The sequence below is a fragment of the Spinacia oleracea genome, chromosome 3 (assembly GCF_020520425.1).
Source record: "Spinacia oleracea cultivar Varoflay chromosome 3, BTI_SOV_V1, whole genome shotgun sequence".
NCBI classification, from domain to species: Eukaryota; Viridiplantae; Streptophyta; class Magnoliopsida; order Caryophyllales; family Amaranthaceae; genus Spinacia; species Spinacia oleracea.
In genome coordinates, this window is record NC_079489.1 from 4,340,182 (window position 1) to 4,403,073 (window position 62,892).

A 62,892-nucleotide genomic window follows, 5' to 3' on the forward strand; every position below is an offset into this window, starting at 1 on the left:
AAAGATGGCATCTTTAATTTCGGCCTGAGAAGGGATTTGGGAGCAGTGAATAGAATTTTGAGAGAAAAATGACTCTTGCAACTGGCAATTATCAGAAGATAACATTTTTTAGGAAATGGATATTATTGTTCTTTCTTCTAAGGATCGAAGACAAGTGGAAAAACTAGGTAGTTCTATCTCCCAAAAGCAACCAATCTGACCTAGCTCTTGTTGCCCAGAGTACGTTATTCTTCCCTGTCTAAAATAGCCTCTAACTCTGATGACAGGGAATTCTCAAGATCGAATAGAAAGGAATTCAACGGATCATTTTCAAGTGATAATTGGACACCTTTAATTCAGGAAAGAATCCTAGCCTTAGATTTAAAAACATCCCCAAAGACTTCCTTAGCCCAACCCTGAAGATCCCCTGCTAAATGAGACAACTTTCTAGGCAACTCACCATTGAGATTAGCCCACTTATCTTGAAACCAACCTCTAAAGGAGGGTTCCAAACACCTGTTGACATATGTTTGACCATCAGTTACCATGTAAGCTGAATTTCCCTTTCCAGAACTGACTGAGAAAAACATCCATGTCACTCACAATGCTTCTAGGCCATCCATGTAGCTTAAAAACATTAGATATGCTTGTGCAACTTGTATTGCCGTGAATGGATTTGATAAGGGTATAAAATGACTCTACTTACTCAACCTCCCTACCACCGCAAAGATCACATCACTGCTTCCTGATTTAGGAAGTTTAGTAATGAAATCCATACTGATATCATTCCACACAGCTTTTGGAATGGGTAGGGGTTTGGAGCAACCCAAGCTTGGCTGCAGAATTATACTTAGAAGCTTGACAAATGTGACATTTCCCCACAAATTGCCTGACTTCTTTGGTCAATCCTTTCCAGTGAAACTAGCTTTTAACTCTTTTAATGGTCAATTACCTACCAGAATCACAACTTTCAGGAGAAGAATGTAACCATGTAATAACCTTGCTCCTTAAATTGTGGTAAGGTCCAACCACTATCATCCTTTTCCTTCTTTCTGATTAACCCACCCACCAAGCTATAAACATCCACAGGGATTTGGGGTGGTGTACAAGTGGTTACTTGATTTAATTTGTTAATTATTGTTTTTTTATTTATAGTTTTCTCACCCAAATGAAATTTTTATAGGCAAATAATGTCATTCGAGTTGCCTTTGAGAGTCAGGCCTCTCCGTCGCAGTTTATCGATTGCCGTTTAGAGCAATTCGATAAACAGCAGACAGATGTGATCATCACCTGTGCTCTTTGCTGCACCCGTCAGAATGTCGAAGATCGTCCGACAATGAGCCAGGTAAAGTGAGTTAGAAATCTATGTTTTTATTTACTTATATTATTTGTTGTTTCTGATATATATGCATGGTTTCTTATTATAAAATTCCATTGGTGTATTTTCTATATTTTCTTATAATTGATTTCAGGTTGTGCAAGTCCTGAAGGGAGAGTTGGCTGTTGATGTGATTGTTGGGCCTGATGGACTATGGCCTCCAGCTCAGATTCCTAGTAACTTAATGACATTGGCAGATTCTGACAGTTCAACAGAAGAGGTAAGTTTGCTTAATAGTCCTTGTGATTTTCTGGTTTCTGTAATCCAGGGGGAAAAACCTCCCTGACTTATGGGGATGTAACTTGTTAACTGTTTAATTTATGGTGTTGCCTGGCTTTGCATCAAAAAAACAAAACAAAAAAAGAAGAGGTAAATAGATGTGCCTTGTGTTAACTGATTGGGTTTATATTTTATAAATTGATTGCTTTACTGATCTATTTCTTCTATGAGTTCAGAGTGAGCTTTTATTGATTTGTGTTGGTTGTTTCATTGTTTGTAATTGTGAAGATAGGCTAGTTAACTGGATTGTGAAGATACGTCTGCAATGTTCCATGCCGTTTCAAGACCAGTTTCAGAGAGGGTATACAGTTAGGGATAATACAGTTGATACTTGTGATGAGTAGCTCGTTTATTTTTCTTTTAGGGTGTTTATCTAATGGTTGTTTTGATTTGCTCAGGTACTCAAGTCGAATAAAGGAAGCTAGAAGAAGCTAGAAGAAGCTGCATCAGGTTAAAGGAAGTGAAAGCTTTAGAGGGGTTGATTTTGGTACTTCGAGCAATTACCTCCATTTTTGGAAAGAATCTGTAGATATTGAGAGCATGTTTGGTATAACATTTTTCAAGGGTTGGAAATGAAATCAATTAACTAATTCCGTTACCTATTGTTTGGTATGACTGTATGAGAGATGGATAACACATTCCATTTCTGAAGGCTAACCATTACCACCAATTTGTTACCATTGCTAACCTTGAGGTAACAAAGTGTTACCCTCCTCAATCACTAATTTGATACAAGAGATGGCTTTCCTTGAGTATACCAAACAACAAATAATGGTAACACTTAACATTACCGTTTCTCTTTCTTAAATGTTTCCAATCCATTTCGTTTCCTAAATTCATACCAAACATGTTCTGATTGTGATCAGTACGATACTACTGCTGAATTTTGTTTCTCTCTACAATGTGGTAGCTTTAATTTTTTAGAGGTTCAATGATGAGATCATTTTTTAGAGCTTCTAGATTTTGAATATGCTGATGTATTTAGATTTTATCTCAACCTTTGTGCTCTAGAAATAGATGTGCTTACCTTATAGCAGATACGAAAATGATAAAGGTCGCAACATGCGACCTTTAAGCCGTGTCACAATGATGACATGGCATGCTTATGTGTCATGATTTAAATTGGAAATTAAAATATTTAACTTATATTATCTATTATACTTGTTATAAAAAAAAGTAGGAAAATCTTAATATTCTAATTTGTTTCTTTATTCATATCGACTACCTTATTTACATATTTCATAGTAGAAATATTGCATTGATAGTAAAAATATTATAATGACGTGTATCCTACGTGGCGCCTATATGTACCAATTAAACTGCGACACGTAAGATTGCGACAACTAAATGTTGTCGCAACTTGCGACCTTTATCATCGCCCAGACTAGCAGATAAATTTACCTTTTAAGTTCAGCTTCCTGCATTTTTGTTGTTGGTGCATTCTTAAATTGTAATCTTGACTTGAAGTTATAAAACTTACAAGGTAGTTTTCGGCTTTTGTTTGTTCTGCTTTACCTCTGAAGCATATTTGAACTCTGACCATTATTTCTTCAAAGTTGACTGGTTTTATTTTACTCATTTATGAAAGTTTGGACTGTTATCAAAGAAACAGAATTTGTTACTCCGAGATTGTTTCAGTTATCATTTTATAGTTTATACATTGGAGTTTTTCATTGGGTTGAGCTAACATTTTGAACTCTCTGTCTTTGTTATAGTTTTCAGAAAGATTATTGATTAGTTTTGTACTGGAGCTTGTTGGAGAGTATTACACGTAAGTAGAGCTGTTAAAATCGACCCGACCCGAAAATCAACCCGAACCCGATCCAAAAATATTGGGTCCTGAACAAGATTTTGTGACCGTAACCCGATTTTATCCGAATCCGAGCAACCCGAAAAGTAATGGGTCAAAACCCGACCGAACCCGTTTGGACCCGACCGATTGAAAATCATTGTATTTATAGTAATAAATAAGATTATGAGAAAATTTAAGCATAATAGACACGTTGATTTTACTATTGTTGTGTCATTGTGTGTACTATTGTTGTGTGCACATTGGAGTTGTTTATTCTCATTTGGATTCAACTAGACATTACAATGGTAAAAAAAATGCTGAGTCCAAATCAAAGACAGCAGTAAGTTAAAAATTTGTCAGATTTGAGACCTTAGACAGAGAGTTTGGGAGATTTAGTTGATAATTGAGCAGGCAAGGGAGAAAACATTCATTATGGTGTGTGATAAATTCCTCTTCCGTCAAATCTGTACAGTGAGTTGCAGCATCCCTAAAGATATGTTGTACGGAGTAGGTAGCAATGTAGTATACTTTCTCCGTTCCTAAATAGTTGCACCGTTTTGACTTTTACGTTTGCCAACGCATAACTTTGACCATCAATACTTATAATTATGTATTAGTAAAAATTATAAAAAATTGATATATTTAAAATATATATTAAGACAAACCTAATAATACTTTGTATAATAATTTTGAATTTTAATTAGTAGAAAATTGAGGTCAAAGTAAGACAAGTGAATAGTGTCAAAAGTCAAAATGGTGCAACTATTTAGTAACGGATGAAGTATATAATATTGCCCTAATAATTAATTTTAGGAAAATTTGTCAGAAAGCACCTTTTAAAACACAAAAATTGTGAGAAATGACTTTTTTTTTAAAGTTGTGAAAGAAGGCCCAATTGAGTTTTTTTTGTTGTGAATAACCATAAGCGATTTTTCAGTAGTCAACGACTGTTTTCCGGCGTTGACCATCACGTGACACGCACGTGTCTTAAATTTTAACAATTTTTTTTAAAAGTTTTTCTCCAATATTTCCCCCCCACCCCCAACTAACTTATTCAGATGTAAAAAAAAAACAACACGAGATTAGATTTGATTGCATTAGTTATTGCATATGGATGATAATCTAAAACCAACACGAGTTAGCGGAGTTGATGGGGTAACTTATCTTGGGACTTAGAGGTTATAAAATCGAGCCCATCCGTTACGAAATGCTTGAAAGTGGCTCAAGTGGGTAGTTAGACTGGCCAAAATGTATGATAATCTAACTTACCACCGCGTTACAATTTAATTCGTTTCTCAAAGTTTTTCCTACCTTTGTTTTATTCCTTTGGTTTCTAAGTATTCGAAAAACGGATGAAGTATTCAAATATTTGCATTATGGTGGAATTGACATTACATTGAAAGACTTTGTAAGCATGTACGTGAAAAAGACATGTTGAAATGATCACTGAAGTCTTCAAAGGTATCATTACTGGATTCATACACGATATTCGATTCGATTCGTATTCAAGTAAAAAACGGGGTGTTTGGGTGCTCAATTGGCTTCCAATTAGGTTTGTTTGCCCAATAGCTCATTAAGGCTATTGTTCTATTAGCAATTGCTTACTTATAACGGAACCAACTCCTTATCCAGCCCACGGCCCATCATGACCAAACCCAACGGACGTTTTCATCAAACTCTATTATATGTCTATATGTGATATTTTTTTTTATAGACGTTCATTTATTGCCTTCATAAACACAATCCTAGTAAGATCTCTTTTACTTCCGACTGTCAACTGACTTAGACATCGGACAGGCTATCCTCGGATCCAACCCCGAGACTAGTTTAACTTATCCGGTGTACAACTGTACAAGTATATACTCGAGCCTGACAACAATACAAGCAAGATCTTCCTCATCCGATGGCTTTAAATATCTTGGATTTTTACATACTACTATCTCTGTCTCTCTACTGTCGACTGGTGTACAAATGTACAATTCTTGAAGGTGGTTGTCCCAAATTAATTTGGTTAGTGACTTAGTGGGACTGTGGGTGGGAGTAATTTATCATGGGTCACTTTTATTGTTGATGGTGGAGACTGGAGGGTCTCATTTAATCATTACTGTAGGGTTTTTTTTTCCTTTGATATTTTTAGTTGGGTGTTGCTAAATGCAGAAATTAATTTCTTAACACAAAACTAAGCATATATAATTAAGTAAATATTTTTATCAAAAAATAAGTAATACGGAATACTTCGTATAGTACGTATACATCCGTACTATGGTAGAAAATCTTTTTTTTTTTTTGAAAAGTAAGGAAAAGAAACTTAGGAACCCCTCCGCACGAGGGTAAAAAAAACCTATGTGAATACACTTTATTAAACGTTTACACAAATATCCATAACCCTAAAATATATGAGTATTACAAGATCGCGCAGAGTAACATTTTCTTTTTTTTCTTCTTTTTAGGATATGATGAGGATCCTACAGAACCGAAACCCCTCTTGACCTCTTTGAGAGGAGGGAAAGGATGAAGGGAACCCCTCCCCAAAATGCTTCTAGTGGGGTTCAAACTCCCAATCTTTAGATCGGAAGATGAGGCCAAGCTTTGTTTGGTGACCGGAGTAAATGTGCGTTACATTCACCTGATTTTCACTTATATTTTCTGAACTTATCAAAACTTATTTTAATTATAAATTGTACTCCGTATTTAGTCAACCCTTACTTTTGCTGAATTTATCTTATCTGAACTGAAATTGTCTGAACTTAATTTTTCTGAAATAAGTGAAATTAAGGTGAACAAAACAGAGCCTAATATAAGATCTATCCATTAAGTTGCCATTGATTGTCCTGAATCCCGATGGACAACAACTAAAGGCCTATAGCCATAGCAAATCAAACTTATGTTGAACTCAACATGACCCGATTTATTCGGTTCAGGAAGATACATTTCCCTTGAAATTCAGACTCCCCGGTCCAAAAAAAATTAAGTCTAATTTAGTATTGATTCGAGCCCATTTAACCCGACCCAAGAATTGATAAAATAAAATATATTCATTCCAAAACAACCCAATAATAAATTTCTCCCAAAAATCATCATCTAACTCTTTCTAGGAACTTCTGAAGAATTGATCTGCAGTTGGAAAATCGTCAGCTAAGGTGTCGTTGCCGCCTTTCGATTAATGTGACTGATCTGCAGAACGGAAATGAGACCAATATTCCTTCACGAGTTGTCCAAATAGTGAATCTTCCTTCTTCATTAGCTTCATTGGTTCATCATATTCCACTAAATTTCCTGCAACATTACATATGTACATTATAACATTCTATTCAAACAAAGTTTTTTTAGCGCGCGCTAGACTGAAATATTAGAGCTGATCATCATGAGCCCAACCCAAAAAATAGCGAGTATTGGGCAGAGTTTTTAGGCCCATTTTTTGGGCCCGGTCCAATCAGAATATTATTTTTTCGCTTTATTTCGGGTTTGCTTGGATTTGTATCATGTGGTGGCTTGTAAATTGTCTCAATGCGGCTAACATTTTTTTTGGGATTAATTCTTTGGTAGTAGTAGTTAGGTTATATACTAATTGTTTGAAGAAATTTCAGGATTATTTTATAAATTAAATACTTTGTATCATAATTTTTTTATGTGTATTTTGAATTGTTGCCCATTTTTACTATACAAATTCTTATTTACAATGGGTGTACAATAATACACCTCTAATAGCATGGATAACATGCATTTTCTTTCAAAGTTTGAAATGCAAATGTTTCATCAAAAGGTCTTGCGCGCACAAGGTGTACAATAAATTTATTGTACACCAAGATAACTTTTATGCAGTTTTTCGTAACTTTAACCTATTTTTCTGTAACTTTTATATTATAAAATTAAAAAGTTGATAGATAAACATTTTAAAGGGTTAAATGATTAATTTATACATTATTAGTGATTTTGAAGAAATAATTTTTTATTCAAATGAAAAAATTTATCATTAAAAAATAGATAACTTTTACATATATAAATGTAACTTTAAAGCATTTTAAGTCAACTTTTACTTCGGTGTACAATATTTATTGTACACCCATTGTAAATAAGAATTTGTGATGTCTCATTAGCTGACAGAATACTTCCTTAGCTGAAATGTAAAGCAGCCCGTGGGCCTAGGCCCTATTTTGAACTTTCCGGTCCGACTCGTTTTGGCCCACAACCCGTGGGCTCGGCCCGGCCCACGGCAATCTTTAGAACACACTCCTTGGCAAGCTTGCTTCTGAATTCTGCAGCTCCTGCTTTTTGTTCATCATAAGTGACCAAAATAGATGTTTTAAATGTTGAAGAAAACTCACCATCACTAATGGAAAGGACCTTTGTGCAATCCATTACAGTTGGTATCCTGTGGGCTACTGTAATCACAGTGCAATCTGCAAATTCAGTTAGTATTGTTCTTTGTAGAATCGTGTCAGTTGCATTATAAAAAGATACTTCGACACGACATGAAACTCAAATATATACATGATCTTGTATGAAATTTATTACATCTAGAGTGTCAGATTCTCCGATCCCTTGTCGGACACGAGACCCCACTAAAAGTCTGAGCAACATAGGTTTTCTTAAAAAGTAAAACAAAAACAAACAAAAACAACGATCATATCCTGATCATTTTTTAATTAAGAGGTAAATGAAAGTAGAAAATAAATCTAAAAAACACAAAAAAAAAAAAAAAAAAAAAAAAAAAGGCAGTAGATGAAGTTTTATGTTATTGCCTTTTCGATCAATGTGACTGATCTACAGATTGGAAATGAGACCAATATTCCTTCACAAGTTGGCCGAATAATGAATCTTCGTCCTTCATTAGCTTCATGGGTTCATCATATTCCACCAATTTCCCTACATTTATCAAAACATATTCTTTCAATAATCATCCACAATATCATTCATTCATTCAAACTTAATTTGATTCTGAAAAATGCAACTCAAAGAAAACTCACCATCACTAATGCCAAGAATCTTTGTGCAATCCATCACAGTTGGTATCCTGTGGGCTACTGTGATCACGGTGCAACCTGCAAATTCAGTTCGTATTGTTCTTTGTAAAATCGTGTCAGTTGCACTATCGATTGATGCAGTTGCTTCGTCCAGCACCAATACCTTGCTTCTTCTTAGTAAAGCACGGCCTAGACAAAATAGTTGTCGTTGTCCCATGCTCCAATTTATTCCATCCTCCATAACTAATATCAAATGTATCAGTAAAGTAACTAATACTCCATCTGTTTCGAAATAATGGGGACAGTATACCTTTTCACGCTCGCCAATGTAAATGTTTGGACATTAATATCTCTAATTTTGTATTCGCAAAAATTATAAAAAGTTGATATTTCGAAAGTACATATCGAGACGAATCAAACAAGACCTCACGCGACTATATGTTTCCTTACCCATAAATCACATATGATAGTCAAATAGAAATTTGTAAATAGTGTCAAAAGTCAAAGTTCTCTATTATTTCGAAACGGATGGAGCACTTCCCCCGTTTTTTTAGTGAATGAATAATGTGAAAAGTCAATATGATGCATCTATTAAGAAACAGAAAAGTATAACTGAATATCAAGATCAATGAAGATTTCCACTAAAATGAAAAATCATTTACCAAACGAATTCAAGCCCTCCTCTTTCTTTTGAACAGCTTCTTTGAGTTGACATTTTCCAAGCACCTACAGAATAAATATTAATACATGAAGAGAGGAAGAACATCAACAATTTTCATACATATAGCTCGAAAATTTTCCGAATGAAAATAAAAATAAAAAGGGAAAGTATACATATATACCTCCCATATTTCGCCATCACTATGTTGACACAACGGATCCAAGTTGAACCGTACACTGCCATCGAACAGAGTTGGATCTTGAGGGATAATTCCCAAACGTGACCTCAAATCGTGAAGTCCTATCAAACATATATTAATGCCATCAACTATAATAGTCCCTCCAACTGGTTCCACTAGGCGAAACAATGCCCCTATTAGGGTAGTTTTCCCGCTTCCTGTCCTACCAACAATACCAATTTTGTCTCCCCCTTCAAACACGCAACTAATTCCTTTAAGAACCAGTGGTGCATCTGGTCTATATCTTATCTGTTTTGGAAGTGAATAATAATAATCTTATTAGTATATTCACACAAGTCGCGGTAAATGTTTGATAAATTCAAATGAAGAAAGGTTGATCACCTGTAGGTTACATATTTCCACTTTACCAACTAATGGCCAGTTTTGTTGTGGAGGGCGACTATCATGGATGACTTCTGGTGCTTCACTGGGTATATACATGTATTGATTAAGCCTCTCCACAGAAACTATGTAGTTTGCTAATGTGCATTGTTGTTGGATGGAGTAAACCATCATCGTATTTATCCCAAGACCATATGATAGAGCCATTCCAACGAAGCCTGCATTATTAGTTATAGAAACTTTTTTACTTTTAGAAGGATTATTCTTGCATGGACCTGGTAAAGCCAACAATTTACTCCAGCAGCCATTTTACCAACATAGTGACCTTTATTTTCATATAGTGACTATAATAAATTAAACACCAAATTTCTTAGATATAGTAACCATTTTTTGAATCAAAGCAACCCTATGTTCAACAAGTGTGGGAGAATTTATGTCCTACGGAAATCTCGCCCTATGTACTCTCTGAAATTTTGTCCCTGAATTAATGCATTAGCTCCACTTTCCCCTCCAAAAAAAAAAGAAGTAACCCTATGTTTTTAAAAGAAAATCGTGACTTAAAATCACATTATTCAAACAAAACATGTACTAAAAACATCAATTTGATCCCTTTTTCATAATAATTCTAATAAACATGTCAAAATAAATTAGAATCAAGTTGTTAACTTTGTTTTTAGGCATGGTCTACAATAAATTTAGTGTGGACCACGTCTATTTAAGAATTAGTGTTTATGGGAATATTTACATCAGGGAACAAGATAGAGAATCTCTCACCTGAGCTTAAAGTACCGGGAGGAAGCAAAACCATGCACAGTGCTGCTGCTGCAAGAACAATGGCGCTAAGGGTTTCAATTCTCTGAATCAGCCATTCAGTGGCTGCAAAATTGTGGAAAAATGGGGTTGCATTTCTATCAATAAGATTGAGATTCTTAGCAAAAAAACGTTCTTCCTCTTGAAAAGCTCGGATTGTTACTGCTCCTGCTACAGATTCGGCTAAATGATTTGCAACCATGGACTTGGTTGTACCATTGAGTCTCATCAACTCTTTTGCAGTTGAAAAGTAGTATCTCTGTCCACGCGTTTAGAAAAGAGTAATTAATTAGGCTACGATTCCATATACCTGTGGGAACTAGCAATGAAGTGATTCCACAGACTTTATTAGTTCTAGAAAGGCTTAAAGCGAAAGTTACATACGTTCTTTAAGTATGGCACCATTTTGATTTTTACATTATTCACACTACGACTTTGGCAATTTTTTGTGATTCATACGTAAGAAAACTGTAGTTATGTGGGATCATGTTATATCCGTATCGATATATATTTTCTGAACATTATTTTTTAATAATTTTTAATTATACATAATTTGAGAATAGTGTAAAAATCAAAATGGTGCGAAGTAATGTGTTGGAGGAGTAAAAGTCAAATGGTGCAATATTTAAGGAACGGAGGAAGCTTTAAAATCTTACCTGCAATCGTATAGCAAAGTAAATCACTGGTATAGTAACGAATAAGACCTGCCAAGTAATGACGCACAACACTCCTAAATACGCATACACAAAAGTAGAACCTCCAAAGGCTGCTTGGAAACTGTAGGCAATATCAAGATCAACAATGCTCAAATCAGAAGAGATCTGCAGAGTTTGAAAAAAAAAACATGGAAAGTTACTGAAACATCATCATTTTAAACTTGTGTTAAATAAAAAGTTCTGAAGAGTATGGAAACTTTGTATTTACCCGACTTAGTATCCTTCCGATAGGTGTAGAGTCATAAAAGGACATTGGAGCACGAAATACAGAGTTCAACAGCTTAGAAAAAAATGATTTTGATGACTCCATTGCTAATGAAACCATAGATAAAGTTCTTATGAGTATCATGAATGTCAAGAAGAACCCAATGATGACATAAACCACAATCAATTTTGATTTGCTGACATAAGGATCATCAATTCCTGAAGCCATCCAAGTGCTTTGTAAAATCTGACCAACGACAAAGATAAGTTGAGCAAGAACAAATATGGAAAAGTAGAAATAGCCTTTATTTTGGTTCAGATAGATTAAGTATGACTTAAGACCAGTGTCTCCAGTTTCTCTTTCTTCTAGTTTAATTAGCTGATCCCCTTTTAATTCTTGATGTTGTTCCTCAATGTTGGGTTCTCTCTTGATCTCTTTAGGTGAATAGTTATGTTTATCAATGGTGCTCACTTCAGCTAGTATCTCTGTACCAACAGTCTCTTTGTGCGCGTTTACAAGGTCCAAAAATTCCGGACTTGAAGCTACTAACTCGTGATAAGTTCCTGCCTGAAGGACTTCACCATCTGACATCAGCTGTAAACAAGAAGATTTTGCTTGATTTCGGGTAAATACAGAGTTTAGATAAGTTCAGATAATATAAATTCAGGAAAAATAATAAGTTCAGATAAGCTCAGATAAGTTTAGTTAAGTTCAGATAAGTTCATATAAGTTCAGTTAATGAACTGCACAGGTAAACACAGTGTCATAGAAAGGAGCCAAGAAAAATTGAAATCAAAAAAAAAAAAAAAAGAGCATGCATATAAAGAAGAAAGATCTGGAAGCATCAGGCAAGTGGCCGAAGACTCACCAAACAACAATGAAAAGCAGGAAGAAAATCAACTTGATGCGTCACAAGTAAGACTGTCTTTCCAGAAAGAGCTTCCATAACATAGCCCTACGACAATGTAACAATTTTCAGATGTTAATTTATGTAGAATATTAGGGAAATAAAAAAAAATGCCATGGTTATGGAATAAAAAATTACATTGAAGAGGCTAGTTGCAGTGTGTGCATCAACAGCACTGAATGGATCATCCAAAAGATAAATTTCAGCATCTTGATATAATGCACGAGCAAGTTGAATTCGTTGCTTCTGCCCACCACTCAAATTAACTCCTCTTTCTCCTATTTCAGTCATGTCACCGTAAGGAAGAAGGTCCAAATCCTTCACCAATGAACACCTACGAAGAGTTTCTTGATATCTCAGGTCATCCATATCACACCCGAAAAGAATATTTTCGCGTATTGTCCCTGTTTGGATCCAAGCCGTTTGGGAAACATACGCGATTCTCCCATAAACTTCCACCTGTAACAGAAAATAAATTTGAGACAGAAGAGCAATTCAAGTATTCAACTGATTTAAATACTGCAAGATTCATAAAACTAGAAAGGTTACTGAAGAATATTACAATTCCGTCTACATATGGTACTTCTCCAAGAATTGCAGCTAATAATGTTGATTTTCCTGATCCTACTTCTCCGCATATAGCTACCTTTTCACCAGGACGAACATATAGATTTATGTTTCTTAGTGTTTGCTTTGATGGATTAATCTCCCACGAAAGATTTGCTGACTTCATGAGAATTGTATGGTCTTTGCTTGTCATATTGCTCATTTTCCTGACATTTTCAGTTTGAAGCTCTGACGCTGCAAGAAATTTCACAATTCGTGCAAATGCAACTCTTGCTTGAATAATTACACTAATGACATCAGGGATAACTGTGACAGGCTCTTGCACCAGACGCAGTGTTGCAAGAAAAGTGAAAACATTACTAGCATGTAGAGGAACTTTCAGGAAATAGCATGCCCCAAATGTAGCAGCAGAGACCAATACAGGAGATGTCCAAAACAGAAAAATGGCGTATGCCTTTCTCAACTGCACTGCTGATAACCATTTAGATTCAACTTCCCTCAATTTCTCAATTACATTCTTGAAGTGAGTTTCCCAAGCATACAACTTTAACACCTTCATGTTCACAAGAGCCTCTGAGCAAGCCTTCAGCCTTGAATCTTGAGCTGCCATCAACTTGCTTTGTAACTTGTGCTGTAATTTGGCAAGAGGAGCGTTGCAAACCACAGTTAGAACAATCACTATTAACGATGCAACAGTTGCAATTCCAACTGAATAGATCAAAATAATCAATGCCAAGCAAAGTTGAAGGATAGTTGTCCAAGTCTGATGAAACCAAAAAGGGAACTCCCCAATCCTATACGCATCCACAGTTACATAGTTCATTATCTCACCACCAGAGTGCATCATCTTTGCAACATTTGATAATTGTAGTTGTTTCCTGTAAATTTCTGCAGTGAGCATGGACCTTGTTTTAAGGCCAATCAACCTGCTCCTGAAGTACCATTGCCTTTGTGACAATGATTCCAAGATCTTTGACAGAAAGAGTGAAATTGCCAAAAGATAACTTTCGTATCTGAAAGCTTCTTTTCCCTCAGAAATCTCAATGAAGGAATTCAGCAAAAGTGGTCCAGCTGAAACTGTTAGTGTCTTCAGAAGTGCAAAGAACCCTGACATTACAATCTCCCTCCAATGGCATGCAATAATGGTCCACATAATTGAGGATTCTGATGGTTCTGTTTTATTTTTACTGAACTTGTCAAGGAACAACAAGTAACAAGACCCTGCTCTATCTATGTCCCTTAGTATGGGTACGTTGTCCTCCTCAAGCGTTTTCTGCTTGCCCAATTTCATCAAAGGGTTCAACCAACAGAACGACATCTCACTGAACAACCCCGCTTTGGCAAACGGGGTAACTTGAGAAGCTGCATCATTTTCACTGATGCTGCAATCAGCTTCGGCGTTCAAATGAGTGTAAAGAGTACTTGCAATGCTAGCCTCCCCACATTCTTCATATTTATACCCCTTGTAAGCACATAACAATAGAAAATTTGCTCCTAGAAAAGACAAAATATTTAAGGCCACTGTAACTGCTACCCTGTCATGGTTCACCATGGCTGCCAAAAGAGGCAGAAAACAGAATATCCCAGCAAAAATAAAAGTCAAAATTGACAAGATTAGCAATGGGGATTTAGGGGGGAAATTTCTATCAAGGCTTATTGTTAATCCCACCAACAACCATGTAACTCCATGGGAGAAAAATCGAATCCAGGAATGAATTGGTGAAATTGAATGATCATTTCTCAACTTATCCTCCAAACTCCAAATGCCAAAGCCTACGTAAAGTAGTCCCAAACATCCATTGAAAACAGCTGATGATATTTGCAGAGTTGAAAACTGTCTGTAACGAGCTCGAATCTCGAGTTTCTTGGAAGTAATTTTGCAAATTAAGTTCCACAGCAGCACTGCTAGAAGTAGTAGATCAAAACAAATAATGGCAACATGGTTGACACATGACGAAGGATCAATGAGAGACATAAACTGGTTAGGCTCATCGGAATTGTTCCTTGCACCACAGAAAAAGGTCAACAGATCCTCCATCTTCACCTTTCTCTCTGTATCAACAAGTAGACATAAATCATCATGTAATATTGATATTGATGATTCTCATAATATTACACTTTGTATATAAAGAAGATAAAAAATAGAGATTTTTTTATTTTTACCGCCTTATGTATGTCACTTCTTGAAACTTATCACCTAAAAGAAATTATTTTGCCAAAAAAGTTACTTTAATGCCAAAAAAAACCATTATTGTGAAAATTACCACCTTAATTTTCAAAAACTTTGAAAATCTTCATCGGTTAAAGGTATCCGTTAATCTTTCCGTCCAATGGGGCCCACATACTCGGTTTTTTTCATTTCTCCTTTCTATCTTCCTATAAAACACAATCTATAACTTCATTTCATTCTCTTCTTTAATTTACCGCATCAAACCCAAAAAATACTTCCTTTGTTCCACAATGAGTCCCAGTTTCTACTTTTCACGTTTGTCAATGCACATTTTGTATCAGTTTTATATCTAATTATACATTATTCTTAAAATACTCATTAAGACGAATCAAATAAGACCTCACATTAATATGTTTTTTCTTATGTATTGGAAAGAATTTAGAAGATTCTCTTCAATTGTGAATAGTGTCAAAATTCTGATCTGGATTATCATTATAAAACAGAGGTAATTTATGGTTTGTTGATTTATTGTTCTTTAATATTGAAGTTTAGTTGAATGGGTTTGCTTGAATGTAACGTTGTTGGTAACATTGGGGCAAACTAGCCATAACTAGGGTTCTCAAGCCCTGTTCTTTTGGACTTAATTTTAGTTCAGTTCAGCTCCATTCAATTTCATTCCGTTCCGTTCAAAAGAATGAGATTGTGTTCATATTCGTCTTTAATGATCTTATTTTATTATTTTGTTTATTATTATAATGTTAATATTACTATTAGTTATATTGTAATGTTCATCTTTAATTTTATTTTACTTTTTTTATTATTATTATTTTTATTATTATTATTATTATTATTATTATTATTATTATTATTATTATTACTATTGTTATTGTTATTGTTATTTTTATTACTATTACTATTATTAATGTTACATATTATATATTATTTATTACTCCGTAATTTTTTTATTACGGAGTGTAATATTTATTATTTATTATTTATTATTACTATTTACTATTTACTATTTAATATTTACTATTTACTATTTACTATTCATTAAGTTCCATTCAGTCCAGTTCCATTCAGTTCAATTCAGTTCAGTTCAATTCAGTTCAATTCAGTTCAGTTCAGTTTAGTTTAGTTCAGTAAAAGCTCGGAAGCACTAGGGTTTAATCACTAAATAAACTGATAGCGGTCATTTGTATGAAATTAAGGTGCATTCTTACATTTCTATGAAATTAGGGTTCTTGGACTTGGTGATTTTTTTTTCAATAATTAAACCTCAATTAATTATAATTATTCAATTATTGGGTTAATTATGAACTAATTGGCATGATTCAGGTAGGTGGAACGGTGGATGTACGAAAATTTAGGGTCAGTATGAGGGATGAGAACCGAAGAAAGGGCATTGAGAAATGGATATGGAGGGTGAAAGGAGACAGTACAATCTTGCATGGATAATTAACACAAGAAATTTTCTGGTTTGATTATTTCAGGACAAAGAGCTCAAGATTATTGATTCTAAATTCATTGGGACCACAAAATCGAACTATATGCATCATCATCTTGTGGTAAAAAGCTCTGACGTTAGTACAATACACCCTCAGGTTCACAAAAAAGAATAAAAAAAAAACATGTATAGCAAAAAGACAGAAGCAATCCTACAATAGTTGTTTAATTCTATGAAGCAAGAAGTCACGAACTCACAGGACAAACCACCAGCGGACTAACCTGCACCAATATGTATGCGCTAGTACCAGCAGACATGCAAGGGAAATGCTTCATCTAGGATTCGTTGCACTCTAGCATCGCGGAAACTGTCAACCTGTGACAAAGAGCTCACCTTGCAAAAATATATATTTCATTAACAATCAGTAATTTATTTTGTTTTAAGAATCTATATAATGAAGAGTGTGTGTACAAACTTCAAAAGGCTGTAAGATTACCTTGGACTGGAAAGAATGAAAGGAGACAGGACAATCTTGCATGCAAATATCCTGTTGTAAGAACTCCTTTCCAAAACCAATGCTAAAAAGATTTGAACATTGCAGAAACAAACCAGGAAAATTAATGAGATCAAAACCAATATGATTATCATGATACTCAGACAGAGCCATCAGCCACTGTATTAATCAGCAAACTAACATGGGTCCATATATATTTAGGTGCCAGAAAGGTCATAAAATTTGTCCATGAATATTTAGTATGTGCACCAAAATATGGTAGATAGTGGTTGGCAACTTGGCATTAGCAATGACTCACTGAGGTCCTTACTCTTAAAGTTTTCAACAAAGGGTCCAGGTCTAATAACTGCAACTATATGATAATGAGAGCATGATTAAGTTGAATACTTGTATAATAGAGCACGTGTTCAATTAGTTACATCTAGGAGCTCCAGTACAATTTAGCATAACTTTATGGAAAACATAACAAAGTCTGGAATATACATACACTATATTGTGATATGGGGGTCGTTAATTACTGTAATTACTAATGAGAGTAGAGAAAGGGAAAATGCATTTTCAACTTTATAATCACAACAATCCAAATATTGACTCTTACAACATTTATACATGTGCAGGTACGATTTGACAATGATGGGGGGGGGGAGTGCTGACAGAATCATGAACATATAGTAAAAGCAGAAAATCTGAAATGGCTAAACCTATAGCAGGGGAAAGGGGAATGGATACCGGTGAATCAAAATTCCATTAGCCGAGTTTGTTATTTTCATCCTCATCACTCAAAATAGGAGATGGCTTTGAACTACAGCAGCCCTATCATCTACCAGGGTGCAATATGTACAAGATCAACAAAAAATGATTCTACTTCTTTAATACCGAGGACAAAATAATCGTGACATATATATTCAGAATGGCGCTGTTGCTGCTGCTGCTGCTTTTGGTTCAATTTGTTTGCTCTGCAGATTGAAAATGGGACCAATATTCCTTCACAAGTTGGCCAAACAGCGAATCTTCCTTCTTCATTAGCTTCACAGGGTCATCATATTCCACCAATTTTCCTGCAACATCATTTACATTACATTCTATCAGAACACACTCCTTAGCACTCAACTTCATGCTGTAAAATCTAGAACATCATTCAGAGTTTGCTTCTGAATTCTGCAGCTACTGTTTTTTGTTCATCACAAGTGACCAAATAGATGTTTTACAAGTTAAAGAAAACTCACCATCACTAATGGAAAGGACCTTTGTGCAATCCATTACAGTTGGTATCCTGTGGGCTACTGTGATCACAGTGCAGTCTACAAATTCAGTTCGTATTGTTCTTTGTAGAATCGTGTCAGTTGCATTATCTATTGATGCAGTTGCTTCATCAAGCACCAATACCCTGCTTCTCCGCAGTAAAGCACGTCCTAGACAAAATAGTTGCCGCTGTCCCATGCTCCAATTTGATCCGTCCTCCACAACTGACATCAAAATATTTATTAAATACAGTTGACAGGCTCATTTTGGTATAATGTCAGAGAATGGAGAAGCATATATCAATATATGAATAACTGTTATTTGTGAATAGTGCAAATAACATGGCATTTTCGTAAATAAATCGGTAGGAAAACTTTAAAAAAAGGTGGAAATAAAAAAAACGAATAAAGTGAATTAAATGAATAAAATATGAGGTTAACAAAATATAATTTGTAGTTTAACAGAATAAAATGTAATCTTAAATGAATAAAAATTGAAGTTAAATGTTAGTATATCTTGAAAATCTATTTATTTACGATTTTGACATGTGATTTTTACTATTCATTAATAACCGTTATTGATTTTAAATCACCGGTCAGAGAATTATCCTCCCCACCACAGGAAATAAGAAAGAAACCAAATCCACACTCCAATGGTAATGAGAAAGTTATACCAGCAGAATCTAGGCCTTGATCTTTCTCTTGGACAGCCTCTTTGAGTTGACATTTCCCAAGAACCTTTTCAAAAAAAAACAAAAAAAACAAAAGGGGACATCAGAAGTTGTAGTGAATTACACAAAAAATTGATAAATTAGGAAATACTGAAGAAAGATGAATTATACCTCCCAGAGTTCTTCATCATTGTGCTGACACAATGGATCCAAATTGAACCTCACAGTGCCATTAAAGAGAGTAGGATCTTGTGGAATAATCCCAAATCGTGATCGTAAATCATGAAGTCCTATTGAACATATATCGACACCATCAACTATTATCTTCCCTGCAGAAGGTTCCACTAAGCGAAACAAAGCCCCTATTAGAGTGGTCTTCCCACTGCCAGTCCTACCAACAATACCGATTTTGTCACACCCTTCAAATATGCAACTGATTCCTTTCAGTACCAGTGGTGTATCTGGTCTGTATCTTATCTGTATAACATTGATATTTTTAGTTTAGGAATATTATTATCTATTGTGTGTCTAAATAAGAATCCCGGTGTACTAAAATTTTACCTTTAGATTGCATATCTCCACTTTACCAACTGATGGCCAGTTTTTTGGAGGGCGGCTGTGTTCAATTACTTCTGGAGCTTCACTTGGTATATGCATGTATTGATCGAGCCTCTCCACACAAATGATATAGTTGGCTAATGTGCATTGATTTTGGATAGAGAAAACCAAAGATATATTTAACGAAAGACCATATGATAGCGCCATTCCAATAAACCCTGCATCATTTGTAGTTTTTAGAATGATCCACAATATTTTACAGCACGAAAAGTTTATCTAATTAAGCCTCCTTTTTCTCCAAAAATATAAGAGGTTGAAAACCAAGTAAGAGATAAGCCACTCACCGGAGCTAAAAGTTCCAGTGGGAAGCAGAACCATGCACAAGGCTGCTGCTGCGAGAACAGTGGCACTGAGGGTCTCAAGCCTCTGAATCAGCCATTCATTGGCTGCAAAATTGTGGAAGAACGGGCTTGCATTTGTATCAATTATATCAAGATTCTTGGCAAAGAACCGTTCTTCCTCTTCAAAAGCTCTTATAGTTATGGCTCCGGCTATAGACTCAGCTAAATGGTTTGCAACAAATGACTTGGTTGTGCCATTTATTCTCATCAACTCTTTCGCTGTCGCAAAATAATATCTCTGTTGACAAGTTTCACAGTTCATTAGGTTTGAGACCTAGAAAAAGTATGAAAACTTGCAAATATGCCTTGAATAAATTTTTTACCCGAGGTCAAGAACGAAGCCAAAACTTAATCTTAATGTTAAATATTTTTGTTGAATATAGGTATATTGCATATTACGATGACGTGCATATAACATATATTAATGCATATGATACATATTTCAAAAATGTTGTGTGCATATTGCACATACTGCTAACTATTACATAATTAATTGATTTATATTAGAATGGGAAACATAAAAAGGAATACATTGATAAGAGAGATGGAAAAGAAGTCATATTGCAACATGAGTCCATGTTAAACATTTTAGCTATACATTCTAAAGATCTTATACAACGCAGTATTTAATATCTATCATAGATGCACAAGTTGGTAGAACATATTGGAATGACATAGTAATGAGATAGCTAGTGCACAACTTTACATGGTCCTGATATCATTCAGCGAAAGGTGTTGCTTATTCAGATATCTGAATTATAAATGCTGAGTAGAATCGCGGTTTTAAACATTCAGCAAACTTGATGTGGGAAATTTATGATTTGACACTCACTATTCCATGGAAAACTGTAACATCCTTTATGGACTTTGATTTTCTTGCACAAAAGATTTTGAGAAGATTAACTAGAGACATATTATTCAAAAACTGGTTTACCTGCAACCGTATTGCCAAGTAAATTACTGGTATGGAGACAAACAGAACTTGCCAAGTAATAACTGCCAGCACTCCTAGATTAGCATATGCATTTGTAGTAGCCCCTATCGAAAAGAGAAGGCTGAAAGGAACATCTAGATCAACAATGCTCAAATCAGAAGAGACCTGTTGGGGTGCAAACATAACATTAGTTCAGAGTCACCTATAGAAATCAGAGTTATGAAGCTTATGACAAATTTATGCTCACCCGACTTAGTATTCTCCCAAGCGGTGTAGAGTCATAAAAAGACATTGGAGCACGGAAGAGAGAACTCAGTAACTGAGAAAATAAGGATTTTGATGCTCTCATGCCCAATGCCACAACAGCAAGGGATCTGAAGAGTAAAAAGAATGTTGAGCACGCTCCAATTATAAGGTAAACCACAATCAATTTTAATGTGCTGACATTAGGATTATCAACACTGGAGGCCATCCAAGTGTTTTGTAGTATCTGGCCTGTAACAAAGGTGAGATGACAGAAAATAGCTATAGAAAGGTACAAGAAGCCTTTGTTCTGATTCAGGTAGAGTAAGTATGGCTTAAGACCAGTATCCCCCACGTCTCTTTCTTCTCTTTTAATTAACTGATCACCTTTTGATGGATCGTGTAATTTCTCAACATTGGTTCTCTTGATCTCCTTTGCAGAATTTGTATGTGTTCCAGATGCACCAACCTCAGATAGTCTTTCAGTACCAGCAGTCTCTTTGTGTGCATTTACAAGGTCCAAGAATTCTTGACTTGAAGCTAATAACTCGTCGTAAGACCCTGATTGAAGGATCTCCCCATCTGACATCAGCTGCAAACAGGTTTTTTTTTATCAAGCAATGATTAAGTTTGTATGTAATTATATAAAGATATACTTCAAGGAACAAGGACCCTGAAAAAATCTATGCAGGTACTCAAAGTTAATTAAGAAGTACTCAAGCAACAAGGGAACAATACTATGCCTAGTAGTAGGAACTCCTAATTGGATATTGAGCAACAGTTGATGTTTGGGTCAAATCATGTATCTAATATTCATAAAGAAGTATCTTCACAAAACAAAACAAAACAAAAAAATAACTTTAAGAACAAATGTTCCCAGATGATCAGCACTGTTCGGCTAATGTCTTCTTGAACATCAAAATTATCCGAATACCTCTACAGGTTTCAGCCCTTAGAAGTAATGGGGGTCTGTTGTACAAAGTCTTACCCGTATGATAATAGTGAGGCTATTCCAGTTGATGGATGATCTGCAATGCCACGACTATCTGCTATTTCCTAATATATAGAAGTATGAAGTGAAGATAGTTTAATGAAATTTGGATTTAGTATATTTGATCCAAAAAATAAATTTTAAGAATTTTTTACTCCAAAGTAATCAAGGTAGTAGAATCTGGATTGACAATAACAATATGGCCATACCAAGATAAAAGAGAAAAAGATAGATAAACTTACTACACAAAAAACTCTAAATCGTTTATGGAACCAGTTACAATCTTCTTACTTCCAAGGTTGAGAGAAAACTGGGACTAACTTTGGTGGGAATGCATGGAATTATAGCATTTAAGCTTTATGAAAGTTCCATAAATTTCTAAGAAGAAAGCTGCAAGCACACCAGAAAAGTGATGGTTAACTCACCAAACAACAATTAAATGCAGGAAGAAAATCAACTTGATGTGTCACAAGTAAGACAGTCTTTGCAGAAAGAGCTTCCAGAATGTATTCCTGCGACAATTTTCAAAAAATAAATTTCTTTTTAGATTATGAATAAAGAAACACAGAATTGCACAAATAGGATCAAAGAGTTACATTAAAGAGGTTAGTTGCAGTATGTGCATCAACAGCACTGAACGGATCATCTAAAAGATATATATCAGCATCTTGGTACAATGCACGGGCAAGTTGTATTCGTTGCTTCTGACCACCACTTAGATTAACTCCTCTTTCCCCTATTTCTGTCATGTCACCAAAAGGAAGAAGCTCAAGATCCTTCACCAATGAACACCTCCGAAGTGTCTCTTGGTACCTTAGCTCATCCATGGCAGACCCAAAAAGAATATTATCACGTATTGTCCCTGTTTGGATCCAAGCTGTCTGGGAAACATAAGCAATCTTCCCATAAACTTCAACCTGTAATACAAAACCACTATAAGAACAAAGAAATATTTTCCCTGCATTTATATGCCCAAGTCTACTAGCATGAGACATAAGCCTTTGAAGTATATAGCATTATAACATTCATCTGGGATTCTGGATAAGCAACTATCATGCTAAAACCTAGAATACACAAATTAAATGCAAAGCACTACAGCAGTATAAGAATTCTTTATGAGTTTATGATAATTGCTTGAGGAAACTTACAATTCCCTCTATATACGGTACTTCTCCAAGAATTGCTGCTAGTAATGTGGATTTGCCTGAGCCAACTTCTCCGCATATTGCAACCTTTTCACCAGGTTGAACATCTAAATTTATGTTCCTTAGTGTTGGTTTTGATGAACTCATTTCCCATGAAAGATTTGCAGAGCTCATCTTAATGGCACAGTCTAAGTTACTCATTCTGCTCTTATTGTTTATCCTTTTAGTTTGAAGCTCTGGTTCCTGAAGAAACTCCACAATACGTGTAAATGCAACCCTTGCTTGAATCACCACACTAATCACATCAGGGATAGACCTAATAGGTTCCTGCACGAGACGCAATGTTGCCACAAAAGTGAAAACATTGCTGGCATGCAAAGGAAGATTGAGGAAATAACAAGCCCCAAATGTAGCAGCAGAGACCAATACAGGAGATGACCAAAACAGAAAACCATTGTATGACTTTCGCAACTGAACTCCTGATAACCATTTAACTTCCACTTTCCTCAACTCTTCTATTACATTCTTGAAGTGAGCCTCCCATGCATACAGTTTAAGCACCTTCATGTTCACAAGAGCCTCAGAACAAGCCTTCAACCTAGCATCCTGTGCAACCATAAGTTTACTTTGAAACTTATGTTGTAATTTCGCAAGAGGTGTGTTGCAAACAACAGTTAAAATAATTACTGCTAATGCAGCAAATGTTGCAATTCCCACAGAATGTACAAGAATAAGTAATGCAATGCAAAGCTGAAGGCTTGTAGTCCAAGTTTGGTGAGCCCAGAAAGGAAACTCACCAATCCTGTATGCATCAACAGTGACATAGTTCATTATCTCCCCAGCAGAGTGACTCATTCTCGCAGCATTCGATAATCTAAGCTGCTTCCTGTAAATTGCAGCAGAAAGTAAAGATCTAACTTTCAGACCAATCAATCTGCTTCGAAAGTACCACTGTCTCTGTGAAAGTGATTCTACGGTCTTTGCAACGAAGAGTGCAAGGGCCAAAAGGTAACCTTCATATTTGAAAGCCTTTTTACCCTCTGCAACTTCAATGAAAGCATTCAGCAGAAGAGGTCCAGCTGAAACAGTTACTATCTTCAAAAAAGCAAAAAACCCAGAAAGAAGTATATCATTATGATGGCACGCGACAATAGTCCAAAATATTGAGGATTGTGAAGAAGGTTCATCTTGTTTCTGTTTACTCAACTGGTTCATGAACTGCAAGTAACAAAATTCTGCTCTATCTGAATCCTGCAATTTCGGAACATCTTCATCCTCAAGAGTCTTCTGCTTACCAGATTTCATCAAAGGATTCAACCACCAGAATGTCAACCTACTAAACAACCCAGCTTTTGCAAATAGTGAGACTTGGGAGGTTGAATCAGTTTTACAGCTTCCATTATTAGCCTCACCATTCAGTGAAGTGTAGAGGGTATTTTCATCATTATTTCCCCTATCTTCTTCATTTTTGTACCCTTTGTAAGTAGATAATAACAGAAAACTTGCTCCTAGAAAAGACAGGACATCTAAGGCTACCTTCATTGTTGCTTCATGATCAACGATGGCAGAAAAAAGCGCGATCAAACAGAAAATCCCAGTAGAGAGGAATGCAAAGATGGACAAGATTCGCAATGGGGCTCTTGGGAAGTACTGTCCTCTAAGGCTAGTTGTTAATCCCACTAATGCCCAGGTAAACCCTTGGATAAAATATAAGACCCACCAATGAATTGGTGAAGAAGAATGATCATTCCTCAACTTCTCCAACAAAATCCAAGTTCCTAAACCAATGTAAACTATTCCCAAACAGCCATTAAAAACTGCTGAACATATCTGCAAGTTTGAGAGGCGTCTATAACGAGAGGGTTGCTCGAATCTCTTTGCGGAAAGTTTACAAATTATGTTAACTAAGAGCATTGCTAGAAGCAATATATCAAAACAAATGATTAAGGCATGATTGACACATGAAGAAGGATTGGTCACAAACACAAATTGCATTTGAGCACAAGGCTCTGTATCAGTATTTGAACAATTAGATTGCCCACAGAATGAAGTCCAGAGACCCTCCATCATCATTCTTCAGCCTTTCTTTTGCTCAACAGTCTCTGCATTAACATACGCATACTTACTCATCAGATTAACAGCATCAATAGTTTCAATACTCAAATTGCAATGCCATTTTCTTATAAAACAGTGAAGAATATCATATTACTACTGACAGTTGGTCAAGTGAAGGGCAGTTTTATCTCATTTCTGGTGGCACCCAAAACTGTCTAACCTCCTGCAACAAAAGCTCAGCATTGTCAACACTTAAAAGTAGTTAATCACTAAAAACAAGTTATTGGATAAATTAATGAAAAGGGTATACGCAAAAATTATAAAAAATTAAGCCAAACCCAGAAAGGTTGAAACCAAATAAGACAAACTTACGTGAAAATTGAAGAAAACCCACTTGAAAGGTGGGATTTTTATGACATGAAAGGGAGAAAAAAAAACCCAGATACTGATCAACTTTTTCTATATAGAAACAAGAAATCTATTTGAATGTTCTTTCTTAATTTCATTAGTAACTCAATATATCAATTTAAATCATGGGAAATGCGACGCAGCAGAGGGTTCTTATCATTTTCATTATATAGAGTAAATGAGTAATCCAATAATTCGGGTGCACACTAACTGTTTGATGAAATGCATCACAGAAAGAAACGTGATCCAGTTGAATTTCGCGAAGAACAACTTGTGGGTTTGTGACTTTGTGGCCGTGTGGGTGTACAATTTGGCACAGGATTCCCATAATTCAGCATATGACAATAACGTAAAGCGTCATGGCTCACGTACCTTTGAATATTTTTCTGACACTTTTGGGCGTTTGTTTTCGTCTTGTAGCAGATAAACAAGGAAAAGGCATAACTTTTTGGTTTTGTTTTTGTTTACAGAAAAGGATAGATGGAATCATGGAAATTAGGATGTTATCAAATGATCAATGATCAATGATCATCATTCGTGAAAAATATAGAAGTATACACCTGCCGACTATTGAGTATTGAGTGTCGTTTGTATTTTATTTATTTTTATTAGAAAATAATAGAATAACAATAATTTAGACGAGATTCGATGTCGTTGATATTTAGTGTATACACAGCATCATTTATACATTTTCACACATAAATAAGTTTCTTTTCAGATAAAATAAGTGCAGATAAATTTAGTGAAGTTCAGATAATATAAGTTCAGTCAAAATAAGTCCAATATAACGGAGCCTTAGTAAGAAATTCATGTGTTTTCATTTAAGGTTGGTCGTATTTCACAAGTACATGAGTATAGCATGGACGATTTCGTAAGCATGGGTACGACGTAAAAATCAAAGAAACGTTGGGGGGTAACGTAAAAAAACTCAATGTCAAAAGTTTGGCACTGGGTTAGGCCGCCCATACGCACGACACGGGAGTTGAAACAGCATGGGCACAAAGTCGTGTGTCGTGGACCGTGTTTGGGCACGAAGTCGTGTGTCGCGGACCGTGTTCGAGCCGCATATTTATAGAAAAAGCACCACAAAGGCACGACGAGCCCGAGCCGACACAACAAAAAACGAGGGCACGTGAAACTAATTCAGACAGAACGAGGGAATGTGGGCTTGGATCGTGACTGTGCATGGTGCAAATTGCAATGCCATGTCAGTGTATATTTAACTTAACTTGCATTGCGGAAGTTCAATTACAAATTGCAATGCCATTTTATATACTCCCTCCGTCCCGGAATACTGGACCTGTTTTTCTTATCGGTCCGTCTCTTAATACTTGACCTGTTTCTAAAAATGGAAATATTCTAACAATATTATATTATTTCTCACTCCACCCCTATTAACCCACCTACCCCCTACTCCATACAAAAAATAATTAAAAATTCAACCCCTACTTTCCCCCAACCCCACCCCTTTACACATTTCTCACTAACTACATTAAAATAATACCCACTATCAACTACTACCTATTAAATTAAATAAGTCAATTCAAGTCCCTTAAACTCTGTGCCGGTCAAACCGGGTCGAGTATTCCGGGACGGAGGGAGTACTGATTAAGGTAAGCAATTAAAAGTATTGTTTCAGTTCAAAGTAGACAAAATGATCCTAGTGACATATAACTATACTAAAGTAGTATAGTGATACAGATAGTTCAGAAACCATCACTTTGCAAATAACACACCAACTTTGGTTACCTGCAGTAATGACAAACATTGGATAGTGAAAAGACTATCACGTATTCAGTATTCATGCTCATGTTCATACAACTTGGTTTGAGTGAGATGGAGTCACTAGCCGAGCTTAGAGTTGTTAAAAACCGACCGGATCCGAAAATCCGACCTGAACCGACCGAATCCGTAACCGACCATGACCCGAAATTTTGGGTAAACAGGTAACCCGAAAGCGACCTGTACCCGACCTGAAAAAGCTGATAACGATGTTGTATGACAAAAATCCGATACCCGACCGATGACCGATAACCGAACTGACCCCGAACGAACAATGATCCGAACCCATTAATGACCTTAACCCGATTTTTACCACAACACGATTTACTCGACCTGTGGAGTAAGTTTTTTAAGACCCCGAACGAACAATGATCCGAACCCAATAATGACCTAAAACCGATTTTTACCACATAACAGGATTTACTCACCTGTGGAGTAAGTATTTTACGCTTGAATATTTGAGATGATCAAATCAGTTATTAACTCGATCTTAACCCGTGGGCGATAATGAACTCGGCCTAAATTTTAACCGACTCGAATATTATCCGATCCAAACATGACCCAAAACTGGAGATTAAATGCTACAAACCCCATTCAAACCTGACTATATATGATTCAAACCCGAAATTGAACCCAACCAGAACATGACTCAACCCAAACTCAACTTGCACCCGAAATGGAAAAAAACCCGACATGACACGACCGAGAACCAACCCAACCTGTACGGCTGTACCTACGTGATAGATTGACCCAACAGAACCCAACCTGATCATGTCATGAGACCCGAAATGACCCAACCCGGACCCAACCCCATGACCTGTTTGGACAGGTCTAGTAGCAAATAACAAACCAACCCCTACTTCTCTGCAACAACTGAATTGACTATCTGGGAACATACTAGAACAAAAATCAAACTCACCAACCAGAACAAAAACATAGTGATATCCAAACTCATCAACAAATCCAACCCAATCCCATATGTTTTCCAAAAGATCAACAAAGATCAGCAAAACATCAAGAACAATCGCTTTCATATTGTTGAACCTCAAATATCTACTGATATCAGGATCCCTCACAATAACAAAATAAAAGGAGAAGCATTGATCTAATTCTTAAAACGAATCCTTAACAAATTACGAATTCTAGTACAAAATGTAATATCCAAAACTCAGAAAATTGAAGTATTTTCAAACAAACACCCAATTTTCTAATTGTTTTCAAATGATAAGCAACTAGTGAAAGATCTAACTCTCAGTCTGCTCCCTGAGCCTCCTGATTGTACTTCTCACGGTCACTGCACTGGCGGTGCTGTTCAAAAAATAGAAAACAAATAAGTAAAAGAAATAAAAACGATGAAATTATGTATAATTAGCAAAAATTAACATTATTAATATAGAAAACAAATAAGTAGAGAATAAAAATAATGAAGTTAGGTATAATTAGCAGAAATTTCTGAGGAGATCCCCTTACTTCAAAGTGTAAGCACCACCAGCCTTGACCTTCCCGCAGTCCTTGCATCCCCAGATACCAACAGCCTGTCTCTTCACGGCGTACTGCAATGCATCATAGTGTTTTTGCAATCAGACATCAAAAGTTAGGTTGATAAATTCACAGACCATACATAGATATTGATTAAAGAATGGAGCTTTACCTTTCCGCAGAACTCGCAAAAGTACTTGCTGTGTTGACTGACTTCCATCTTCTTAATCTGCTTACGCAGACTGGCACCATACCGGGTACCTAAACAATACAATCATATTAATTAATTGTGATAATAACTCATTCCTAATTCAAAATAATCAAACAGGAACAATTAAACAGGAAAGTCTTGAACTAACTACTCATTGTCAATTTGAATCTGTTCTATGACAGAAATATATCAAATGCATAATAATCAAGAATTGCCAGATATGATTTCTTGTTTTCCTCACTCATGTCAAAGACTCAATTCTAATCAAATGACATTATGCTATGCAAATTTAACATCATCACAACAGAACTCACCGTATTTCCCGACAATACCAACCTTCTTGGTTCTCTTGGCCTGTATGCATCAACAACAACATTCAAAGTTAAAAGTAGCCAACATAAAAAATCTACAGAACTTTAATGAGCATTATTAACTCAACTCAGCTCACCCAAAATTGTACAACAAACCAATGGCATCAATAACAACAAAAAAACTATGTAAAAGTTGCAACTCACTCACTATTCAGTTTGGTTCAATCAAGGGCTTATTTCAACCTAAACAACATTATCCGAGCATAAACCCTAAAACACTTTCTCAATCTACACACCCATAATTAATACCAACATAGACTTTTCTATAATAGGGCGTGATGAACTGATGATAATATTATCATGCCAATAAGATAACATCGTATAGGCTCAATATATTAAAAAAAATCTTATAAAAAAAAGACTCCATAATCATGAATCTCAAACATGGAGACAACAACCCTCCACAGATTCCAAAGTTCAGTTGCATAAACCCTAAAAAAATTCGATTTCAACCCCAAAGCCAAAAATTAAGCTCACAATCAGCATGAACATGGCAATACAAAACCCCACATCAAATTAAAAAACACAGTAACAGTCATTTGACATTCAGAGCAACAAAGAATCAAATAATTTGTCACCCCAAAGCCAAAAATTAAGCTCACGATCAGCCTGAACATAGCAATACAAAACCCCACACCAAATCAAAAACACAATACCAGTCATTTCACATTCCGAGCAACAAAGGACTCAAACTAATTTATAACCCCAAAGCCAAAATTAAGCTCATAATCAGCATGAACATAGCAATACAAACCCCAAACCAAATCAAAAACAAAGTACCAATCATTTGACATTCCGAGCAATAAAGAATCAATCTAATTTATAACCCCAAAGCCAAAAATTAAGCTCACAATCAGCATGAATATGGCAATACAAAACCCCACATCAAATCAAAAACACAGTACAAATCATTTGACATTTTGAGCAACAAAGAATCAAACTAATTTATTACATGATTATTGAATCGAAGAGAGAGGAGGAGAGAAAGTACCATGGTTGAAGAGTCGACGGCGTTGAGAGAAAGTGAAGAACCAAAAACAGAGAGAAGAGTAAAATAGGGTTGGGTTAGGGTTTATACTCGACATTTCTAGGATTCATGGTTTATCTTTGGGCTTTTTTCTATTGGGTTTATGTTTGGGCTTTTTTCTATTGGGTTCATGTCAAATTGTTGTTATTTTACCTTTATATGGCCCATTGCTGACAGTTTTTAGATAGTCATACTAACTAAGTATGACCAATATAGCTCAATTAATTTGAGCCATATAAATTAATTTATTTTACCTTTCTTTTTACCTTTTTTTTGACCTTTTTTTTAATTTCAAAATTAAATAATTTTAGAAATTTATTTTAAATCAGTTTATTTATTTTGTGAAAATCAAAAAATAATTTCCTAAAAATTTTGAAACATAATTAGTTATAATTAAGATATGGGTTTTATTGATTGCAATAACGCGCGCGCTCTTACTCTGCAATTTTATTCGGAAATTAGACCATTTCCGACCCTTTGTCTTTATTTAGTTTAGTTTGTCTCTTAAATTCAATAAATTTTCACCATATGGTCGGAGTTCGTCCATGTTCCTTAGCCTCCTTGTGGTGGAGTTAATTAGTTATAGTATGTTTGGTTTGTCGTTCACTCGTAGTTGATTTATGTAGAATTGGTCTGTTGGTAAAGTTATATGCGGTATCGCAACGGATATCAATTTTCTGAGTACATTCAAATGAATCAAGTGGAAATCATCCTCGCGGCTACAACAAATCGTTAGACCCTCCCTCTGAAAAAGCGGAATGTTCCAGCGTTACAGTGCAAGATCTATTCAACAACCGTAGTTTTAATGAAGGAAATATTTATTTGATACAACTTGTCATGTATTTGTTAGACCTGGATTTCTCTTGTAGATGGCGTATGACTCTTTATCAATGAATTAATTTTTCTTTAAAAAAATAGAATATGAGGTTTATTAATTTTCTCTCTCCTCTCCGTAACCACCCGTCGGGCCACCAATCCTCCCACCGACGACCCTTTCTTGCACCAACCCTCCCACCCTTCGCACCATCTTCAACCGGCGCTCGCGACATTGGGTGTCCGATAAAGATTCACCATTAAGAGAGGGAAGAGGATAGATTCGTTTAGCCACAATAACCACAGACAAATGGCTCAACAAGCAAATTGACGGTTGATTTGAGGTGGCGGTGGAATGTCCGGCGCAATGGTGGTTTTTTCCTCGGATGGGTCGTCACTTTTGTTGGTCGCCGCCGCACGGAGGTGATTGGTACAGGAGGTGGGTCGTGGGTTGTTGGTCGGGCTATTTGACCCAAGGAGATCCATCTTTTTTTCAGTTTTAAAGAGAAAAGGATTTAATAAATAAATCTACAATAAATGACAGAAAGTTCCTATTGTCTTGGTGGTTTACCATATCTTTTCCTCCTCTCTTTGACCCTAAAGTCAGGGCCCGAAGGAAGTCTTGGCCACAAGTGACCCAAATTACAATCATACTTATTACCAATACATAATATGTTAGTACCAAAAACTCAAATTAAGTTATTTTCGTTTTAGTACTATGTATTCTATCTTGATAGTGAAATTGTAGTATTTGGATCACTTGTGTCCATATGGACACAAGACACCTGAGTTTAGTATTCCTCTCCTATTGACATCTCTGGTACACCATTAGTAAAAGAAGGAAAGAGAAGGGGAAAAAAAACTTAATTTATTTTCCCTTTTTTTTTTGAATTAAACTTAATTTATTTTCCATTGTTTAATTTAAAGGAGGAAAATTATTTGACAGATTTTAATTTTCTCTTTTCTCCGGGATTCTCCATGTTGAAGAGAAAGGAAAACGAATACTCCGTATCTATTAATGATATTCATTTCCTTCCTACCAAATCCAATTTAATTTTTGAAACCAAACATGGAAAACTAGACCTGATCAAATGGCGGGTCGGGCCTAGTCATAAAAAACCAGCCCGTTATACCGGGCCGGCCCTAGATTCGGGCCAAAATTTAGTACACAAACCCGCTATTTCCGGGCCTAAAATATCGGATTCTCGGGCCGGATCAAATTTATAATTAAAAAGTGTAGTTTTGTGTTTCCCAAACCCGCCCAAAAATTTTAAAATTTCGGGCCGGGCCCTGAAACCGATCCGGAAAATTCTGCCCTAATTCCGCAAAAATTTCGGAAGGGACGGGCCGGGCTCGTCCTGATCAGGTCTTTACAGGAAAACCATATTTCTTCTTTTCCGTCGTTCCTATTTTTTTTACCAAACAAAGCCTAAATGATTCCGGATAGAAGATCGAGTGACAGTAACTCGAGTAGAGTGATCAAAGTAGGGAACAGTTCGTCCGGTCTATATTTTAGGAGGTCGGTGGTATGATTAGCGTCGATTTCCCATCATATTTTATGTTATACACTGATAATCTGATATGCTTGGCAGCTTGGGTGATTCATAGCAGAGTTCGGTATTCATGTTTGTGAGAAATTTGCTCTTAATTGCGCAAAAAGGCCAATGTTCTTGAAGGTAACCCCATACTCTTTCCAGTTTCCATCTTCTTTATTCCCGATGTTTTCTCTGTGTTATAAACCCTAATTATATATAAATTCATGTTTGTTCATCTCATTTTGGGTAAATTATGAAAGATGGTTTGAGTAATGATCCCATTACTCCAGTTTCAGCTTTCATGTGAAATTCACATGGAACTATTTACACTCCCAGAAATTATTTCTGTTTTACAATGATTGAATAATGGATGGATCATAGACTAATTGCAGAGTTCTTTATTCGTGTTCGTGAGAAATTCGTTCTCAATTGGGCAAAAGGATATCATTTTGGAAGGTAAAACCTATTTTTTGAACTTTTTCTGTGTGTGTGTTATTTCTGAAGGGTGGTTTGAGTAAAGTTTCAATTTTTAGGTTTCTAGTGGTGTAATACTGTAATGGGATTTATGTTCGGGCCAATACGTAACCATAAATTCTTGTCTTAGACGGTCTGATCAGAACGAAATAATCACTTTTTTTTTTCCTGAGAGCAATATCTGTTCTGCAGTGCTTCCTTGATGACTTATTCATATATGCAATGTTTCATGATAATTACTGAAATGTAGAAGACTTTTCAATTGATTTGCTTTATTTCCCCTTGAATAGATTGTTTTCGGGCCTATTAGCTCAAAAGGGTAGAGCAACGTGCATTTGCGCACGAAAGATGTAGGTTCAATCCCTACATAGGTCTTAAGAACCTTGCTGTTGCACCAAAAGAATTGACAGGAATAGAATCAAGAACTTTGTGTTAGGTTTCTTATTGAAGTATGTGCAACAGAGAAGTAGATCATAATTCACCCAACAATAGGTGCATTGTTTGTTTGTATTTTGGTAGATAAATACTTCATATATTAAGCTACAAGAGAGTACATAATCTGGTGCATCATAAAATTCTCCAAAACAACACTTCCTAATTTGAGATACCAAATCCAAAAATTTCTGACAACAAAAAATTTACAGACTGCAGCACATCCATGTTTGAACTCTCTGTCATTTGATTATATCCTCTTCACAACCATCCTCTAATCTCCCATGCTGGCTTAACAATTTAGTTTCATCTTAGGTTGGTGGTGCCATTGGCACTGGTTTAGTCTTGTGTATTTTTACTCATCTTTGAGCCTTGTAATTTAGCACAAAAGCCAAAAGATAAAAAAAAAAAATTAGAACTGACAGCCAAACTTGTGTATGTCCTCTTTGCTTAACTGTTTTTCCTGCCTCATTTGATCTAGGTCTTCCACCTTTTGTTATTATCTTCTATTTTCTTATTGTGTTGCTTGCTGCCTTTAGTTTAATGTGATTGATCTGCGGATTGGAAATGAGACCAATATTCCTTCACAAGTTGTCCGAATAGTGAATCTTCCTTTTTCATTAGCTTCACAGGATCATCGTATTCCACTAAATTTCCTGCAACATTACAGTACATTCTATCAGAACACATTCTTGCTTTAATATCCTGTGAACCCATAAGATCATTTAGAGTTTGCTTCTGAATTCTGCAACTCTTTCTTTAGACTCGTTATAAACGGTCACCAATGCAAGAAATTGGATATATTTAACTCACCATCACTAATGGCAAGAACCTTTGTGCAATCCATCACGGTTGGTATCCTGTGTGCTACTGTAATCACAGTGCAGTCTGCAAACTCTGTTCTTATCGTTCTTTGCAGAATAGTGTCGGTTGCATTATCGATTGATGCAGTTGCTTCATCGAGCACCAATACCCTGCTTCTCCTCAGTAAAGCACGTCCTAGACAAAATAGTTGTCGCTGTCCCATGCTCCAATTTGCTCCATCCTCCACAACTGATACAAAATGTTCAATGCAATTATTGATAAGCTCATTTTGGCTGAATATGTCAGAAAAAAAAAAAACTCTCTTTCATTTCAAAGTACAGAATAAGGAATATATTTTACCTAAGGAATCTAGGCGCTGATCTTTTTCTTGGACTGCCTCTTTCAGCTGACATTTCTCGAGCACCTTTTCAAGAATATAAGAGGGTCAGAAATCTGCAGTTTCCATACTTGCACAAAATATGAAAATATCATTCCTTAAAATAGGCTTTACCTCCCATATTTGTTCATCTTTATGCTGGCACAATGGATCCAAGTTGAATCTTACAGAACCATTGAAAAGTGTTGGATCTTGAGGGATAATCCCAAAACGTGACCTTAAATCGTGAAGTCCTATTGAACATATATCTATGCCATCGACTAAAATCTTCCCTGCAGCCGGTTCCACCAAGCGAAACAATGCCCCGATTAGGGTTGTCTTCCCACTACCAGTCCTACCAACAATACCGATTTTGTCACCCCCTTCAAATGTGCAACTGATTCCTTTAAGAACAAGTGGTGTATCTGGTCTATATCTTATCTGTAGAACACCGAAATTTCTTAGTGTAAGATTATATCCAGAATCTGTCTAATATAGTAATATGAATCTCAGTGCAGTAAAAAGTTACCTGTAGATTGCATATCTCCACTTTACCAACTAATGGCCAGTTCTTTGGAGGACGGCTATCTTCAATGACTTCTGGAGCTTCACTAGGTATATGCGTGTATTGCTCAAGCCTTTCGACACAAATGATATAATTGGCTAGTGTACATTGATTTTGGATCGCAAAAACCATGGACATATTTAACGAAAGACCATATGATAGAGCCATTCCAATAACCCCTGCATTATTTGTTGTATTTATAGCAATGAATAATTTATCTCCTGAAAAGTAAGATGAAAACAACAACAGGAAAAAAGAGAAAATGTCTCACCGGAACTAAAAGTTCCAATAGGGAGCAAAACCATGCACAAGGCTGCTGCTGCGAGAACAATGGCACAGAGGGTCTCAAGCCTCTGAATCAGCCATTCATTAGCTGCAAAATTGTGGAAGAATGGACTTGCATTTGTATCAATTATATCGAGACTCTTAGCAAAGAACCGATCTTCCTCCTTGAAAGCTCTAATTGTTATGGCTCCAGCTATGGATTCAGCTAAATGGTTTGCAACCAAAGACTTCGTTGTACCGTTGATTCTCATCAACTCTTTTGCTGTCGCGAAATAGTACCTCTGTAGACAGATTTTATAGACTATTAGGTCTAGAAATAAATCTGAAAAATACCTAATCTGCATTATTATTTCTTATCTATCAACTTGCAAGAGAGTGGTAGAAGTACATATGAAGCATAGTTTACTGAAAGATCAGGACTGCAATTTGTTCATATCTTATAATTATGACATATTCTGTAAAAAGATTTCTTGATTTACCTTGTGGTATATTCTGCAAAAAAGTTCAGTAAACATTTATGTGTGCTACATTCTGTATAAATATTTCTTGATTTACCTGCAAGCGTATTAACATGTAAATCACTGGTATGGAGACAAACAAGACTTGCCAAGTGATGACAGCCAGAACTCCTAGATTAGCATATGCATTCATTGTAACCGCCATGGATAAAAGAAGGCTTATAGGAACATCAGTATCAACAATGCTCAAATCTGAAGAAACCTGCAGATCGAAGATGCAAAAGAAGACACGGAAACCCATAATATCAGTTCTGAAATACCCTACCAGGCTTTTGTACATCAGAAAATCAGAATTGTGAAGAATATATAGCATGAAAACTTGATACTCACCCGACTTAGTATTCTTCCAAGAGGTGTAGAGTCATAGAAAGACATTGGAGCGCGAAAGAGAGAGCTCAACAACTGAGAAAACATAGACCTTGATGCTTCCAAACCCAATGCAACAGCAAGAAGTGATCTTATAAGTAAAAAAAATGTCGAGCAGACTCCAATTACGAGGTAAACCACAATCAATTTCAACGTGCTGATTTGAGGATTATCAACACTGGAGGCCATCCATGTGTTCTGTAATATCTGGCCTGTGACGAAGATCAGATGACAGAAAGCAGCTATGGAAAGGTACAAGTAGCCTTTTTTCTGATTAAGGTAGAGTAAGTATGGTTTAAGACCACTGTCTCCCGTTTCTCTTTCTTCTTGTTTAATCAATTGGTCGCCTTCAGTTGCTAGATTTTTCTTTTCAGTATCAGTTTTCTTGATCTCCTTTGAAGAATAGTTGTGTCTTTCAGTTTCAGATGATGTGACCTCAGATGGCCTTTCAGTACCAGCAGTCTCTTTGTGTGCATTTACCAGGTCCAAAAATTCCCGGCTTGAAGCTAGTAATTGGTGATAAGTCCCTGATTTGAGGATCTCCCCATCTGACATCAGCTGCAGCAAACAACAATTTTGATCAAGAAATGATTAATTAAGGTCTGATAAAACTATTACAAGACAGACTTCAAGGACCAGGGAACACAGAAAATCTATGCAGGTACCATTTCTCTTACTAGTAATAGAGCCTAATTAGGCTCCGTTTGGTTTGGTGTAAAACATTTTCAGTGCAAAATGATTTTTCATGGAAAATATTTTCCAAGGGAAAACACAATTCCAAACTAGTTTTCCTTTGTTTGGTTCCATAAAAGAAAATGGGAGAAGATGGTGAAGATTGAGGAAAAGAAAGGAAAGGGAGGTAAGGAAGAAAGGTGGAATTTTTTTTTTTCTCCCTTTCAAATGGAAAAGGTTTTTCCACCTTTGAGTGAGTTATGGAAAATTGTTTCCCATCCCTTGCCAAACCAAACAACATAAAATGGTTGAAAAGGGGAAAATCGTTTTCCATGAAAACATTTTACACCCTACCAAACGGAGCCTATAATCTAACATACAATCTGGTTCGCTGAAGAAAGTAAGTCCCTTATTTCAATGACACTTCTGAGATTTGTTCAGGAAGAAAGCTACACTGAACATCAGGGGAGTGATGGTTGACTCACCAAACAGCAATGAAATGCAGGAAGAAAATCAACTTGATGTGTCACAAGTAAGACTGTCTTTTCTGAAAGTGCTTCCATAATATATTCCTGCCACAATTTCAAAAGCCAAATATCAGTTTATATTGTTACTAAAGAAACTGAGTGTTTTACATTGTTAGGGTCGAAGGGTTACATTAAAGAGGCTAGTTGCAGTTTGTGCATCAACAGCACTGAATGGATCATCTAACAGGTAAATATCAGCATCTTGGTATAATGCACGAGCAAGTTGGATTCGTTGCTTTTGGCCACCACTTAGATTAACTCCTCTTTCACCTATTTCTGTCAAGTCACCGAATGGAAGAAGCTCGAGGTCCTTCTTCAATGAACACCTTCGGAGAGTTTCTTGGTACCTTATCTCATCCATGGAAGACCCAAAAAGAATGTTGTCACGTATTGTCCCTGTTTGGATCCAAGCTGTCTGGGAAACATAAGCTATACTCCCATAAACTCCAACCTGAAAAACCAAACCAGTTAAGAGCCTTTGGATATTCGCTTATCCATGTGTAAACCTAAACAATATATGCTCTACACTAGTAGAGCTGGCAAAAGCTGACCCAACCCGCCAACCCGTCTCGAACCCAACCCAATAATAAAGGGTAAGGTCAAGATTTTCAACCCCTTTAACTAAATGGGTCAACCCAACCTGTTTAATTAAATAGGTTGGGTCGGGTTGGAATTTCAACCCGAAAGCAATCCACCTAACCCATATAACTAATTGTCAAGTCAACCCTCATAAAAAATAAAAAATAAAAATTGAGTCTTTTTAGCTTCTTACAAATTATAACTAATATCTAGCAACATCCGATACTTATTTTTCTCTCTCTATACATATTAGAGTATTAGTTTTTTTGCTAAGAGATTTGCCTCGAAATAATGATCCCTGTAGTTATAAATTCCGGTCAATATACACTTGAACGGAAAAAAAAAACTTAAACGGGTCAACTTTAGGTCAACCCGTTTATAATCAGGTCGGGTTGGGTTGAGACTTTCAACCCGTAAACAGGTCGGGTTGGGTTGAGAAAATCTCAACCTGTTTATAAATGGGTCGACCTGATTCCGACCCAACCCAACCCAACCCATCGACAACTCTACTCTACAGACTACAGTAGTACAAGAAGTATGAGAATAGCTAGAGAAAGCTTACAGTTCCCTCCATCAATGGTACTTCTTTAAGAACAGCAGCTAGCAATGTTGATTTCCCTGACCCAACTTCTCCACATATAGCAACTTTTTCACCAGGTCGAACTTCTAGATTTATGTTTCTTAGTGTTGGTTTTGAAGGATTCATATCCCAGGAAAGATTTGCAGACCTCATCAAAACAGCTTCTTGTGCATGGTTCAAGCTTCCCCTACCATTTTTCTTTCTAGAATCCTCATTCTGAAGCTCTGAAGCCTCAAGAAACTGCGCAATACGAGTAAACGCAACCCTTGCTTGAATCACCACACTAATAACATCAGGTGTAGCTCTAATAGGGTCTTGAACAAGCCTCAATGTTGCCACAAAAGTAAACACATTACTAGCATGTAAAGGCACACTTAGGAAATAACATGCACCAAATGTAGCAGCAGAAACCAGAACAGGTGATGACCAAAACAGAAAACCATTATAAGCTCTCCACAATTGCAGTGCTTTTAACCATTTAAGTTCCACTTTCCTTAACCGTTCTATTACATCCTTGAAGTAATTCTCCCACGCGTACAATTTCAGCACCTTCATGTTCACCAGAGCCTCAGAACACGCCTTCAACCTCGAATCTTGCTCACTCAAAAGCCTAGTTTGGAACTTATGCTGTAATTTCGCAAGTGGGGCGTTGCAAAGAACGGTTATAACAATCATTGTTAATGCAGCAATTGTAGCAAGTCCAACTGCATGAACTAGAATACATAGTGCAATACAAAGTTGAAGCCCTGTAGTCCAAGTTTGGTGAAACCAGAATGGAAATTCCCCTATTCTATAAGCATCAACAGTAACATAGTTCATAATCTCACCACCAGAATACTTTATTCTTGCAGAATTTGATAACTTTAACTGTTTTCTGTAGATTGATGCAGTAAGTAATGATCTAACCCTAACACCAACTAATCTGCTTCTGAAGTACCATTGTCTCTGTGAAAGTGACTCTAATGACTTTGCGAGGAAAAGTGCAGCTGCTAAAACATACCCTTCATGTTTAAAAGCTTCTTTACCTTCTGCAACTTCAATGAAGGCATTCAACAGAAGAGGTCCAGCTGATAGTGTAAGAACTTTCAGAAGTGCAAAGAACCCAGAAAGAAGTATTTCAGTACGATGGCACGCAACAATAGTCCATAACAATGAAGGTGATGAAGAAGGTTCATCCTGTTTCTGTTTACTTAACTGTTCCATGAACTGAAAGTAACAGGATTCCGCTCTGTCAGAATCGCGTAATTTGGGGATGTCTTGTTGTTCTAGAGTCTTCTCTTTACCTAAGATCATCAGAGGGTTCAACCACCAGAATGTTAACCTACTTAACAACCCAGCTTCTGCAAATAGTGAAACTTGGTGGGGTGAATCAGTTTTACAGGTGCTATTCAGAGGAGTATACAGGGTACTTCCATGGTTATTCCCTCTGTTTTCGTCATCTTCATCTTCATACCCCTTGTAAGTGCATAGTAACAGCAAGCTTGCTCCTAAGAATGACAGGATATCCATGGCTACCTTAATTGTTATTTCATGGTCAACAATGGCAGAAAACACCGCGATGAAGAAGAAGATCCCAGATGACAGGAAAGCAAAGATGGATAAGATTTTCAATGAAGCTTTTCTAGGGAAATACTCTCTTTTAAGGGTAGTTGATAATCCCACTGTTATCCAAGTAAACCCTTGAAAGAAATACAACACCCACCAATGAACTGGTGATGCAGAATGCAAAACCCAAGTTCCTAAACCTATGTAAACCAGTCCTAAACAGGTGTTACAAACAGCTGATGATTTCTGCAAGGTTGAGAACTGTCTGTAACGAGGTGATAGCTCGGCTTTCTTAGAGGATATACTGGGAATCAAGTTGAATAACAGTAATGCCAGAAGAAGTATATTTGAACAAATGATGAAGGCATGGTTCACACATGAAGAAGGATGAGTGACAAACTCAAAGAAAGGAGTAGTATTGATATTTGAAGAAGTAGATTGTGCACAGAACAATGTCCAGAGATCCTCCATCATCATGTTTCAGCTTTTCGTTTTTCTTTTCCTGCAGATTCTGCATTAATATACAGACATAAATTTATCAGAAAGTAAAAACTAATATTCTGATCATCCTAAAATGTTCATCAGATGATCAGCAAAACTTAGTAAGCAAAAACTTTTTTCTTGTGTGAGTAGGTTGAGGAACAAATACAAGGCTAAAAGTCAATAATGTGATCTATATAGAATTAGAAGATGTTGTGACTTTGTGAGGAAAGATCTACAGAATTTCTGCAACTTACAATATTAGTAAACTATCTGGTTTCTTAATTCTTATACTATTCAGAATGCAACAAACAGCTGGTTTGTTTAGTTTTTGGTGAGAAAGAGGGCACCGAGTTTAAGGTGAAGCGGACTTGCAATAATAAACAAAGACGATATTTCTTACACGACTGCAACTAACAGCTAATTTATCTTTTTTTTTTTGGCGAGAAAGAGGACATTAAGTTTAACTGTTTAAGGTGAGGCGGACTTGTAATACTAGTACGAGTTTTCTATAAATACTGATAAAAGTTAAGAGTACTCTTTAAAGAAAATATAGTCGCCCTGGTGTTACAATACATTATTGTAAGTCCGTCTAGTATAAAATTTTGCCCATTTTCACCAGAACCAGAAGATATGCTATTTCTTGAGAAGTCATTCCATCATTTTTATTTTATTTTAGTGCTACAACTTCTACAAGTGTTTTTTTTGTTAAACACTCCCTTTGTTCCAAAAAATACTTGCAACAGTTTGACTGGCACACTTGGCTAGGCATTGGTTTAACCGTAATTCTCCACAATTATATACTCTACTAAAAAAATCTTTTAAAAAATGATGTTTGAAAAGTATACATTAAGAATAATCCAACAACATTTTAAACAATAATATTTAACATTTATATATTAGTAAGAAAATTTAGTTAAAGCTAATGTAAGAACGACAACTTTTGTGTAAGACCGCCTTACCGAAAAGACCACTTTGATTGTTTAACTAATTGGTTCCAATGGTTAACTAATTAGTTCTAGTGCTTAACTAATTAGTTTTGTTGCTTAACTAATTGATTTCAGTGTTTAACTAATTAGTTGCAATGGTTAACTAATTGATTTCAGTGCTTAACTAATATGACACTAAGGTGGTCTTTTGTGTAAGACCGTCTTATATAAAAGTTTGTAATGTAAGAATAGCGCAAAAGATAAAGTATTGCGAGTATTTTGAAACGAAGGAAGTATAAATAATAAAATGGAGTAAACAATAAGATGGAGTATGAAAGTTCTTCGCAAGATTCATCAGTCATCACGGCACGTCGGCATTGAATTATGTTAAACTATTATACATCATAGATCAGAAGATTGGTGAAGCTTATGCGAGCAAATCGTGGGAGTTTAGTCAACAACTCTTAACATATTAGGTAGATATAAAATCTGATGGAATTTTTATCGTCAGAGAAACGTGTTTAATTAGTATACTTTGTTAACAACTTGTCCCATTACTAAGTATTACTACGTAAGAAGCATAAAATTTGGGCATGGAACTTTTCCATTTGTACCGATGAAATTTTGGTTTTGTGGTTAAGACTGATGACATGTGCAGTATGTATAGGTATCAGGTTCGAATCCCTCGCATACATCTATATATTATAATATACTAAAAGAGAGGAAATCAATGTGGTGATGACATTTGTCACTCATTGATTGGCCTCTCTTTTTAATATAAGTAAATAATTAAAAAAAATAGTATCTAGGATTTTATTACTAAATATACAAAGTGCATATTTATTAGCAAAAAAATTACTGTAACCAAACTTTCCATATTAACCTATATAGGTCATAGATTTTATATTCAAAGGAAACAATTGAAAAGAAACAAGAATTAAAAAAAAAGTATCGAATACTTCTCCAACCCAAACAATAAGGAAAGTACCATATACCAATTTAGGTAACAGGTTTGTATTTATAATTTACTAACTTCTCCAACCAAAAAAATAAATAATAATTTACTAACTTCTATAAATTAAATACGTCTATATAGTATATAGGTGAATAAAATTAAATATACACTATTATATTAGAATCTAAGGAATCAAAGACATATTTCGTACATAATAGTAGTAGTTATATAGGAGTACTCGATCCCTTCGTAATTTTTTGCCCCATGCATGCACCAAAAATGTTTTTGTGATGAATTGGTTGTACTATGAAGTTGAGAATAAATAAAAGTGGTGGGACCAAATACATTTTATGTGAGATTAAAATTGTAATGAGTCAATATTTAGGAAAGTGGGGAATAATTAACAGATTAAATTGAGCCTGTTTGGTATACTAATTTATAAAAAAAAATGAATAACATATTAGACTAGGCCTATTTGGTATACTATTTTTTAAAAGTTAACAAAGGCCCATGCCCCTTTGGATCCTTAATAACTTCGTCATTGTCTTAGTATATTTTATTTATAGGATACTTCCTCAATTCGTTGAATATTTTAGTATAATCACGCACCTACTAACCTTCCCCAAATTCTTGAATATTTTATTGTACATATTAAGTATTTTTTGAATTTTTATAACACGTGTAATTAATATTTTAAAAAATATATGTCAAAATACTCAAAAGTATATTATATACGTAGTCCTTAATAAGTGTCTGTTTTCGAGATTTAACTTTGATCGTTCATATCAATATATTTAGAGGAAAATAAAAACTTATGGAGTACTTTGTTAAAGTTATTTCTTAATATAAATTTCGCTCTATGATTTACGACTCTTTTAATATAAATAATTAAAATAAAATAATATATTTGACTTTATTACAAAATATACAACCAAGGCTCCGTTCTATTCGACTTATTTGATCTGAAGTGAACTAATATGAACTTATCTGAACTTATTTTGCCTAAAATAAGTTAAAATAAGTCAAACATAACAAAGCCCAAGAATATAACAACACAACTTATAATTGATAATTGTTATACTTTGGTCAAAGAAAATCATTAAGTATATGCATGATCATATTCTCGACTTTAAAACGACAATACATTACTCATTCATTGAATATTCAAACTTCTTGCTTTATAACAAGTTGCCACGCTGATAGGAGTAATAAAAAATCATAGTTATGGATAGACGAGTGAGTGTAGAACAACTTTTTAAACGCAAGAATTTAGAGAAAGAATATGTAAAACCAGAATCATAGACTAACTAATTGAACTTTCTAGCTAGGTAGTTTATCCCAATGTAGTGTATAATTATTGAATTTGAAACATTGTAATTTTGATTATTGAAAGTTATTATTCCTAAAGTTTAGAGTTATAAAAGTTCGACTATTAAGAAAAAAAAAACTTTTCTTTAGTTTTTTCCTGCTTACTAAATATCTTAAACTTGAAAATCCAATGACATTATTCAATAAGTATGAAAGGGAAAATGAATATTTTGACTTTATTTCAAGAGTTGACTCATATAGGGTGATTTCTCTTCAACTTTCTCTTCAACTTATTACCTGAATTTATCTGAACTTATAGGACCTGAAACTTATTTCAATAATTAAGGTCATATTAGTTGAAAAGAAGTCAATAATAAAGATAATTGCGGTTAAAAAAATTAAAAACCCTGATCAAAAAAATGTTTTGTATGCTAGAAAATGTGATTATTTTTTTATTGGACGGGAAGAAAATGTTCTTACCATGAAAATAGTCATGTATTTTTACTAACATACAGAACATGTATTATAAACTTTTTTTCCGTACTTGTTTTTTTAAAAGAGAACATATTATTGTAAAAAAATTCCTTAATTTCAACGTGAAATTAAATATATAGAGATCAAAACATAGATTTTTTTTAAAAAAAAAAAAGTGCTTCATATATAATAAGTTGGTGGTGAAATCAAGATACATTTTATATGTACCATGGTAAGGATCGGAGGATATGGGTTAGGGTTACACGCGACATGTCCCACACACCTACTAATTTGCCCCAAATCCTTGAACATTTTATTGTAAGTATTAAGTATCTTCTTGACTTTATAACAAGTGTAATACTAAAAATATTATATGTCAAAATGCTCGAAAGCAGAATATATACATAGTCCTTAGTAGTGTCACTTTTCAAGATTTAACTTTGATCGTTCATATCAATATATTCAGAGAAAAATATATAAAAGATTTACTGAGTATTATTTTATAAATTAATTCTTAATACGAAACAGCTGGTATATGATATTGTTTTTACTACGTATGAGTGTATTTTATGAACGACCTAACTAAGGTCAAAGTTGGTGCTTGGATAAAGTAAACCGATTGTTATTTAGGAATGAAAAAAGTGAGTTCATTCGAGTAGGGCTTATTTACGGGTAAGAAGACTTCCGTTTCGGATATTCAAGTACAAGTCCGGAGGGTAAGACATTTTATCAAGTTTATTGGTAAGTTATACATACTAAAGTGTTTATTCGTGTGGGTTAAAAATGAGTAGAATGAAGATGTGTGTTAGGATTTGTTAGTACATAAGCGGGTGTGTATGACAAGAATAATTTTAATTATGTTCCGACCACCGTTGATAAAAATAATAAATTTACTTCCAATGTATAGTTTTCTCATTTTTAATTAACGTAATAAAATATCAAATTATTATAAAAATTGAACAAAATTATAAGGTTTATGGGTAAGATACTAAGGTGGTACGTAATTCGGGTGGAAAAAAAAGATGAGTACGGCCCGTACAAATAAAAACGAGTGTTATGACAAGAATACTTTTATATTTTATTCCCCTAGCGGATGATGAATTGAATAGAACCACTTTCATCATATAATTTACTAATTTCTATTAATGTAGTAAAATATTAAATTCCTATAAAAATTTAAAATAGACATGCACAAAAATGATGGGTCAAAGCCACAATGGTGGTAACGATTGACCTACTCTATAATTTATAAGCATTTTTTCAAATGTTTTTTTAAAATATATAAAAATATTTAGTTTTTAATACCCGGAATTGAATCATTTTATTATAGGAGCTACGTATGACCATTTACCGAAAGTCAAACGTTTAAATAAGACGTTATTTTTTTTTATTGAATCTTCTTCTATACTTCCTCCGTTTCATAATGTATGGTCAAAGTAGTGCATAGGAGACCGCACATAATGAAAAATCGGAAAATATTATGGAACGGAAGGAGTACTTAACAACACATTTAGGGGGGAAATGACAAAAATATTATTCGAAACCTCATTGATTAATTAATTTATTGGTTAATTTTGCCATCATATTGTAATGATTAAATTACTATGTATATTAATACAATATTGTATTTTTTTTTTTGAAAGATAAGGATAATAAACATAAAATCTCCGCATGAGAGTCACTACTAAGTAAATACAATATTATATTGGTGTAAGAAAATCCCCTATGTATGATATATTTTCTACAAATTTGATATTATGATTTTCAAATCGTGCATCGCACGGGTATTATACTAGTTTGTAATCTATATTGTTCTTATGGCTTATTCGCACTAAAAAGGGAAAAAGCCGAACTCACCATGCGAAGTGTTACTCGTGGAATTCGAATGCAATGTAACTTCATATTCCGTACTTCTTAATTAAGGGTACTACTCCGTAGTTTAATAAGGATGATCATTTATGACCTGTTTTTTAAAACAGAGGAAGTACTGTAATAGATATTGGGGTGTTTGATTATGAGAAGCTTGATAAAAAAAAACATACGAAGTACTTTTTAAGGTGAAGTAGAGATTTGATCATTTCAAAAAGTTGAAGAGAATGTTTGGTAGAGGCTTGAAAGAGGATTTTGGGAGGAAAAAAACTAATTTTGAAAAAATCTACAGAGAAATTTTGAGTTTGGAGGAGCTTTTTGCATTATAACCCTTACCTACCTACATCACTCTATGTCAATGTTCTTAATAGTCATTTTACACATTAAACTAATAATTGTTAAAATACTAAACACTTTACGCAAACAGTTAATTCAACTAGGTAGTGTTAGATAAATAGTCTTCAATTTGTTATTGTGGGAGTTTTCTCCCACATGGAAGAAATATGATGTTTTGTATATCTTTAAATATACCCACGTGCTTGATAAATTGAATATGATGTGCTTGAGTTGTTGGGCCAAATGGAGCATTGAGTTTGGTGCGCTAGTATTGGGTTGAGCTTGGAGCATTGAACTTGGTACGCTAGTATTATCTAATGCATAATGATAATGTTGATTACGTTTTTTATATTTCATTCGTGATTAGGGAATCCTAGGGGGTAGATTAGCTTTGAATCCCGTCATCAATATGTGGGACTAATATTATTCCAAGGATATATATTATCTTGCCCTAATCTAGTTTTTTGTATTTATTTTTTCATAATTCAGAGCATAGTTTATAACAAGTAGTCAAACAAGTAAAAGCTACTCCGTAATTAGCGGAGGATTTATACGAAGTATAAACTAGCTAAAAAATACTGATCACTCGAACTTATGCGCGCGAGTTCGAGCAAAACGTCCGCCATTTTTGGATTTATTTTTTATTTTTCATTTTCTACTAGTTTCTTCTTAAATTATCAACATTGACTTATTTATCTGTCCTTTTTTTTTTTTACTCAGTAGTAATACTTTTTCAAAGCGAATATATATTAATTTCCTTTGAACTTTTTTATATTTTTTTGATGCGAATGAGTAAATATACTACTCCTTCTGTTCTTAAATAGTAATCTTTTTTTAAAATGTAAGACAATCTAACATGAGGACACTTGTCATATGAATCTCAATAGAATCTAACACATGTCGGTAAGAAAGAAAAATGATTAATGGGTTTAATGAGAAAAAAACTTAGATCAATTATCTAATAAGGGGTAATTTTATATTTATTTTTGTCCGGCTACTATTACAAGAATTTATATCTATAATGACAAACTAATAACGACGGGTCAAAAATCTCGTCGTAAAAGGGTTATGCGACTGGTCTAACAACCAAACAAAGAAGGGAACAACCGTCGCAAATGTCCTTTACGACGGGTTAACGGCGGGATTTTCCATTAATGACGACCCCCTTTTATGACAGGTTCGCGACCGGAAATCTCGTCATTAATCAACGATTATTGGCCTTTAGCGACGAGATTTCCAATCGATAATGATACTAATTTTTATAGTGTACCCAATATAAAATTTCTGAATCCGCCGCTGAATACACGACCATTATTTTCAAACCAAGGGAGTATCATATATCGAAATCACCACATGTATTTTAATTTCCTATCCCGGGGGGAAGAGGGGGGGGGGGGGAGTAAATTAAAATTGAAAACACATAAAAGTGACAACACTCTCTTGTTCATTCAATTGCTAGAATACATTTTTTTATTATTATATAGTTGGCATTTGTAACGTTTTAATGTATTTGTTACCCTCATTCATCGGAGGGTGGGGGATTAAATGAAACATGATGCCAAATTGAAGATTGGCAGCATTCTCACTTTCGTTAAGTTGCTATCAGTAGATTTATAGTCGGTATCCCCATCTTCATGTCGATTTAAATCATGATTGTGGCAACTCCCAAAAGAATCCATGCATCACTGTCTCGTAATCTATCCTCATTTTTAATGCCCTTTGTCACCTCTTGGCTCTTGCCCCAGGAGATTACTACTAGGTCTACCAGCTTCTTCTTCTTCTTTTTTTCTTTTTTTTTAAAAAAAATAAAAAATCTTATCTTTATCATACGAAGAAAATTATTAAAGCAATACCCATCGATGTCGGATAAAGATGGTTCTGGGTCGAATCTGGTTGAAACACCGCACAAGCATGAAAATTTGTGGGTTGTGCTTAGCTCTAAATCATTTGGAAAAAGTATAAGGCACGGCACTTCATGACATGAAATTAGTGGCCTTGGCCGTATGGTCGATCAGGTCTATTCAGACCTAAGGCACACAAGCTCTGCACAAAAGCACGACCCAGCACTGCCCACTTACAATCTTTGGTGTCGGTGGTAATGTAAGCATGAAATCGTGGGTTGTGCTTGGGTTTTATTCATTTGGAAAAGGCACGATACGGTACAAAGCTAGTGTTTGACGTGGGTCATGTCATATTCAAGCCTAATGCACACATGTACACAACTAGGCCAAACATCCCAATAGGGCTCACGACCATCTTTCGTGTCATGGACTCATGGTAAGGATAGTATATCCTAAGTAGGGATGGCAGTGGGTAATGGACCCGACCCGGATCCGTGGATCCAGATCCGTTTTCAACGGATTTGGATCCTCAATTTTTGGACCCGACGGATCCGGGTAGGATATGGATCCTTGGTTTTAAAAACGGATCTGGATCGGGTCCTAAGTCATTACCCGGATCCAGATCCGTTTACCCGTTTTTATATAAAAATATAAAAGTAAAGACTTAAGACTTGTAGTATTATTGAAGTTTTTGAACTTTTAATATTATTTATGTTGGATTTGTTAAATTTTATTTTAGTAAATGCTTGTATGGAAAAATAGCTTTGTTATTGAAGTTTTATTAAACTATGTTTTAAGGTTAAAATGAAAATTAAGGTCGTTTGATAAAAAAAATAAGTTAGGATCCGTTTTGGATCCGTTTTGGACCCGGATCCGTAGGATCCGTCGGATCTGGATCTGGATCCTCAATTTCATTACCCAGCGGATCCGGGTAGGATCTGGATCCTTGCCCAAAAAACGGATCTGGATCTGGATCTTAGAGGATTCGGTCCAGATCCTACCCGTTGCCATCCCTAATCCTAAGTCTTAAGGTGAGTCTCGAGTCTAAGTTTTGGGATAAGTAGTAAAAAATTACAGCAAGTCTTGAAGTGAGTTTGAAAGTGAGTTTGAAAATACAATACACACTCAAGACTCACTTAAGACTCCACTTTTTCTCCAACCAAATCAAATTATACCAAATCATCATACTTTATCCTATTTAATTATCTTTTTTTAAGAGTTTAGTTGAGTCTGAAGCAAGTCTGGGGATAGTGTGTAAATATAAGGAGAGTCTTGTGTAAGTCTGAATAATGAAAAAATTAGTGGGACTGATGTGGCAGATTCTTAAAATTGAGGGTGAGTCTGGGGGATAAACTTACCCTAATGCAGCGTTATTCCACCTCATTTTAATTAGGGGGTTCAAGTAAGTTTAAGAAAAATATAAGTGTTATTCTAGTTTAATTTACAATTAAAAGATGTTGGACTACTTAAATATATTTTCAAAAAAATCGGATAAGTGAAAAACTGAAAATCGAGTAAATTAAAGGCATCCTTAAAGTAAAGCCAATAAGAGAGAAAATTACAGATAATTTAGCTCTAGAGTTAGAGGTAAACGAGGAATGGAGTTGCCTTAAGCATAATTAAGTAACATATGTTGATATGTAGGCTTAACTAGTAGGATTAAAGCCTTATTACTTACGTAGTAGTAACTAGACAAAGAGATGCAAAAGTAGAGATCTAACAAGGGAATTGAACATGGAAAAAGGAAAGAATGAGTGTAAAAAAAAAACATAAATATATTTTTAGGATGCCAAAAGGGAATGTAATTAAAAGGCAAAGTAGCTAAGTTAAGAATTAATGTTAAAAAACATTATAAAATAAAATAAAATAACACTTATATTTAGAAAATTCTAAGATTGATTCCATTGCATTGGTAATTTGGTATGGTATTTAGTTATCCACCCGGATTATAAATGGGATAAATAGAAAATAACTATAGATCGATAATTAATTATGTTTTTTTCCTAATTTATTCTTAGTTTAGAAACTCAAAAGGGAAAACTTTTTCCTAGGCTACTTACTACTAATGTTAATACCCCTCAAAAAAATACTAACCCATTCGTCTCTTTTTGTTCTTTACGTTTTTTTTTTTTGGGTATTTCAAAATATTCTTTACATTTACTTTTATATTATCACACAAATGACTTAGTATTTTATCAAAATTTGTGTCCAATTATTATTTTAACCAATTAAATTTATTGGGCCATTTAATCTCTCACACTTTTCCATTGAGACATTAATTTTTTCTCATTTTTCAATATTAGAATTTTGATAAAAGTGAAAACATTATAAATAAACGTAATTTATCTTGTTTAAATAAAAAAATTGAGGAATCTCGATGCAAAATTAAGTAATCGTTAAAACGCGTGAAAAATACCAAACGTAAAAAAGACGGAAGGAGTACTACGAGTATTAATGTAGTAATGTTGATGTTAATTAATGTAGTAATTAATATGCATGATGACATGCAGTGGCGGAGCCACGGTGCCCTCAGTGGGATCCTTGACCCCACTTAAATTTTTTTTTTTTATAGTTAAAATTTCAATTTTTTTTAAAAAAATAAATAATTTTAGTGAAAGTTTCATCAATTTTTAAATAGTGACCCCACTATCTCAAAATTCTGGATCCACTGCTGATGACATGAAAATTAATTAACTAATTGCAATTAATAACATTTAAAGTAATAGTAGTACTAACATGGCTGTCGGCTTGTGTATGAAGGCCGCGCGGCCAGTACGTCACTGATGGTAAGCTGCTGAGCTATTATTCTGCTAATGATTCATCTCCTGCAAGAAAATTACATAATTAACCTCAAACATAATCGAACACCAATATAATGATATATCTTAATTTACAACCACGAACTATATATATATAATATATATATATATGTATATATATATATATAGGTATGAGAATAAAAAACAAGCATACTGATCGATGGACTTGTTCGACAAAACTAATTAAACTAAACAAGCTAATTAAGAAGAACGGATCGAGCGAAAGAGAAGAAGTAAATTAACTTACTTAAAAATAATACAACCCAATAAACTTGCCTCTTTAACGAACGAGAGAAGACGAAATGCATATGCAAAGAATTATGGGATATTATTAACTAATTATTTTTGTATTCTTTAAAATAAATAAATTATTCTGTACTTCTCTTGGTTCTTCAGTGCTACGAAGAAGGATTGAAGATTTGAAGGGATGAATAGTGGAGTAGTATTTATTTATTTGGTAGAGAGTGAGAAACAAGAAATCTTGTAGTACGATACGAATGTCGTCCTTCATTAACTACGCTTTCATTAATAATGTTGAAATGTTCTACCAAAAACCGTGCATTTTGTCACATAATGTATTTTCAATTTTTTATTTTTTATGGTGTCCTAAAATAATATTTTCATTTCAATTTTTTCGTCTTTTCGAAAAATACAAATTATAATGACACATTTGTCCCACATTTAAATAGAAATTAGTTTTTTGGTTCGGGCGATAACCCGGGTTATTACATTAATAATATTCTCATAATACCTTAGTGGTAAGAACTTTATTATTTAAACTCAAGGTCAAGGGTTCAAACCTCACACAAACCACGTATGTCATATTTTAATGTATATGAACATTACATGGAGCGAACCACCCATAAGTAGAGAGCCACGTGACACGTATATTTTTTTATAGACGCCTTTTAATATATACTCCCTCCGTATTTATTTAAGAGATACACTTGGTCGGACACATGTATTAAGAAAAAAAAATTGAATGAAATAAAGTAATAAAACAAGTGGGGAATATGTCATTTTAGAGGATGGGGGTGGGGTGTAGATATATTATTTAATTGGATGGTGGGATTGATAAGTTACTAAAAATGACAAGTGTATCTCCTAAATAAATACGGCCGGAAAAGACAAGTGTATCCCTTAAATAAATACGGAGGGGTAGTATAGATTGGGATCACATGCATTAAATAAAATGTAATTGGGGAAATGTTATTTTTCAATTTTAATTCAAGGATGATACTGTTGATAAAATATGAAATTGTTGATTTGTTTTGTTTTTTGCGTTTGATTTCAATAAAACTACTACGTATTTTCAGTGTAGTCAGTACCCTGGCGTGGTGGATTTGTTTCTAGCTAAGTTTTGTATATTTAGTTAAGTACAAGTTGTTTACTTGGTAAAGATTTGTGCGAGATCGAAAGGAAGGTCACTCTTTCGACTACGATTGGACGAATCGGGCGGAAATCACATGCATCATGGCTACAACAAATCTACAGACATTCTCGTTGAATAAGGCTGTAAATCACAAAAATATAAAATAGGGTATATAGAATGTTCGATATGCGCGCAAAGATCCTACTACGGTAAAAGAAAGTTTTTATTTGATTTAATTGTTACTACTTACTACCTTCGTTTCAGAAAATTGCAATATTTAACTACTAATATATCCAATTTCGTATGTGGAAAATTTATAAAAAGTTGATATTATGAAAATCATACTGAGACCAATCTAATAAAATCTTACATGTAACGTTTTGATGTATATAATAGTGAGAATTTACGGTCAAAATTTTCATATTTCGCATACATATTCCAAAGCGTAAACAACTTTCAGAAACGGAGGAAGTATGTATCTATTACATTCAAATCTTTATGTAAATGTCATCAGGCCCGACCATTAGGAGGTCTGGTCGGACCTACAGCACCGGGCCCAAAATTTTAGGGGGCCCAATTTTTTTTTTTCTTCCCGGTTTTAAAGCTTAAAAAAGAAAAAGAAAATGAGCACCTTCCTTCTAACTTCCCTTCCCCGTATCCCGTGATTCCAGTTCTTCCTCAAACTCAATAACGCTTCAAATTCTCTCTCCTTCCCATTCTTTGATTTCCCAAAAATCAGTCAATTAGACAATTAATTTCCTTAATTATCTCTCCTAAACACCGATTTCTTCTCCTACAATTATGAAAAAAATACCGTTCATCTTCGTTTACAGATCTATCTACCCATTCAATTCATTTTTTGAGAATACCCACCTAAATTTGTGGTGTTCAACGGATCAATTTCATATATTTATATATGAATCTTATCAAGATTCAAGATCTATTCATCTACAATTCCGAATTATTTTCAATTCAAAATTTCGAATTCTTTTCAATTCAAAAGAGGGGAATTGACGAATTGGGGAAATTTGTGTGAAACTGAACTGGGCCTGAAGCATCTGCGGGAAGGCAATTTCGGATTTCTTTTTTTTCTTCCGTTAATCCGTTCTTCGTTTGGCAAGGAATCCAGGTTGTATCTTTCTTTAATTCTTTCGTTCTTCGTTCTTCTGTTCTTAATGATTTTAATCGTTTATATTTTTCTAATTTTATTGCTATAATTTTTATGTATTTTTGAATTGTTGTTTGATTTTTCAATGCTGAAATATTTAATATGAATTTGTAATTGTTAAATTGTAGTTATTCTATTTAAGTTTTCGATTATTGAATTATCAATTATGCCTCCTAAAATCGTTTATACTCTGAGATTTCTGTAATCTTCTTCATTTTCTTTAAGATTGTGGAAATTGGATTTAGTGTTGTAGGTGGAAATTGGATTTAATGTTTTGAAATTCAGCAAAAACTGGTTAAATTTTATTCGTCAAACATACTTCATAATTCTGGTCTTGGTTTTAATTAGCATATGACATAATTCTGGTTTTGTTGCCTTAGATTCTGGTTTGCTTAGGCCAATCTGTTGTAGTGTTGTTGTTGTGTACGCCAGTTGTTGTGCAGGCTTCTTGTTCAGATTTGTTCATGTTGTGCAGGCTGCCAGGCTTACTGATGCTCATCTGCTGCTTGCACTGCTCATCTATTGCCTGACTGGTGCACAGGCTGCCTGATTGGTGCAACTGTTGCACTGTGTAAAGGCTGGCCTGCTGTGCTCTACTAACTACTGCTGCTGTGCTCTATTGTTGTTGTGCTGACTGCTCTGCTGCTTGCTTGGTGTACTGTGCAGTGCTGCTTGCTTAGTGTGCAGTCTGACTGCTTGCTCTGCTAATTGATGTGCTGCGTACTCTACTGCTGTGCTGTGTACTCTACTGCTGTGCTGCGTGTTCTGTTGGCTACTGGCTACTGCTGCTTGCTCTACTGGCTACTGCTGTGTGTTCTGTTGCGTGCTCTACTGCATTTTTTTTTAAGTAGCCGTGTCCACTGCAGTTTAGTATTTTGTGTTGATTGGATAGTGTTTTGCATTTGCTTGTGTAATAAAAACACGGAGTATGTCTTATTTACAAAGTAAATAAATAAATAATGCTTTTAGTTAATAATTACGCAAATTTTTTTTTTTAGGGGCCTCATATGAGCTTCATTGATAAGCTTAGCACCGGGCCACCAAATTGCCGGAGCCGGCCCTGAATGTCATATGACTTTTATCAATAAATTAATTTGATTATCAAACGGAAAAAATATTATGTGACAGAAAGAAGTATAGACTATCAATAGAAAAAACAAAAGTAGTACTAGCTAGCTCGTAGTCTCGTACGGGGTTTTGTAGTGATTGTGTTGTGTGTGTGAGTATAGTTTATCCACGATATGCTTTTATTAAAACAAATTACGTGTTTAGTTTGTGGTCTTGTGATTAGGGCAACGTAAGTAAAGTCGTAAACTGCTCTGAATTTTTACTCATATTAATACTCTCTCTGTCTCTTAATATTTGTACTGTTTTGACTTTTTACACTACTCATATAATTTACTTTGACCCTATTTTATTTCTAATATATGAAAATAAATGTTAATAAATATACTGTTGGCTTTATATTAATATATATTTTCAAAATATTAATATTTTTATAAGTTTTTATATTTTGTAGTTAAAGATATTGATGGTCAAAGTTGTGCATTGACAAGCGTGTCCAGTCAAAACGGTGCGATTTTTTTTTTTTTGGTGTTAACACCCGATTCACCCTTAGGGCTAATCCGGATTCGAGACGAGTTTTAGGTGGATAGGTTCCAGTCCCCTCCCAATTATTGTTGCGGGGGATCGAACACGAGTTCTCACTACCAAGTTCAGCCTCAATCACCACTGAACCAACATGCAATTGGTAAAACGGTGTGAGTAGAGGTGTACTATTCATTTCATAAGGGGGTGGGGGCATATCAAGACATGCATTATTGATCGATTATTGAATAGTGTGTTCTGATTTCAACCTTGACGTGTTGTGATTAATACGTTATGATTCTTTTCGTTAGAGTGGACCAAGAGATACGACGTCAATATTAATTCTTAGGTCCCTTAATGCTTTTTGAGTTGTTATGAAATCTTAGAATGGTCGATCGCACTACAAGAAATTGTACTATTAACGACGGGAAATCCCGTCGCGAAAGGCCAATAATCGTTGATTAACGACGGGATTTTCTGTCGCGAACCCGTTATAAAAGGGGGCCGTCGTTAATAGAAATCCCGTCGTAAATCCGTCGTAAACCTGTCGTAAAAGACATTTGCGACGGTTATTCCCGTCATTGTTTGTTTTTTAGGCCCGTCGCAAATAGCTTTTGCGACGAAATTTTTAACCCGTCGTAATTAGGTTGTCGTTAAAGATACAAATTCTTGTAGTGTCGATATGTTTTTTAAAATACACTTGTGTAGATATGTTTCTAGATATGTTTTTCTAAAATTCACTGTGTGTTGTTTTGGTTCGCAAAAATAATGTCACATAATACCATTAGTAGCGAATTCTTAGGTCCCCTAATGCTTTTTGAGTTGTTATGTTACGTTGATTATATATAAGTTGTTAGAATGATCGATAAGTTTCTAACACACGTATTGTATTCTTCCTCCGTCCCTTAATATTCGCACCGTTTTAACTTGATATGTTTGTCAGTATATATTATAAAAACTTATAAAAATATTAATATTTGAAAATATATATTATGATGAAATCAACAATATATTATATAATAACATTTTTTTCATATATTGGAAATAAAATAGGGTCAAAGTGAATTATTTGAATATTGCAAAAAATCAAAACGGTGCGAGTATTAAAGGACAAATGGAGTATGTTTTATTTCAGTTCCTAATATGTATACTAATATATTAAAATACGATTATAATAACGTAGATATATGTAATATGTGCCATGTATACCCTCCTTATTTCGGTTCTACTAATGTACTCCGTATTACATAGAGTGAGTCTTTTCGTTAGAGTGGACCAAGAGATACGACGCCTATATTAATTCTTAGGCCTCCTTATGCTTTTTGAGTTGTTAAGAAATCTTAGAATGGTCGGTATGTTTTCCAAAATGCACTGCATGTTATTTTGGTTCGCAAAAATAATGTCAAATAATATCCATTTATAGCAAATAGATACTCCTATATTAACATTAAGTTGTTAGAATGGTCGATAAGTTTTTAAAATACATTCTATGTGTATCGTTTTGGTTAGCAAAATAATGTCATACAAGTATATATCATTAATAGCAAATCTGCAAATACTTCTTAGTTGTTATGTTACTTTAGTTGTTAGAACATTAGATGCGTTTTAAAAATACAACTAGTATATAGGCTCGGCCAATATGCCGAAGTAGAATATGGCTATGTTTTATTTTACATAAAATTAAATCATTAACAATAATCAAAGTAGAATATGTGTGTGAATAGTGTATAAATTTCAAATATTGCCGGTATATCTAAACAGAGGAAGTACGTAGTAGTGTACAGAGGAAGTACGTAGTAGTACGTAATACTCCGTACATCGTTTATTGATGTGGCTAGTTCACTCGTGTAAGGCTCTGTTCTCTTCACCTTATTTTCACTTATTTCAGGTCTGATAAGATAAGATAAGATAAAATAACGGCCAATAAGATAAGATAAAATAAGTAAGTTCAGGGCCAATAAGATAAGATAAGATAAAATAAGATAAGTCCAGGGTCAATAAGATAAGATAAGATAAGTTCAGGGCCAATAAGATAAGATAAGATAAGATAAGATAAGATAAGGTGAGGTAAATATTGCATAAGGTAATACTATAAGTTTCAATAAGATAAGATAAGATAAGGGTCAATAAGATAAGATAAGATAAGAGTCAATAAGTTCAAATAAGATAAGATAAGATAAGATAAGATAAGGGTCAATAAGATAAGATAAGTTCAGGACCAATAAAATAAGATAAGATAAGATAAATGAAATTCAGGTGAAAAGAATACTACCTAAAAATCGTTTATTATCTCTTACAAAGAAGAAGTGGGAAGTAGGATTCGTGAAATGTACGTTAGTAACTCAGAACCAAATACAAAGTATCATTGACAATTTGAGTTTTTTTCTTCTTCACCGGTCTATTATGATTTTTTTTAGTTTCTGGTCTGATAGGATATGATCTGATTTAGTTTGAACATTTTTATTTCTAATTTTATCTAATACTACTTCCATTTCAAAATGATCTTTACACTTTTTGTTTTAGTCTGTTTCATAATGTTTTTTTAGTCTTTACACTTTGTTTTATTCTATTTTTTGATATGAAAATTTACTACCTTACCCTTCTTACCAACAATATTTACGTTTTTTCCGGTCACTTTCTCTTACTTTATTCATTTTTTTTCTTACACTCATCCACTTTTTTACACATTTTCTTACTTTTTCCCTATTTTATTATATTCAAACAACTTTTATACTTTTATCATAATATTACAACAACAACAACAACAAAGCCTTAGTCCCAAAATGATTTGGGGTCGGCTAACATGAATCGTCGTAGGAGATCGTCATTGTCACCAATCAAACCAGAAAGGAGCAGGAAGTAAAAAGAAAAAACAAGGAAAAGAAAGTGAAATTAATGAAAGTAGGAAAGTTGTTTGAATATCTGTGCAAATTGAATTGTAAATGTAAAGATCTTTACGAAACAGAGATAGTAATAAACAATAATGTCATCGGGCGATACACAAGCCCGTACAATTAATCTTCTCACCAAATAAGAATAACGTGAAGAGAACAAAACGTGATCAACCTGATCAACTCTACAAAGTTTGATGGAAATGAAAGGACTAAAAGCTAAGGAGATCATCAAATCTGACATGCAGGGGTCCAACGTTCAAACTTTGTGCTTTGTGCTTTTGGGGTTCTCGTATAATCCATTCACTGAATGAAGTAGGCTACTACCAACTACAGTACATACTTTGTACATACTGCATTTACTTTTAGAGGACACAAGCAATACATCTAGAACTCTCTTCATATCAGGTAAATTGTGAAATGATTTTAGCGTTTTAAAATTTGATTTTGCCAAAAAAAATTAAATAAAATGAGAGTGTACATGATTTTGAAGATAAGATGAAGGATTCTACTAAGTCTGAACTTCAGCTCTAGCTATCGCGTTAACTCAGTCCAAGTTAGCAGGTTAGATACTTTATAAAAAAAAGAGAATAATCGAAATCCTTTCCACACTATACTAGGGGCCAAGTTTAATTTGCTTGGTACCATCCAAAGATGAAATGCCTTGTTCACTTTAAAATTGGATGAATATGTATGTTCTGACAAACACTTTATCCGTTTTGAAATAGTTGCACCACTTAACTTCGACTCTCTTTTTACATATACGAAGTATAAAATATACTACCTATATTTCATTAAGTTTTTTACGCTTTGAAAGCGTGTCCGAAAATCAAAAATTTGACCATAATTTCTCAATACTATATCTATAAAAAATTATCATGAAATATTTTATGTGATTCGTCTCGAAATGTATTTTATAATTTTATTTTATTTTATAATTTTTTACCATACAGAATTGGATATATTAATGGTCAAACATTGCACTAGAGTCCGTGCAAATAGCAAGTGTAAAGATCTTTTTGAAACGGAGGTAATAGATGTTATCTATCATATAAAAAAATGGTTGGATAGATTACTCTTAATGTCTACTTTTCAAATTATAAAAAAAAAGGTTCACTAATAGATAATTAATTAGATGTATTAACATCAAAGTATGTAGTGCGTTGGCAAACGAAAGTCAATGTGGTGCAACTATTTCTAAACGGGAGGAAGTAAGTAATTAGTGTAGTTGTACGTGTCAGATCTCATACGGCCTAATAGAAGACGAGCTGGTTGGTACGTAGCTTATATTGGTGGGCTTCATAGTTGTACGTGTCAGTTCTCATACGGCCTAATAGGAGATAAGCCGATTGGTACGTACGTAGCTTATATTGATGGGTTGCATAGTTGTACGTGTCAGATCTCATACGGACTAATAGGAGACGAGCTGGTTGGTACGTAGCTTGTATTTGTAGGCTGCATGCATGGATTATTAAAAAAGTGATTAATTACGATCTATTTATGGCCACATGAACGAGTGAGGTGAGCTAACGAGTGGATCTGGAGACAAGATGACCCATTAAGGAAGAATAATTCAGGTAGGCTCAACTACGTTCAAACAGTTGATTGTATGTACAAGGAAGAAAGTACATAATTTAATTTAATTTAATTTAATTTAATTTAATTAATAAAATTAATAAATTTATATGGGTTTTCCATTTTAATACGCTAAAAAGGGGGGCAAAAAGGAATACACGTACATAATATATTCATGTCAACGTAGGTCGCATGTACTTCAATTCGAACGTTAATTTAATTAATTAGGGTCTTGAATTCAATTCAATTCATTCTACTGTACGTAACTGAATTCAATAGCAGCACTGTTGTTAGGAAGTACTTGTAATCTACTGTCTTATTAACTTACTACTGTAGTTACTAGTACGGCCGGGCCGGGTGGGTAGTAATTAGTACTCCTCTGTCCTTTAATACTTGACCCACTTTGACTTTTTGCACTATTTACATAATTCACTTTGACCTTATTTTATTTATATATGAAAATAAATGTTAGTATATAATATATTGTTGGCTTTATCTTAATAAAAAATTTCAAAATATTAATATTTTAATAAGTTTTTATAATACATAGTTAGGCCCTGTTCTGTTCACCTTATTTCCACTTATTTCAGGAAAAATAAGTCCAGATAACTTCAGTTAAATTCAGATAAGTTCAGTTCAGGAAAAATAAGGGTTGACCAAGTACAATTTATAACTAAAATAAGTTTTGATAAATTCTAATAAGTTCAGATAAGTTCAGTTAAGTTCAGATAAGTTCAGATAAGATAAGTTCAGGAAAAATAAGTGAAAATCAGGTGAAAAGAACGCAGCCTTAAAGAAATTGGTGGTCAAAGTTATGCATTGACAAGTGTGTCCGGTCAAAACAGGTCGAGTATTAAGGGACAGAGGGAGTAATGAGTAATGAGTAGGTACGTAGATCGGATCAAGAACTCGATCAATTGTGTCCTCGTTTGATTTTAAATAATACTCCGTAGATGGATGGCTGGAAATGCATAAAGGGGCAGATCTGATCATCTTGAGTCCGATCCATCTCGAAAAATAGCAAGTTTTGTCAATAAGTTTTAGGCCCGTTTTACAGGCCGTGAAAATTGGGCGGGTTTAAACAACTCAAAATTGGATATTTGGTTATAAATTGACCGGTCCAAAAAGGACCCGAAACCCGCTATTTTTATCCTGAAATTTGATCCGACCTGGTCTGGCGTAGTGGACATTTTTTTTTTATCATGGCCCGGCCCAACTTGCCTTTTGACCAATTTTGTTAAAGGGTAGCATGACGATTTTAGAACCTGTTTTTACGTGTTTTGTTCGGAAAAAAGGGAAGTGAATTGGAAGCAAGATAATTTAGACAATATTCCAACTGATCAGATAAGAAATTATCTACGGAAGTACGGAGTACATTGTGCACCATGTTGACTGTGCATCATAGTCCACCTTCTAAATTGTGCATTATATTTATAATCATTAAAATGCCCTCACTTTGTTATCTACGGAGTATTTTAAATTTACTATTCCGTATGTAATATGTTTTCGATAATGTTACTTCCTTCGATCCTAAATGAATGAATCACTTTGACTTTTAAATTTTTAATTATTAGGCGGATGGATGAATGCGTGAAACTATGAAAGGGGTAACATGACGATTTTTTTATTTATTTATTAGATACTTTATAAAATGCCCTGATCGACTATGTTATTTACCCGATCTGTAAATGAATGAAACACATTAAAGTGACTTTTATACTATTCACTTATTCAATATTCATAATTAGTTTAACTTTGTTTTGATTTTTTTTTTATTATCTGCATTTTTTTTATTATTATGTGAAATTTATTTGGATTATTGGATACTTGGAATAGTGACCGCAGTTAGTCACAATTTATATCTTCTAATAAATGTTTAAATTTTATTACTTACTAGCAATATAAAATGTAAATAGCTAAACATACTTATTGGAGTATAAAATTAAAGTTGTACGTCCGTGGATCGGCAAGTATGTCAGTTAAATTCATATGTATGTTACGGAGTATAAAAATTAAAAGGAAGAATCGCGTTCATTCAGATCCAGTTAAGATCCGGATAAGCGATTATAAAAAAAAAAATCAATCGTTGTAGCATGCAATTTATCACATTTGTAATTTGTGAATGAGTAGTCTCTTTCTAACTTAATTGGAAGCATTCAAATACCAATAATTCTCAACAAAAAAAACCATACCAATAATTAAGGCCAAACCAATTTTGCGTTTTCATATGATGTGATTTTCTTCTGTTTTGGGTAGGTAGTTGGCAATCATTTAATTCCTTTGTTCTAGTTGTATGCTTGTATCGTGGCATGTTTTTGTTTCTAAATTCTAACTAGAAATTTATTCATTGATATATTCAAATTTCAGAAATTATCTATGGATCTTATTGTTACTTGTTAGATTGTTCCTTAAATCAGTTAAATCCCCCTCGAACAATTTAACACGGGGGTTTATATGGACATAGTAGGTGGCGGATCTTAAACATTTTTACGAGGAGGCGGTAGAAGAATTAAGCAATATAGTATGAAATGTATACAATTATACATAAATTTTAGGGGGGCGTAATTGAAAATATATTACCGAATTTTTCGCCTGGAAAACTGAGCCCACCCAAGGAAAATGACATATATTATTAGTAAACCACGTTAACGTGTTGTTTATTTACTTTCTTAATTATCCTTGCTTGCATCCTTTGTTTGTAGTGTACTTTTTACAAATACATAATTAGATA

At 34.5% G+C, this 62,892-nt stretch overlaps 4 protein-coding genes and 2 long non-coding RNA genes across 6 annotated transcripts; 2 read left to right on the top strand and 4 right to left on the bottom strand.

The window, feature by feature from the left end:
- Nucleotides 1–225: 225 nt before the first annotated feature.
- LOC130469292 (uncharacterized) lies at nucleotides 226–2,069 on the top strand. The gene is made up of 5 exons (XR_008929740.1): nucleotides 226–996; nucleotides 1,163–1,324; nucleotides 1,452–1,577; nucleotides 1,865–1,937; nucleotides 2,035–2,069. It is a non-coding gene; the product is annotated as an uncharacterized lncRNA (long non-coding RNA).
- A 5,827-nt stretch (nucleotides 2,070–7,896) lies between these two features.
- On the bottom strand, nucleotides 7,897–17,547 carry LOC110779844 (ABC transporter C family member 10). The gene is made up of 13 exons (XM_021984310.2): nucleotides 16,952–17,547; nucleotides 16,737–16,848; nucleotides 12,834–14,890; nucleotides 12,410–12,730; nucleotides 12,233–12,319; nucleotides 11,368–11,958; nucleotides 11,100–11,264; nucleotides 10,408–10,702; nucleotides 9,634–9,851; nucleotides 9,235–9,540; nucleotides 9,055–9,118; nucleotides 8,396–8,635; nucleotides 7,897–8,294 (listed from the first exon to the last, which is right to left on the bottom strand). The coding sequence occupies exons 3-13, from the start codon at nucleotides 14,874–14,876 to the stop codon at nucleotides 8,179–8,181; spliced, it is 4,446 nt and encodes a 1,481-aa protein (XP_021840002.2). The 5' UTR covers nucleotides 14,877–14,890; nucleotides 16,737–16,848; nucleotides 16,952–17,547; the 3' UTR covers nucleotides 7,897–8,178.
- A 154-nt stretch (nucleotides 17,548–17,701) lies between these two features.
- Nucleotides 17,702–25,908, bottom strand: LOC110779836 (ABC transporter C family member 10). The gene is made up of 13 exons (XM_021984306.2): nucleotides 25,581–25,908; nucleotides 25,370–25,431; nucleotides 23,157–25,255; nucleotides 22,605–22,925; nucleotides 22,434–22,520; nucleotides 21,022–21,609; nucleotides 20,775–20,939; nucleotides 19,784–20,078; nucleotides 19,443–19,657; nucleotides 19,053–19,358; nucleotides 18,885–18,948; nucleotides 18,196–18,435; nucleotides 17,702–18,027 (listed from the first exon to the last, which is right to left on the bottom strand). The coding sequence occupies exons 3-13, from the start codon at nucleotides 25,224–25,226 to the stop codon at nucleotides 17,912–17,914; spliced, it is 4,467 nt and encodes a 1,488-aa protein (XP_021839998.2). The 5' UTR covers nucleotides 25,227–25,255; nucleotides 25,370–25,431; nucleotides 25,581–25,908; the 3' UTR covers nucleotides 17,702–17,911.
- A 2,504-nt stretch (nucleotides 25,909–28,412) lies between these two features.
- Nucleotides 28,413–30,568, bottom strand: LOC110779893 (60S ribosomal protein L37a). Its single transcript, XM_021984350.2, has 5 exons — nucleotides 30,451–30,568; nucleotides 29,403–29,442; nucleotides 29,050–29,138; nucleotides 28,869–28,951; nucleotides 28,413–28,706 (listed from the first exon to the last, which is right to left on the bottom strand). The coding sequence occupies exons 1-5, from the start codon at nucleotides 30,451–30,453 to the stop codon at nucleotides 28,643–28,645; spliced, it is 279 nt and encodes a 92-aa protein (XP_021840042.1). The 5' UTR covers nucleotides 30,454–30,568; the 3' UTR covers nucleotides 28,413–28,642.
- A 3,207-nt stretch (nucleotides 30,569–33,775) lies between these two features.
- On the bottom strand, nucleotides 33,776–52,031 carry LOC110779869 (ABC transporter C family member 10). The gene is made up of 13 exons (XM_056838377.1): nucleotides 51,816–52,031; nucleotides 51,486–51,574; nucleotides 38,995–41,068; nucleotides 37,984–38,304; nucleotides 37,812–37,898; nucleotides 36,619–37,212; nucleotides 36,326–36,490; nucleotides 35,757–36,051; nucleotides 35,450–35,664; nucleotides 35,056–35,361; nucleotides 34,905–34,968; nucleotides 34,554–34,793; nucleotides 33,776–34,396 (listed from the first exon to the last, which is right to left on the bottom strand). Exons 3-13 carry the CDS (start codon nucleotides 41,032–41,034, stop codon nucleotides 34,281–34,283), a joined length of 4,443 nt encoding a protein of 1,480 aa, XP_056694355.1. The 5' UTR covers nucleotides 41,035–41,068; nucleotides 51,486–51,574; nucleotides 51,816–52,031; the 3' UTR covers nucleotides 33,776–34,280.
- Nucleotides 37,165–38,937, top strand: LOC110779912 (uncharacterized). The gene is made up of 3 exons (XR_002531288.2): nucleotides 37,165–37,315; nucleotides 37,768–37,858; nucleotides 37,970–38,937. It is a non-coding gene; the product is annotated as an uncharacterized lncRNA (long non-coding RNA).
- Nucleotides 52,032–62,892: the final 10,861 nt, after the last annotated feature.

Excerpts from the sequence above, each read along its gene's own strand:
- LOC110779844 (XM_021984310.2), bottom strand. The coding sequence starts at position 14,876 with ATGGAGGATCTGTTGACCTTTTTCTGTGGTGCAAGGAACAATTCCGAT. Across the intron at positions 10,703-11,099 it reads ACTTTGCTATACGATTGCAG|AGATACTACTTTTCAACTGC; the intron begins GTAAGATTTTAA and ends ACGCGTGGACAG. Across the intron at positions 8,295-8,395 it reads GATTCTTGGCATTAGTGATG|GGAAATTGGTGGAATATGAT; the intron begins GTGAGTTTTCTT and ends TGATAAATGTAG.
- LOC110779836 (XM_021984306.2), bottom strand. The coding sequence starts at position 25,226 with ATGATGATGGAGGGTCTCTGGACTTCATTCTGTGGGCAATCTAATTGT. Across the intron at positions 18,949-19,052 it reads ATGATGAAGAACTCTGGGAG|GTTCTTGGGAAATGTCAACT; the intron begins GTATAATTCATC and ends TTTTTTGAAAAG. Across the intron at positions 18,028-18,195 it reads GGTCCTTTCCATTAGTGATG|GAAAATTGGTGGAATATGAT; the intron begins GTGAGTTTTCTT and ends ATGATGTTGCAG.
- LOC110779893 (XM_021984350.2), bottom strand. Across the intron at positions 28,952-29,049 it reads TTTGCGAGTTCTGCGGAAAG|TACGCCGTGAAGAGACAGGC; the intron begins GTAAAGCTCCAT and ends GATGCATTGCAG. Across the intron at positions 28,707-28,868 it reads GGTGGTGCTTACACTTTGAA|CACCGCCAGTGCAGTGACCG; the intron begins GTAAGGGGATCT and ends TTTTTTGAACAG.
- LOC110779869 (XM_056838377.1), bottom strand. The coding sequence starts at position 41,034 with ATGATGATGGAGGATCTCTGGACATTGTTCTGTGCACAATCTACTTCT. Across the intron at positions 37,213-37,811 it reads CTGCATTTCATTGCTGTTTG|CTGATGTCAGATGGGGAGAT; the intron begins GTGAGTCAACCA and ends TGTTTGCTGCAG. Across the intron at positions 34,969-35,055 it reads AAGATGAACAAATATGGGAG|GTGCTCGAGAAATGTCAGCT; the intron begins GTAAAGCCTATT and ends ATTCTTGAAAAG.